General features: G+C 49.1%; 1 protein-coding gene across 4 annotated transcripts; it reads right to left on the reverse strand.

The window, feature by feature from the left end:
• Positions 1-2,835: 2,835 nt before the first annotated feature.
• GZF1 (GDNF inducible zinc finger protein 1) lies at positions 2,836-28,417 on the reverse strand. 4 transcript variants are annotated; one of them, XM_063918608.1, is made up of 6 exons: positions 28,237-28,417; positions 16,701-18,064; positions 14,901-14,995; positions 6,705-6,872; positions 6,188-6,345; positions 2,836-3,553 (listed from the first exon to the last, which is right to left on the reverse strand). In XM_063918608.1, exons 1-6 carry the CDS (start codon positions 28,402-28,404, stop codon positions 3,218-3,220), a joined length of 2,289 nt encoding a protein of 762 aa, XP_063774678.1. In that variant the 5' UTR covers positions 28,405-28,417; the 3' UTR covers positions 2,836-3,217. The 4 variants fall into 4 exon arrangements, with proteins under 4 accessions (XP_063774678.1, XP_063774681.1, XP_063774679.1 ...); XM_063918611.1 differs by having other exon boundaries at positions 28,272-28,416; XM_063918609.1 differs by having other exon boundaries at positions 16,701-18,068; positions 28,272-28,416.
• Between the last annotated feature and the right edge of the window lie 43,672 nt (positions 28,418-72,089).

Here is a 72,089-nt window from a genome sequence, read left to right on the forward strand (position 1 = left end):
GAGGTTTTCTTCTGAGAACTACGTGCAACTTGCCATGACGCTCCACTCCCGGCAGGTTGTGGCGGATGCAGGTCGGGAAAGATGAAGTCCCAATCAGGAATCTTTATGGGTGGGAGACCGAGACCGGAGCAGAAAGTGGGAAGGTCGGAAGGAGTATGCAGGGCGTGGATCTTTCCAGAAAAGGAGACCTGGAGGTTGAAAGGAAAACCCCATCGGTATTTCAGTTGTCGTTTGCGGAGTTCCTCCGTGAGGGTGCGGAGGGTCTTCCTTTGTTGAAGCGTATGCCAGGAAAGATCCTGGAAGATGGAAATTGGGTCGCCATTAAAGTCCAGGCCATCTAGGCGACGCACTTTATTCATAATTTCCTCCTTCTGAGAGTAGTAATGCAATCGACATATGACGTCCCGAGGTCGGTCGGCGGGGAGTCCTCTCGGTTTCAGGGCACGGTGAGCTCTGTCAAAGGTTATGATGTTGTCCGAGTCTTTACCCAGAACTGCGTTGAATATTTTCGTTAGAGCGTCTACTAAGCCCGTCTGGGGGACATCATCGGGGATTCCTCTCACCCGGACATCGTTTCTCCTACCTCTATTGTCCAAATCCAACACACGGGACCTCAGCGACCGGATTTCATCCGATTGAGCCTTGATAACATCTGTAAGGGACCCCAAAAAAGCATCCGCAGAATCACGATGGTCCTCCAGAACGGTCACCCTATCAGAAAGTTGCGATATATCATGTTTAATAGATGCCAACTCTCTACGCATGGTATCCTGGAGATCCTGCTTAGTTGGAAGCGTTTTCATGAACTTCAAGATGTCCTGGAGAGCGGCATCGCCATGAGCGCTTGGGGAAGTTGTTCCATCCCTAAAGGGGAGGCAGGAGAGGTGGGATGGCAGGAAGAGGGGCTTGAGGGGGAGAGATCTCCGGAAGGCGTAGCGGGAGTAGGTTGTAGGAATGATCTCATTCCCGGCTGGGTCACGGTCTCCCTCGGTTGCGTAGTATTACCTTTCTTCTTCCCGGATCTGACCATGCTGAGGGGAGGACAGATAATTGAGCGTGTTCATGTGATAGAGAGACTAAATGCAATGGTACTGCTCAGTACGCTGTGAAGTGCCTACAGCATGATGACTCCCAGTGGAATGGCACTAGCACGCCATTAATCAAACTTCAGCTAATAGGGCATCAAGCACACATTGGGTATCATATTCCGCATCCCCAAGAAGGAGTGGGCGGATGCAGGACATCCGTGCCACCGACTCACAAAAGACGTCCCGAGACAATTTGCAAAATCTGTCAGGCAGGTGTAAATGCAGCAGGTACAGAAATAAGCTTGTGTATCTGGAAGAGCCACTAGGGGGAGCTCCAACCCAGTACATATACTTCATAGAGCAAATCCTCTGTGCAATGGGAGAAGAATCAGCAAGAAATAGTAATTGCACGGAAACAGCACCCACCTCAATGATAGCAAATAGCCCTCCAATAGCCCCCCCACAAACGGTGGAGTAGAGAAATACAATGGATAATTGCAGCAGTAGGGGCAATGGAGGGGTCTCACCCGGTCAGCAGCTCGGCTCCAGGCTGCAGCAGCGTCCTCCAAGTTCAGGGGGAAGATGGCCGCCCAGAATATATTCCGGTGAGGGAGACTGCTGCAGGCAGTGTCCTCCGCACCTCTGCGTACCCCAGGAATAGGAGGGCCTTGTTCAGGGGCCAGGGAAGGTCTCAGAGCCGTCCGCCGGTCTCAGCCGCCGGGCGCCGCAGCAGCGACACGTGATGCACCCGGAGGTCGGAGCCGCGCCCGCCGAGCACGGGCGTGCGGGCAGAGGGAGACAATGCTGTATAGCAGCCGAGCCGCTGCAGAGGACTGTCTCCCCGTATTTAAAGTAGCGGTAAGCTGCGGAGGGGGGATCCGAGGTGGGAGGAGTGTCCGGTTCCACCGAGGCGGCTCCAGCAGGGTAGGAGGGAAAGTTGAGTCCCCGGCTTCCAGGCAGGGAACAGGCCGCAACCTGCAGAGGGGTAGGAGACCCCCCCCCGGCTTCGCGAACCCGGTTCCCGTGACAGGGGATGCTTCCAGGCACCAAGGAAAGGAGGGTGTTTATGGATGCAAGATGGGGGGATAGAGCCACTGGAAAGGGGTCTGTTAGGCTAAATTAGCAGGAGCTCTTTCAAAGCCTGTGTGCATTCAATGGCTGCCAAGCCACGCCCTCCTGCACCTAGATCTACTACAGCAACCACAACAATAATTACAGTAGCTTGTATCTGACTAAATGAGACATTATTTTATTCAAACCCAGCCTGTAACATGGTAGTTAGGACTGATTGGCTCCTACTTTATCTCCATCCAAGGCTTAGTAAATATACCCTCTAATACCTAATATGTGACCTGGTTGTTTGGAGGAGTTGGCAGATCGGGGTGTTCCTTGCTATAGAGCAAGTAAATCACGTTTATTACTACAGTGGAAAAACAAGAACACATTCTGTGGAACAGGACTATTTAAATGGCTTAGAGGTGGAGGGGATCTTTTATAGGCCACATACAAATAGGAGGCGGCGCTTATTTATGTTACAGGGGGTTTTCCAAATGCAAATGAGTGTGCACCTTGAAATGCGCTAGGAAAGTATAAGGAATTATTGCAGAACCTCAGTTTTTGCAGTTCTTAGATGAACCCCCCCCCTCATTGCTTGAGGTGGTTTAATGCAGCTTTGCACGTGGGGTTAGTAAAGTCAGGTGCTGCACTACTGGACATCATTGCTACAGAGCTCTCCTGTTAGGAAGTGTATTATTAATCAGCCTATCCTTTCTATCTCTATCTTTCTATATAATTACACATGATCATGTGAAGGTTGGAATGGAAATTTATTGTCAAAAGACGTCATTCAAGACAATGAAACCGCTACAACAGCCGCTTACAAAAATAATGCAGCATTTTCTCGGTACAGTATGCCAAAATGTTTATAGAAGTTTACGAACAGAGGTAAATTTAGAGGGGGGGAGATGTATCAAGCCTCATATAGAGTTGGGAAGTTGCCAATAACAACCAAGAAACTTGTAGTTAGCATTTGTCAAGTACATTCTGTAAAAAGACTGGTAGAAGACTGTTGGTTGAAATAGTCAACTTATCCACTCCGTAGAAGGCTTGATACAACACCCCCCAAGATTGCTGGACATGTATCCGTCCGTCTACACGGCTATTTCAGACTCAGCTCCATTCGCACTGAGTTACTCTAAGCTGACCATTGCTTGGATAGATTCAGTCTGCGTGTGGAGGACGGTCAGGTGGCTCAATGTGGTGGCTATGTACACGTCCTGAGGTATAATTGTGCAGTCCGCCTTGCAGCCCAAAATAGAGGTAGTGGTGTTTTCATGCAGTAAGTCTACAGTTCCTGGCACGACTGTCAGATTCTGATAGTGGCTGTTCTCCGAGTACGCCAGCTTTTCTTCAGGTTTCGGTGAATCCTCACCATCGTCTTCGGTAAGCTCCGACTTGTCCCCGTCTTCAGCTTTCGGATCCAGGACAACAAGGAATGACTTCCATGGCGTATTTTTGTCATGGATCTTTGAGAAAAAGAAGAATGAGTGACAGCTGTCAGAACAGACAATACAACTCTCATTGGTGTGCTTGTATGAATGCAAATATCTTTCACTTCCTGGTAGTACAATTTTACAGCAATAGAGGCATGTAAATGATGATTTAGGACAAGATGTAAGACAACAAACAGCAGAGTAACGTAGAAAACATAGATAAATCCGCTGAGGCTGTACATTTATGTGTATCAGGAACTTAGTAGTACTCGCATCAAAATTTAAGCCAACATAAGATACATATAAAAGATTTAAAAAACAACAACCCACAAATACCCTGGTCTGGTTTCAGCCAATCAGGCATTTCTCTTAGGTGGTCATTCCAAGTTGTTCGCTAGCTGCATTCGTTTCGCTGTGCAGCAATGATGCAAAAAAACGGCACTTCTGCGCATGCGTATGCAGCAAAATGCGCACGCGTGACGTACTATTACAAAGAACGATGTAGTTTCACACAGGGTCTAGCGAAGCTTTTCAGTCGCACTGGTGGCCGCAGAGTGGTTGACATGTAGTGGGCGTTTCTGGGTGGCAACTGACCGTTTTCAGGGAGTGTTCGAAAAAACGCAGGCGTGCCAGGAAAAATGCAGGCGTGGCTGGGCGAACGCAGGGCGCGTTTGTGACGTCAAAACAGGAACTGAACAGTCTGAAGTGATCGCAAGCGCTGAGTAGGTTTTGAGCTACTCTAAAACTGCACAAAAAAAACTTTGCGCTGCTCTGCGATCCTTTCGTTCGCACTTCTGCTAAGCTAATATACACTCCCAGTGGGCGGCGGCATAGCATTTGCACGGCTGCTAAAAACTGCTAGCGAGCGAACAACTCGGACTGACCACCTTAGGTTCATATGTTGTAGCATGTGACACTTATACGTATATACCATATTGCTCAGATTCTAATTAAAGAATAATTTTATTCATTAGCATTTACCTCTAGGCATGAAGATTTTATGAAAAGGCTTTCCCAAGTTTCTACCGTGTGGCTCAAGGCACCTGCAGTACTTTATAGATTCCACCAACTTCACATTGAGGTAATTGTTTCTCAAAGTTATCTCCTCTTTTTCAAGTACAGGAAACAAACAAACACACACACACACACACAATTAAACTTCCCATATTAAAAGCCGCCTGTAGCTTGATTTATCAATCGGAGCGCCACCAAATTCAGTAAGGAGACTTAAGGTGTGTACACACATTCAGACATGTACTTGCAGTTTTGACTATATAGTAAAAAATCGCAAGGAAAGTTAGTGCATATCGCAAGGTGAAAGCCACCTTGCGATCCCGATGCGCAGTCCTGCGGGGTCGGTATCGCAAGCCTAGACTGACTGTGCAGTCAAGTCAATTTTGACTATCTAGTATAAAAGTATAGTCAAAATCGCACACAGCCAGTATCGCAAGCACAGTCATCTATTCATGCAATACCGACCACAGTCCATATCGCATAGTGAGAATCGAAAAGTCAAAATCTCACCGTGTGTACACACCTTAATTAGGACATGGGGAGCATGATTCTGCAGGATTTTTTTTTAGTGCAAATAGTCGCCGATACTGGGAATATGGCGCAGTACAGTGTGATAGACGCATGAATAATAAGACTGAACTATAATGAATGATTACAATTATTGTGTTACACTAATGATAACACAGCAATAACACATTTGTCCATTTTCACGCTGCATAAATACTGTACAGGGACAGAATGTTCTGAGGCAGGGGGGCGCAGAAAAACATACATATTGGCGCTTCCCCACAATCCCCATCCCCAGTGCGGGGGAGAGCGGCGCTTACCTCAGATACCCGCCGCGACATGTCCTTTAAACAGTCTGCTGCCGCACAGGCGCAGGGTGCTATGCTGTGCGCTGTCCAAGCCGGCTCTTCACTGATGCGTTACTGGGAGGAGGCGTGGCCATGCTGAGCCTGCTGGAACATCCCCGCCTCCGCCAAGTAATGCATCAGTGAAGAGCCGGCTTGGACAGCGCACAGCATAGCACGCTGCGCCTGTGCAGCAGCAGACTGTTTAAAGGACAACTCACCGCGGGTATCGGAGGTAAGCACTCCCCCTCCCCACCTGTGCCTCTGTAATATTTGGGGGGGGGGGGGGGGCATGCTGCCCCCTTCGACGCCACTGTACAGCGCCAAATTCCCCGGATCGGTGACTCTTTGCAGTGGTTATTAGATCAAGCTACAGATGGCTCTGAATTAGAAGCTGTTCAAGAGAGGAGGGGACCCGTGTGCAGGCTCCGATCGGGCCCCCTCCTCTCTGCCGGTGCAGTAGACTCTGGCATTGTGCCAGAGTCTACTGCGCATGTGCTGGTCTCCGGAAAAATGGCGCCCGCATCTGGATCCTTGGGACATCTCTACTGCACATGCACGAATCTCATGGAAAATGGCTGATGATTTCTGCAGCCAGTGCTAGGCCGACGGATCGATAAGTATTATATGGGTGCAGGGTGTGTGGGCCCCTCTGGACCCAGGGGCCCATGTGCATAACACACCTTGCACCCATTATAGATACGCCAGTGCTCTGAACACACACACACACACACACACACACACACACACACACACACACACACACACAACACTTATGTATCCAGTTGAGCAGCTCTCTCACCGTGGTGTGTCTGCGGAGCGTGGACTTGTCAGTGAATGTCCGCTGACACGCAATGCACATGAAAGGTTTCTCTCCGGTATGGATGCGATTGTGCCGCTGCAGTGCGTTCAGCTGAGTGAATTGCTTTCCACACTGATTACAACAATAGGGCCGTTCTCCTGAAAGTAAAACACAATTGTACACGGCATTAGCCCAAATGCTTCCTCCTCCCACTCCCATTACAACTGGTGTCTGGTAATTACCATGAGCAACAGAACTACTCGTGTCCTCATGCTTGAGCTAAATCTTATAGGTTTGATAAGTTGCCAGACCTCCCTGCGAATACATCATCCACCGGTCATCAATGCAACAGAAAAAGGCTGTACTGTATTATAGTCTACACAAGTCACGGTTGGCAATGGCCAAAATGCTCTCTATATGAATTACATGATGTACCCTGCTCAGGCAACGACATCAAAGAAATAGGTCACTCATAAAAGTCATCCTTCTGATATTAATATACAGATATATAGATTACCAGTGTGAACTTTAATGTGTTGGTAAAGAGAATTCCTCTGGGCAAACGTCCTGAAGCAGATGTCACATTTAAACGGTTTGGCGCCTGTGTGTATGCGGTTGTGATGCTTTAGATATTCTTTGGAGGCAAAGCTTTTCCCGCAGGTTTCACACATGAACGGTCGCTCTCCTGTGCCGCAACACAAGAGAAAATAAACACATTAGTGTTAATAAATCCTTAGTGTTACAAATTGACATTAAATACAAAGCATGGTAAAACACTGTCTTTTTCAGTCAGCCACTAGGGGGACACTGGCTCAAGTTCAAGACTGTGGGGTTGAAATATAATTAATCTATGCTGTAATGTATGCCATTTACTAACGTGCTGAGAAATACCTTCACACAAGTCAGCAAATCTCCCTTTTTTATCCAGCACAAACAAAGAAATGGCTATAAATAGGGGCCTATATCACCATCTGCTGGCTGGATGTAGGTACTGCACTGCAGGGCGATTGCAGCAATCCCTTATCTTTCAAAGGCACAGTCACATCCAATACATAATGTATCTCACAGACCTCTGCACTTATTTTTTCAGCAGGTTTCTGCCGTGGCAGAGGCAAAGGATATCTTAGCATTCTGTTCAGGGCAGTGACATTCTGAGTTTGCCATAAAAAAAAAGCTCTTACAGATAATAAGATTTTACTTACCGATAAATCTATTTCTCGGAGTCCGTAGTGGATGCTGGGGTTCCTGAAAGGACCATGGGGAATAGCGGCTCCGCAGGAGACAGGGCACAAAAAGTAAAGCTTTTTCCGATCAGGTGGTGTGCACTGGCTCCTCCCCCTATGACCCTCCTCCAGACTCCAGTTAGGTACTGTGCCCGGACGAGCGTACACAATAAGGGAGGATTTTGAATCCCGGGTAAGACTCATACCAGCCACACCAATCACACCGTACAACTTGTGATCTAAACCCAGTTAACAGTATGATAACAGCGGAGCCTCTGAAAGATGGCTTCCTACAACAATAACCCGAATAAGTTAACAATAACTATGTACAATTTATGCAGATAATCCGCACTTGGGATGGGCGCCCAGCATCCACTACGGACTCCGAGAAATAGATTTATCGGTAAGTAAAATCTTATTTTCTCTATCGTTCTAGTGGATGCTGGGGTTCCTGAAAGGACCATGGGGATTATACCAAAGCTCCCAAACGGGCGGGAGAGTGCGGATGACTCTGCAGCACCGAATGAGAGAACTCCAGGTCCTCCTTAGCCAGAGTATCAAATTTGTAAAATTTTACAAACGTGTTCTCCCCTGACCACGTAGCTGCTCGGCAAAGTTGTAATGCCGAGACCCCTCGGGCAGCCGCCCAAGATGAGCCCACCTTCCTTGTGGAGTGGGCCTTTACAGATTTAGGCTGTGGCAGGCCTGCCACAGAATGTGCCAGTTGGATTGTGCTACAGATCCAACGAGCAATCGTCTGCTTAGACGCAGGAGCACCCATCTTGTTGGGTGCATACAATATAAACAACGAGTCAGATTTTCTGACTCCAGCTGTTCTTGCAATATATATTTTTAATGCTCTGACAACGTCCAGTAACTTGGAGTCCTCCAAGTCACTTGTAGCCGCAGGCACTACAATAGGCTGGTTCAGATGAAATGCTGACACCACCTTAGGGAGAAAATGCGGACGAGTCCGCAGTTCTGCCCTGTCCGAATGGAAAATCAGATATGGGCTTTTGTAAGATAAAGCTGCCAATTCTGACACTCTCCTGGCAGAAGCCAGGGCTAGAAGCATGGTCACTTTCCAAGTGAGATATTTCAAATCCACCTTATTTAGTGGTTCAAACCAATGAGATTTTAGAAAATCCAAAACTACATTGAGATCCCACGGTGCCACTGGAGGCACCACAGGAGGCTGTATATGCAGCACTCCCTTAACAAAGGTCTGGACTTCAGGGACTGAAGCCAATTCTTTTTGAAAGAAAATCGACAGGGCCGAAATTTGAACCTTAATAGATCCCAATTTGAGACCCATAGACAATCCTGATTGCAGGAAATGTAGGAATCGACCCAGTTGAAATTCCTCCGTCGGAGCACTCCGATCTTCGCACCACGCAACATATTTTCGCCAAATTCGGTGATAATGTTGCACGGTTACTTCTTTCCTTGCTTTAATCAAAGTAGGAATGACTTCTTCCGGCATGCGTCAAACGCAGCCGCGGTAAGTCTTGAAACAGACAGGGACCCTGCTGAAGCAAGTCCCTCCTTAGAGGTAGAGGCCACGGATCTTCCGTGATCATCTCTTGAAGTTCCGGGTACCAAGTCCTTCTTGGCCAATCCGGAACCACTAGTATCGTTCTTACGCCTCTTTGCCGTATAATTCTCAATACTTTTGGTATGAGAGGCAGAGGAGGAAACACATACACCGACTGGTACACCCAAGGCGTTACCAGCGCGTCCACAGCTATTGCCTGCGGATCTCTTGACCTGGCGCAATACCTGTCCAGTTTTTTGTTGAGGCGAGACGCCATCATGTCCACCATTGGTCTTTCCCAACGGGTTACCAGCATGTGGAAGACTTCTGGATGAAGTCCCCACTCTCCCGGGTGAAGATCGTGTCTGCTGAGGAAGTCTGCTTCCCAGTTGTCCACTCCCGGGATGAACACTGCTGATAGCGCTATCACATGATTCTCTGCCCAGCGAAGAATCCTTGCAGCTTCTGCCATTGCACTCCTGCTTCTTGTGCCGCCCTGTCTGTTCACATGGGCGACTGCCGTGATGTTGTCCGACTGGATCAACACCGGTTTTCCCTGAAGCAGAGGTTCTGCCTGGCTTAGAGCATTGTATATTGCTCTTAGTTCCAGAATGTTTATGTGAAGAGACGTTTCCAGGCTCGTCCATACTCCCTGGAAGTTTCTTCCTTGTGTGACTGCTCCCCAGCCTCTCAGGCTGGCGTCCGTGGTCACCAGGATCCAATCCTGTATGCCGAATCTGCGGCCCTCCAATAGATGAGGACTCTGCAACCACCACAGAAGAGACACCCTTGTCCTTGGAGACAGGGTTATCCGTAGGTGCATCTGAAGATGCGACCCTGACCATTTGTCCAACAGATCCCTTTGGAAAATTCTTGCGTGGAATCTGCCGAATGGAATTGCTTCGTAAGAAGCCACCATTTTTCCCAGGACTCTTGTGCATTGATGTACAGACACCTTTCCTGGTTTTAGGAGGTTCCTGACAAGCTCGGATAACTCCTTGGCTTTTTCCTCCGGGAGAAAAACCTTTTTCTGAACCGTGTCCAGAATCATCCCTAGGAACAGCAGACGAGTTGTCGGCATTAACTGGGATTTTGGAATATTCAGAATCCACCCGTGCTGTTTTAGCACTTCTTGAGACAGTGCTAATCCCATCTCTAGCTGTTCTCTGGACCTCGCCCTTATTAGGAGATCGTCCAAGTATGGGATAATTAATACGCCTTTTCTTCGAAGAAGAATCATCATCTCGGCCATTACCTTTGTAAAGATCCGAGGTGCCGTGGACAATCCGAACGGCAGCGTCTGAAACTGATAGTGACAGTTTTGTACAACGAACCTGAGGTACCCCTGGTGTGAGGGGTAAATTGGAACGTGGAGATACGCATCCTTGATGTCCAAGGATACCATAAAGTCCCCCTCTTCCAGGTTCGCTATCACTGCTCTGAGTGACTCCATTTTGAACTTGAACTTCTTTATGTACAGGTTCAAGGACTTCAGATTTAGAATAGGCCTTACCGAGCCATCCGGCTTCGGTACCACAAAAAGAGTGGAATAATACCCCTTCCCTTGTTGTAGAAGAGGTACCTTGACTATCACCTGCTGAGAGTACAGCTTGTGAATGGCTTCCAAAACCGTCTCCCTTTCGGAGGGGGACGTTGGTAAAGCAGACTTCAGGAAACGGCGAGGTGGATCCGTCTCTAATTCCAACCTGTACCCTTGAGATATTATCTGCAGGATCCAGGGATCTACCTGCGAGTGAGCCCACTGCGCGCTGTAATTTTTGAGACGACCGCCCACCATCCCCGAGTCCGCTTGAGGAGCCCCAGCGTCATGCTGAGGCTTTTGTAGAAGCCGGGGAGGGCTTCTGTTCCTGGGAAGGAGCTGCGTGTTGCTGTCTCTTCCCTCGACCTTTGCCTCGTGGCAGATATGAATAGCCCTTTGCTCTCTTATTTTTAAAGGAACGAAAGGGCTGCGGTTGAAAAGTCGGTGCCTTTTTCTGTGGGGGAGTGACTTGAGGTAGAAAGGTGGATTTCCCGGCTGTAGCCGTGGCCACCAAATCTGATAGACCGACTCCAAATAACTCCTCCCCTTTATACGGCAAAACTTCCATATGCCGTTTTGAATCCGCATCGCCTGTCCACTGTCGCGTCCATAAAGCTCTTCTGGCCGAAATGGACATAGCACTTACCCGTGATGCCAGTGTGCAGATATCCCTCTGTGCATCACGCATATAAAGAAATGCATCCTTTATTTGTTCTAACGACAGTAAAATATTGTCCCTGTCCAGGGTATCAATATTTTCAATCAGGGACTCTGACCAAACTACCCCAGCACTGCCCATCCAGGCAGTCGCTACAGCTGGTCGTAGTATAACACCTGCATGTGTGTATATACTTTTTTGGATATTTTCCATCCTCCTATCTGATGGATCTTTAAGTGCGGCCGTCTCAGGAGAGGGTAACGCCACTTGTTTAGATAAGCGTGTTAGCGCCTTGTCCACCCTAGGAGGTGTTTCCCAGCGCTCCCTAACCTCTGGCGGGAAAGGGTATAATGCCAATAATTTCTTTGAAATTATCAGTTTTTTATCAGGGGCAACCCACGCTTCATTACACACGTCATTTAATTCTTCTGATTCAGGAAAAACTATAGGTAGTTTTTTCATACCCCACATAATACCCTGTTTAGTGGTACCTGTAGTATCAGCTAAATGTAACGCCTCCTTCATTGCCAAAATCATATAACGTGTGGCCCTACTGGAAAATACGGTTGATTCGTCACCGTCACCACTGGAGTCATCGCCTGTGTCTGGGTCTGTGTCGACCGACTGAGGCAAAGGGCGTTTCACAGCCCCTGACGGTGTTTGAGTCGCCTGGACAGGCACTAATTGATTGTCCGGCCGCCTCATGTCGTCAAACGACTGCTTTAGCGTGTTGACACTATCCCGTAGTTCCATAAATAAAGGCATCCATTCCGGTGTCGACTCCCTAGGGGGTGACATCCTCATATTTGGCAATTGCTCCGCCTCCACACCAATATCGTCCTCATACATGTCGACACACACGTACCGACACACAGCAGACACACAGGGAATGCTCCTAATGAAGACAGGACCCACTAGCCCTTTGGGGAGACAGAGGGAGAGTTTGCCAGCACACACCAAAAGCGCTATATATATATATCAGGGATAGCCTTATAATAAGTGCTCCCTTATAGCTGCTTTGTTATATCAAATTATCGCCATAAATGTGCCCCCCCCTCTCTGTTTTACCCTGTTTCTGTAGTGCAGTGCAGGGGAGAGACTTGGGAGCCGTCCTGACCAGCGGAGCTGTGAGAGGAAATGGCGCCGTGTGCTGAGGAGATAGGCCCCGCCCCTTTTCTGGCGGGCTCGTCTCCCGCTATTTAGAGAAATCAGGCAGGGGTTAAATATCTCCATATAGCCTCTAGGGCTATATGTGAGGTATTTTTAGCCTTTATAGGTAATCATTTTGCCTCCCAGGGCGCCCCCCTCCCAGCGCCCTGCACCCTCAGTGACTGCCGTGTGAAGTGTGCTGAGAGGAAAATGGCGCACAGCTGCAGTGCTGTGCGCTACCTTTTGAAGACTGCAGGAGTCTTCAGCCGCCGATTCTGGACCTCTTCTGTCTTCAGCATCTGCAAGGGGGCCGGCGGCGTGGCTCCGGTGACCATCCAGGCTGTACCCGTGATCGTCCCTCTGGAGCTTGATGTCCAGTAGCCAAGAAGCCAATCCATCCTGCACGCAGGTGAGTTGACTCCTTCTCCCCTCAGTCCCTCGCTGCAGTGATCCTGTTGCCAGCAGGAATCACTGTAAAATAAAAAACCTAGCTAAACTTTTTCTAAGCAGCTCTTTAGGAGAGCCACCTAGATTGCACCCTTCTCGGCCGGGCACAAAAATCTAACTGGAGTCTGGAGGAGGGTCATAGGGGGAGGAGCCAGTGCACACCACCTGATCGGAAAAAGCTTTACTTTTTGTGCCCTGTCTCCTGCGGAGCCGCTATTCCCCATGGTCCTTTCAGGAACCCCAGCATCCACTAGGACGATAGAGAAAAGTAGTTGAATATCTGAGGAAGACCAGGCGGTATATTTAATAAACTGCAGGGTTTACCATTTATCTAGCATCATCTAGATTCAAGAAGATAATAACCAGAATCTGATTAGTTGCTACAGGCAACATCTCCACTCAGCACAGAGGGTTGAACACAGCATAACGGCCTTAATAAAGTACCACCAACGCACAGGGAATCTGGACTCTATATGGATTGAGAAAATGGTATTATATTGTGCCTTCCGAGACGCCCCTTTGTGTGTGATAGATATTATCCCCTCCATACAGTAGATTTAAGGAAGAGAAGCACTTTACTAAGGCGAGACAAATAGGCCCTACACACTGGCCGACATCACTCAAAGATATGAACGATCTCGTTCATTAATGAACGAGATACCGTTCATAGCTTTGAGTGTGGAGGCACCAGCGATGAACGATGCGCGGCCCCGAGCTCGTTCTTCGCTGGTGCCCCGTCGGCTGTACATGCAGGCCAATATGGACGATCTCGTCCATATTTGCTTGCACTTCTATGGAGCCGGGTGACTGTCACTGCCCCCCGCCGCCGGGTCGCCCATCGGCCGTATACGCCGTTGGGAACCTCGGCGGCGGATCGCCCAATGTGTAGGGCCCTTAACAAAACATACAAGTTTAAAATGTTATTTTGAAAGAATAAGTTTTATTTTGTTGTAATACTGAAGTGATGCTAATATACTGTATTTCTAAACTTCTGTAAGTAATATATGTATAACTTGTGAGCTATGGTGTTATTGGTTTATTGCGTTCATTAGTAAACCTGTGTGTTATAAGTAATACCATACATATTACGGACATTGGGCCTAATTTATATTTGTAAGGAACAGCACAAGTGCAAGGATGCGGCTGCGCAATTCTGTGTAATTACAATCAGAATACAGCAGGAGGCGTCTGTAGGAGATAGGCATGCATCTGCGAGATCAGAGTGCTACGTCTGAGGAAGCAGCCTTGGATCACCATCACAACCATCATTCAGGCACCGGCCAGCCTGCGTAAGCTGAAGGTTACCGAAGCGGGCAGTCGGATCCAGACATCTGGGTCTGGTAAGTCTGCGTCACTCCTACAAAACGGGGGCGACAAGCAGTATGTCAATCATGCAAACGATATCGCATGACCCGTTCTGCACATGCAGCATAAGTGGTCTTTTGCCTGCGCAGCCCCACAACCATCAGATTTGTATGTAAACCATCGGGTTTATGTAAAATGTTGAATTAGGCCCATTTTGTGCTCAGAGAACAACACAATAATGATCACACAAAGGAACAGACAGAAATTTAGAGCAGGCGTCTCCTATACCCCTCACTCTGCCTGTACTGTGCTCTAGGTCTCAACAGTCCCTGCCATAATATTCCACTTAATGGAAAAACTGCGTAACGGAAAGGTGGAGAGTCCGACAACAAATGGATTTAGTGTACACTGAGGTTCTATGCACTAAAAAAGAGGGATGCAGCTAAAAGGTAGACAATAACAAGGTTGACATTCATAATGACGTTGTTGTTACGTCAACAGGTGAAATGCTGACACTGTCAGAATGCCGACATTGGGGTGAGGCAGCGAACTGGAGGGATAGTGATTAGGGTTAGCGCTCAAATACTCACCGGAACGCCGGTGGTCTGACCCAGAAGTCACATGACGGCCAGGACCCAGGAAGACACAGCTGGAGCAGCAGCAGCCGCCAGGAGCAGGTAAGTCACCGCTGGGCCACCAGGACGAAATGTCAGCATTCTAACATGTCAACATTTCATCACTGTCTACATGACTAACGTCAACATGGTCTATGTTGACATTTATGACTGTTGACGTATCGTCCCCTACCCATAAAACAGATATGGAACCAACAATAGAGGATGTCTGCACTCTGTTACCTGTGTGACACCGCTTATGGTATATAAGCATGTGGTTCTGTGTAAACTTTGCTCCACACTCTTCACAGACAAATGGTTTCTCTCCAGTGTGAATTCTGGGGGAATAGAAACAATCCTGTTATATTATCCATAAAGGAAATCCCGAGCAGGCTATTGGATGTATGCAGAAGGGTAGATCAGATGGCTGACAGCACAAGCCACCAATACAATACAGCTAGCATATAATAATAACAGTCACGTGTAGTCAGAATGTCAGATATCGGTATGGGAGGGATACAGATGGTACTGTACAAGTCCATGTTCTGAGCATAGACCGGCAATATATGAATGTGAAGGCGTATATCTCTGTTGTGGGACCAGGAGAATTGGCCGATGCTGGGATCTATGTACTAAGCCCGGGAGAGATAAAGTGGGCAGAAATAAACTACCGGGTGTAGTATGGTATGCCGGCGGTTGGGCTCCCGGCGACCAGCATACCGGCGCCGGGAGCCCGACCGCCGGCATACCGACAGTGTGGCGAGCGCAAATGAGCCCCTTGCGGGCTCGCTGCGGGCACGGTGGCGCGCCACGCTATTTTATTCTCCCTCCAGGGGGGTCGTGGACCCCACGAGGGAGAATAAGTGTATGCCGACTGTTGGGATTCCAGCACCGGTATACTGTGCGCCGGGATCGCGACAGCCGGCATACTGAAGACCACCCAAACTACCAACCAATCAGCTCCTGATCACCACACAGATGGCTTCTGCCTGCACACAGAAATAATGTGATATGGTAGGGCAATAGAACTAGTCTAGGGGATATTACACAAAGGGGGAGATGTATCAAGTAGAGAAGAGAGGTGGACCAGTGGAGAAGTTGGTCATAGTAACCAATCAGATTTTACCTATCATTTATAAAACGTACTTGATAATTGCTACCTCAATGCTGATTGGATGCTATGGGCAACTTATCACTGGTTCACTTCTCCATTCTTATCACTGCATGATACATATACCCATACTTGCCTACCTGACCCTCTCCATGAGGGAGAAAATGCTCTGTTCCTGGACTTTCCTGGTAATGTATGATTGCCATCACCTGTGGTGAAACACCTTTCTTATCAATTACCTAGCTCACCACAGGTGATGGAAATCATACATTACCAGGAAAGTCCAGGAACAGAGCATTTTCTCCCTCATGTAGAGGGTCAGGTAGGCAAGTATGCGATATACCCAAAGTGCAGTGTGGGCATTGAGAGGCAGACAAAGAGTGGCTGGAATGTGTGTTATGTTGTCCAGAAAGTGAGAGTTTTCTGGGTCAATACAAATCAATGACAATATGGAAGCCTGGCACAAACACCATGAGAATTCAACTGATGCTTTCTCCTTGTTTCTGTATGTAACATAGGGGAGAAATTCATCAAAGAATCTAAAGAAGTCAAGTGATGGTGTTGCCATATTAACCAATCAGCATCTAGATATCATTTTATAGAAGGCACTAGATCAGAGGTTCTCAAACTCGGTCCTCGGGAGCCCACACAGTGCATGTTTTGCAGGTAACCCAGCAGGTGCACAGGTGTATTAATTACTCACTGACACATTTTAAAAGATCCACATGGGAGCTAATTATTTCACTTGCGATTCTGTGAGGAGACATGCAAAACATGCACTGTGTGGGCCCCCGAGGACCGAGTTTGAGAACCTCGTGACTAGATAAATGATAGCGAAAATCTGACTGGTTGCTATGGGCAACTTCTCCACTTGTAGTCTTTAGGTTTGATAAATCACCTCCTTAATATAGTGTTAGGGGACCAGTTCCTACCTCATATGCGTTTTAAGTGCAGAAGTCTGGGAAAACTTGGCCTCACACTGCGAACATCCAAAGGGCTTGTCCCCGGTGTGTGTTCTTTCGTGAATCCTCAATGCGGTTTTGGAGCTCAGCCCCTTCCCGCACTGCTGGCAGTAGTGCCTCTCCCCACCGCCCTCGTGCACTTGCAGAATGTGCCTCTTAATGTCTTTTTTCCTTTTAAACTTTTTGCCGCAGAGCTCACAAGGAAACTGCCGCTCGTTGCTGTGCACGTGGCGCTGGTGGCTTTTCAGGTTGCATCTATTAGCAAACGTCTGATTGCAGATCTCACACTGGTAGATTTCCTCTGAGCCCCCGTGGTTCTGCTTAGAGTGTCTCAGGTAACTTTTTTCATCTTCAAAGTTTTCCCCACAGACAGGGCACGAGACCACCTCACTGCATTTATTATCTTCAATAGGCTTTTTTTCACTTTCCTCCAGTTCCCCGGGACTGTCTTCATCATCTTCGGCCTTTATACTGTCCTCCGTCTGCTCATCCATCAGCTCGTCGTTACACAGGCTCTGTTCCTTTCCAATGCCATTCAGCAAGGAGTTGACCTCTTCAATATCCTGTTGCTCCCGCAGTCTCCTGGTGTACTTCTTCTTAGGGATCTCCACAACCGCTTTTCTCCCAGCGAGGCGGCCACTGGCTCTCCTGGACTTTGAGTTTGAAAGCTTCAAGGGATCTTTCTTTTTTTCGACATACTCTTCCAAAACTATAGCTGTCGAGGGTTCTTCGCATGACTCCACAACAGTTTTTCTGTCTGGTGAACTGGGAAGGTTGGTGGCATTACTTGCATTTGGAATTTCTTCTGCGGGTGACTGGATCTCCACTATAGAGTTTATCTGCAGTTCATGGATGTCTTCTTCAGCCTCCTGGGATTCTGTAATATTTTGCAGGTCCAACCACACGGATTCCTCCAGCATCTGCTTCTTATGTTGTATGCAGGTTTCGGCCAGATTGACACATTTGAGTTTGTCCGCTATGTCAATCATCCTTTGTACTCGGTCTTCTTCCACTTCTACTTTGGCTGTGTAGACAAACTCCAGGAATGAGGCAAAGTCCACAGCCGCCACTTCACTCAAAAATACAGAGGTGGTGGTGGCACCCAAGGGGTGGTCACTGATGAACACCTCTTTGAAGTACTTGCTGGAAGCAGCCAGGACAGACTTGTGGGCAGTAAACTCTTCTCTGTTCCCCTGATGCTCCACCCGAACAGTCACGTCACATAACTGGCCAAGTAGCCGTAGCTGGTACATTTCATTCAGGAGATGGACAGGCAGAGACTTGGACTCTAACAAGACTGCAGCACTTTCCATTGTAATGAGTCTCCCAGTAACCTGGCTGAAACAAAGAGACCAAGTCATCAAGTAACCTACTGAACGTACATGGAAGGTCAGGCTATGTACCTATTGGTGGGAACGTGCCTTTTTAACATAAGTCAAGAGCATGTAAATGAATGTGAAAATAAGATTCATTTTACCAAATAACACCATACATATCTGTGATACAGCGCATGTGTAGATCTGGTAATGTGACGTCCGTCGGAATGCCCGAAAGCCACAGCATGACTGCCATGCTGATGGCACTTGGGGGCGGTGACAGGGAGTGTTCCACAAAACAGCAACGTGGTTTTGCCGGACAGCCTGGGTAATCAGATGTCTGATGTCCACCCAATATTCACACAGAGGATCCGATCTTGCATCTTCGGAAGCAGCTGGGGTGTCACAGAAGCCGCCAATGGGCTGCCTTTGGCTTTTGCATATTTTAGCACAGCTGCTGCATACACAAACACAGCGGCTGTGCCTCTACCGTAAATATTTGATGTGCAAGGTATGGTAAAATAGGGTTTTTGTTACCTACCGGTAAATCCTTTTCTCGTAGTCCGTAGAGTATGCTGGGGTCCATATTAGTACCATGGGGTATAGACGGGTCCACCAGGAGCCATTGGCACTTTAAGAGTTTAATAGTGTGGGTGGCTCCTCCCTCTATGCCCCTCCTACCAGACTTAGTCTAGAAAATGTGCCCGAGGAGATTACATACTTCGAGAGAAGGACTTACACAGATAGTGGCGAGATTCAATACCAGCTCACACAACAGGCAAATCCAGCCAACATGCCGGAAAAACTCAGCAACAGCTGAAACAGTAAATAACGCAGAACTTACCTAGGAACCAGGCAGGACTGAACTATAAAACCAAAGCAGGAAAACGCAGCGCTGGGCGGGCGCCCAGCATCCTCTATGGACTACGAGAAAAGGATTTACCGGTAGGTAACCAAAATCCTATTTTCTCTTACGTCCTAGAGGATGCTGGGGTCCATATTAGTACCATGGGGATGTACCAAAGCTCCCAGGACGGGAGGGAGAGCACGGAGGCTCCTGCAACACTGCTTGACCAAACTTGAGGTCATCAGAGGCCAAAGTATCGAACTTGTAAATCTTGGCAAACGTGTTCGACCCAGACCAAGTAGCTGCTCGGCAGAGTTGTACAGCCGAGACACCCTGGGCAGCCGCCCAGGAAGAACCCACTTTACGAGTAGAGTGGGCCTTTACAGATTTCGGACACGGCAAACCTGCCGTGGAATAAGCATGCTGGATAGTGAACCTGATCCAGTGTGAAATCGACTGCTTAGAAGCAGGACATCCAATTTTCTTGGGATCATAGAGGACAAACAAAGAGTCACTTTTCCGATGACGAGCCATCCTCTTCACGTAAATCTTCAAATTCCTCACTACATCCAAGGCCTTTGAAGTAATTGAGGAGTCAGTAGCCACTGGCACCACAATAGGTTGGTTGATGTGGAAAGCTGACACGACCTTAGGCAGGAACTATGGACGAGTCCTAAGTTCCGCCCTGTCTTCATGGAAGATCAGATAGGGGCTTTTACAAGATAAAGCCCCCAATTCCGACACGCGTCGTGCAGAAGCCAAGGCCAACAAGGTGACCGCCTTCCACGTGAGAAACTTGAGATCAGCCTCCTGTAGAGGCTCAAACCAAGCAGACTGCAGGAACTGCAACACCACATCAAGATCCCATGGTGCCGTAGGCGCCACAAAGGGAGGCTGGATGTGCAGAACCCCTTTCAAAAAGGTCTGAACCTCAGGAAGAACAGCCAATTGTTTCTGGAAGAAAATGGACAAAGCAGAGATCTGGACCTTGATGGAGCCCAATCTCAGTACCATATCCCACAGCCCTGCTTGCAGGAAAAGGAGGAAACGTCCAAGTTGAAACTTCTTGGCCTCACACCAAGAAATATAGGGCCTAATTCTGAGTTGATCGCAGCAGCAAATTTGTTAGCAGTTGGGCAAAACCATGTGCACTGCATGGGGGGACAGATATAACGTCCAGAGAGAGTTAGATTTGGGTGGGATGTATTCAAACTGAAATCTAAATTGCAGTGTAAAAATAAAGCAGCCAGTATTTACCCTGCACAGAAACGAAATAACCCACCCAAATCTAACTCTCTCTGCAAATGTTATATCTGCCCCCCCATGCAGTGCACATGGGCCCTCATTCCGAGTCGTTCGCTCGGTATTTTTCATCGCATCGCAATGAAAATCCGCTTAGTACGCATGCGCAATATTCGCACTGCGACTGCGCCAAGTAATTTAACAATGAAGATAGTATTTTTACTCACGGCTTTTTCATCGCTCCGGCGATCGTAATGTGATTGACAGGAAATGGGTGTTACTGGGCGGAAACACTGCGTTTTATGGGCGTGTGGCTGAAAACGCTACCGTTTCCGGAAAAAACGCAGGAGTGGCCGGAGAAACGGGGGAGTGGTTGGGCGAACGCTGGGTGTGTTTGTGACGTCAATCCAGGAACGACAAGCACTGAACTGATCGCACAGGCAGAGTAAGTGTGGAGCTACTCTAAAACTGCTAAGTAGTTTGTGATCGCAATATTGCGAATACATCGGTCGCAATTTTAAGATGCTAAGATACACTCCCAGTAGGCGGCGGCTTAGCGTGTGTAACTCTGCTAAATTCGCCTTGCGACCGATCAACTCGGAATGAGGGCCATGGTTTGCCCAATTGCTAACAAACTTGCTGCTGCGATCAACTCAGAATTACCCCCATATTTCTTCCAAATGTGATGGTAATGTTTAGACATTACCCCTTTCCTAGCCTGTATCAGGGTAGGAATGACCTCATCGGGATACCTTTCCGAGTTAAGATCTGGCGTTCACTCGCCATGCCGTCAAACGTAGCCGCGGTAAGTCTTGATAAGCGAACGGCCCCTGCAGGAGCAGATCCTCCCGAAGAGGCAAAGGCCGTGGATCTTCCAGCAGAAGATCCAGAAGATCTGCGTACCAAGCCCTCCTTGGCCAGTCCGGAGCAATGAGGATTGCCAGAACCTTTGTTCTTCTTACGAGTTGAAGAACCTTTGGTATCAGAGGAAGTGGAGGGAACACATACACTGACGTGAACACCCACGGAGTTACCAGTTCGTCCACCGCCACCGCCTGTGGGTCCCTTGACCTGGAAGAGTACCTCCGTAGCTTCTTGTTGAGGCAGGAGGCCATCATGTCTATGTGAGGAACCCCCCACCAACCGGTTACCTCCTCGAACACCTCCGGATGGAGGCCCCACTCTCCTGGATGGAGATCGTGTCTGCTGAGGAAGTCTGCTTCCCAGTTGTCTACGCCCGGAATGAAGATTGCCGACATTGCCACCGCGTGCCTTTCTGCCCAGATGAGGATTTTTGACACCTCTGACATGGCAGCCCTGTTCTTCATTCCGCCTTGTTGGTTTATGTAGGCCACTGTGGTCACGTTGTCCGACTGCACCTGAACAGGCCGATCCTGTAGAAGGTGTGCTGCTTGTAGAAGGGCGTTGTACACGGCCCTGAGTTCCAGGATGTTTATTGGGAGAAGTGACTCTTGATCCGACCATCGTCCCTGAAAAGTTTCCCCCAGATTGACAGCTCCCCAATCTCTTAGACTTGCATCTGTGTTTAGAAGGATCCAGTCTTGAATTCCAAACCTTCGACCTTCCAGAAGGTGCGGAAGTTGTAGCCACCAGAGGAGTGAAATCCTGGCTTCGGAGACAGGCGTATCCTCTTGTGCATGTGTAGGTGAGAGCCCGACCACTGGTCCAAGAGGTCCAGCTGAAAAGGTTGAGCATGAAACCTGCCGTACTGCAGAGTCTCGTATGCGGCAACCATCTTCCCCAGAAGACGTATGCATTGATGAACAGATACCCGGGTGGGCCTTAGGACATCCCGGACCATAGTTTGAATCACCAATGCTTTCTCCACCGGGAGAAATACCCTCTGCACTTCTGTGTCGAGGATCATCCCCAGGAAAGACAGCCACCTTGTCGGCTCCAGATGAGACTTTGGAAGGTTCAGGATCCAACCGTGCTTCCTGAGCAGCTGCGTCGTGAGTGCGATGGACCGCAACAACCTTTCCCTGGACGACGCCTTGATCAGGAGATCGTCCAGATATGGAATTACGTTCACCCCCTGCTTGCGGAGGAGAACCATCATCTCCGCCATCACCTTGGTGAAGATCCTTGGTGCCGTGGAGAGGCCAAACGGCAGCACCTGGAACTGATAGTGATCGTCCAACCATGCAAACCTGAGATATGCCTGATGCGGCGACCAAATGGGAATGTGGAGGTATGCATCCTTGATGTTCAGAGACACCAGGAACTCCCCCTCCGCCAGTCCTGAGATGACAGCTCTCAAAGATTCCATCTTGAATTTGAACTCCCTGAGAAAAGGGTTCAAAGACTTTTAGTTCAGGATAGGCCGTACCGAACCATCCGGTTTTGGTACCACAAAAAGGTTTGAATAATAACCTTTGTTCCGCTGTTGAGGCGGAACTGGAACAAAGACCTCTGACACCACCACTCTCTGATGGCCTCCAGAAGAATTGTTCTGTCCGCCAGCAGAGCTGGCAAGCCTGACTTGAAGAAACGGTGAGGCGGGGGATCTTGAAACTCCAGTCTGTACCCCCTGGACACTATATCCATGACCCAGGGGTCCAGACCGGACGACACCCAGACGTGGCTGAACTGCCAGAGTCTTGCCCCTACCTGACCCTCTTCCAGGCCTAGCTGTCCACCGTCATGCGGAGGACTTAGGGGTATCAGAAGCGGGCTTCTGGGTTTGGGAACCTGCGGGAGCAGGTTTCTTTCCTGTGGCACGTCCACCTCTGAAGAAGGTGTCCGAAGGCTTGTTCTTTCTAGACCTCGCGGGCCGAAAGGACTGTGACGTGGCTGATGAAAAAGGATTCTTCGTAGCAGGAGCAGCTGAGGGGAGAAAAGGAGACTTACCCGCGGTAGCCTTGGCAATCCACGCATCCAGCGCCTCTCCAAAGACAGCCTGACCCTTATATGGTAGGCCCTCCACACACATCCTGGATTCCGCGTCCGCAGACCAGTGGCGCAGCCAGAGACCCCTGCGAGCCGAGACGGACATGGAGGAGATCCCTGCAGCCATGGAACCCAGGTCCTTTATGGAATCCACCAGGAACCCTGCAGAATCCTGAATATTACGTAAAAACAAATCAACGTCACCTTTATCCAGCGTAGTCGATTCCTCCTGTAGAGTGATAGACCACCTGGCAATAGCCTTTGCAATCCAAGCACAGGCGATAGTAGGCCGCAATATAGCCCCTGAAGCCGTGTAAATGGATTTTAGCGTAGCATTCACCTTGCGATCTGCCGGGTCCTTCAACGCGGTAGACCCCGGGACCGGTAATACCACCTGTTTGGACAGCCTGGAGACAGAGGCGTCAATTATCGGTGGGGACTCCCATCTCTTTCTATCTTCCTCAGGGAAGGGAAAAGCAACCAAGACTCTCTTGGGAATTTGAAATTTCTTTTCCAGAGTTTCCCAGGCCTTTTCAAAGATAGCATTTAATTCTTTGGACGCCGGGAAGGTGAGGGGGGGGGCTTCTTATTATCAGTAAAGAAGGCCTCCTCCACCTGCTCAGGAGCTGTGTCCGAAATATGTAAAACATCCCTAACAGCCTCAATCATCAACTGCACCCCCTTGGCAAGTGATGCTGACCCCCTCAACATATCCCCGTCACCGTCTGCAGCGTCAGAGTCGGTGTCCGTGTCATCCTGCATAATTGCAAGTGCACGTTTGCGAGAATGTACCGCAGGTGCCCCCGAGAAGGCAGAATCAGACCATACCACCATAGAGGACTGGAGGACCTGAGTGGCATGCTCAGTCCTAGCAACTCTATCAGAAATCTGAGAAATAGTCCCCCTCAGAGAGACTAACCATTCTGGCTCTCTAACTGGGATCTGTGCTAAAACAGTGCAATCCTGATTACATGGTATGGAGTCTTCCTGGGAAGATAAATCCTCTGCAGCATATGAAACAGTGTCCCTAGACATGTTGTACATACACACCAAACACCCCACAAACACACAGGATACTGGGTAGACAGAGTTCCCCCCCCCCACGAATGGCAGAGAGACACGTAGATTGGAGCCAACCCACACACAGCGCTATTAGAGTATAGGGAGACCCTAAACCCGCGCTGACTGTGTCCCTTAATAGGCCTCCTCAGCCTGCTCAGGAGGTGTGTCAGAAATATGTAACATCCCGCATGGCCTCAATCATCAACTGCACTCCCTTAGCAAGTGATGCCGACCCCCTCGACACATCCCCATCACCGTCTGCTGTGTCACAATCGGTATCCGTGTCATCCTGTATAATCTGGGCAAGAGCACGTTTGTGAGAATGTACCGCAGGGGGCCCCGAGGGAGCAGTATCCGACCATACTGCCATAGAGGACTGCAATACCCGAGTAGCATGCTCAGTCCTTGCAACTCTTTCAGAAATCTGAGAAATAGCCCCCCTAAGAGAGGTTAACCACTCCGGTTCTCTAGCTGGGATCTGCGCTACAACAGTGCAATCCTGATTACATGGGATGGGATCTTCCTGAGAAGATAAATCCCTTGCAGCATATGAGACAGAGTCTCTAGACATGTTTGCTTGTACACCCCACATACACACAGGGTACAGGGCAGACAGTTTCCCCCCCCCCAAGAATGGCAGAGACACGGAGATTGGAGCCAACCCACACACAGCGCTATATAGGTATAGGGAGACCCTTAACCAGCACTGACTGTGTCCCTTATTAGGTGACACAGTCTTTACACAGCCTCCCCTCCCTTCTACAACCCCCTGGTACCATACAGATAGTTGGAGTCGCTCTGGAGGGACCTGTGAATCCACTGGCAGTAAGCTGCAGGCATGAAAATGGCGCTGAACGCTGCTGGGTCCACTCTGAGGAGAAGCTCCGCCCCCTCAATGGCGCTGTCTTCCCGCTCTATGAAGATTATACTGGCCGGAGGATTTTGTGCTGGCTGGATCCACAAACCCCGACAGGCTTGTTTTGGTCAGTGTACGGTCCGGAGCTGGCCCAGGGCGCCCCTCACAGCGCCGCACCGCAGTACCGCTGAGCCTTCCAGGAGCGTGTTTAATACCGCGCTCCTACCCTCTAGCCGCCCTCTTCACACTGACCCCCCGCTTGCAAGGGGGGACAGTGACTCACTCTGCACACTTCAGCTCCCTGAGGGGGTGGCGGGTGGCTGCCGGGGCGAGCGTTCCCCTGTGGCGGGGCGCGATCTGACCCCTCTGGAGCTCAATGTCCAGTCAGCGGAGACAGTTGCTCAAGACCCCGCAGGGCGGACACTGCTCCCCCCCCTCAGTCCCTCGCTGCAGGGAGGCTGTCGCCAGCAGCCTCCCTGTAAAATAACAAACTCTAAAAAAAACTTTTTCTAAGAGAACTCTGTAGAGCTCCCCTAGCTGTGACCAGCTCCTCCGGGCACATTTTCTAAACTGAGTCTGGTAGGAAGGGCATAGAGGGAGGAGCCAGCCCACACTATTAAACTCTTAAAGTGCCAATGGCTCCTGGTGGACCCGTCTATACCCCATGGTACTAATATGGACACCAGCATCCTCTAGGATGTAAGAGAAATTATTATTACTGTTTATTATACAGCACCTTTATTTTTTAGAGAATGCTGTGCAGCAGAAAATGTTTGTCATTCACATCAGTCCCCTTATTGTGAAAACACTTCCGCATAGCCTTGTGTCTTCAATATGTCCATAGTTTCACATGGGACCATCTAAACATAGCCACTTGGCACCTTGGTTTGACCAATAGACTGGCCTCCAAACAAATATTTAAAACAATGATCTGTCACTAAAGGGATCTCTCCAATCAGTGTAAGGGTGATACATGGCCCAAAACCATGAGTCTCTGAGGCCTATATTCAATTACCCGCAATGCTTGGATGTGCACATTGTGGTAGAATACGGCACCACATCATTGTCAATTTGGATGTACACTGCTATGGAGTGCAAGGGAAAATCAGCAATGCCATTCGCACTGCACTATGGGGGTCATTCCGAGTTGTTCGCTCGGTAAATTTTTTCGCATCGCAGCGATTTTCCGCTTAGTGCGCATGCGCAATGTCCGCAGTGCGACTGCGCAAAGTAAATTTGCAATGCAGTTAGGTTTTTTACTCACGGTTTTTTCTTCGTTCTGGTGATCGTAATGTGATTGACAGGAAGTGGGTGTTTCTGGGCGGAAACTGGACGTTTTATGGGTGTGTGCGAAAAAAACGCTACCGTTTCTGGGAAAAACGCGGGAGTGGCTGGAGAAACGGAGGAGTGTCTGGGCGAACGCTGGGTGTGTTTATGACGTCAAACCAGGAACGACAAGCACTGAACTGATCGCAGAAGCCGAGTAAGTCTCGAGCTACTCAGAAACTGCACAGAGATGTCTTTTCGCTATATTGCGAATCTTTCGTTCGCAATTTTAAGAAGCTAAGATTCACTCCCAGTAGGCGGCGGCTTAGCGTGTGTAAAGCTGCTAAAAGCAACTTGCGAGCGAACAACTCGGAATGACCCCCTTTGTTGCTAATTCAACTGTCCCCTGTGAGTCCGCACATATGCATTTTTGTACTTATATGTTGACACCAGGGCCCTCAAATAGCGCTGGCATATGCCACTCATTGAGGGATTTTTAAGCCTGAAGCTAAATATATACAGGACAACAACCATGTGCAGAACTAGATATTGGGACACATCCCTGACTGCGGTACACCCTATCTCATACAGGATAATTATACGGGCAAAACTTAAAACATGGACTCGGCAATTATTGGGATTTGGTTAACCTGAGTGAGCTGTGGGCCCAACCTCGAAAGCCCCATCGATCTCCTGCCTGGGAGCTGTTTAAGGACACTGGCATGCAGGGTGTGCATAGAGAAGGCCAGGTGCGTAGGGAAGAACTGTAGAGCAGTGGAGAACATTGCAGAAGCTCTTCCCTCATTACGCGGTGCTTGTGTCAAGCGCACTAGTGTCCATACTCTAGAATTACCAAATGACAGGTGTGCAGAGTGTGGCACCCTTATAATTAGTCCTCCTCTACTAGACGTTTGTTTCTATCATGCCTTTAGCCTAGTCAAGAACCCCTTAGAGCAGAGGTTCTCAAACGCGGTCCTCAAGGCACCCCAACGGTTCAGGGTTTCAGTATATTCATGGCTCAGAACAGATGGTTAAATCAAATTGACTGAGGTACTAATTAAGGGGTCTGTTAATGAAGCAGTGAAAAGTGTGGAGAAGTGAGCCTGTGGAGAAGTTGCTTATGGCAACCAAACAGCTGCTACGTATAATTTAATAGAATGCACTTTATAAATGTTACATCAACACTGATTGGTTGCCATTGGCAACCTCTCAAATGGCTCATTTCTCTACTCTTTTCACTCTTTCATAAATAGACTCCATAGGGGAAAAATGTACTATGCAGTAAAAAGAGTGGAGAAGTGAGCCAGTGGAGAAGTTGTCCATGGCAACCAATCAGCTGCTCTGTATAATTTTACAGTATGCAAATTATGTTACTTCAATGCTGATTGGTTGCCATGGGCAACTTCTCCACTCTTTTCATTGCATGGATAAACTTAAAACCTTGACCATTGGGGTGCCTTGAGGACCGCATTTGAGAACATCTGCCTTAGAGTAACCTAAGGAAGGCCATCGACCATCAGTGGTTTTAACATCGATAGCGGAGGTCCAATTACGTTTTTATTCAGTGCACGTTACTTAGTACAGCCCGCTGAATCAAATTAGCATGCCGTTGTCACATGTCCCCACCAGTGATAACCATAGATGGTTTCTGTCATCATTGGAAAGTGCTGATAACACCGTTCATGGAGACCATCGATGGTGAACCATTCAATGGCAATCCCTATAGCAAGCACTTGCTCAATCATGCATGTTTGCCAATAGGCACCCAGGAAACAAGCTCCTCCCACTCATCACTACTTGTATACAGGCTGTAATGCAGTGATCAGTAAGGATGAGGAGCACCTCTTACAAGCAGCTGCTATCACTTACATGTCTCTGATCTGTAATTTACAATTTAGTTTCAACACATTTTAGGGGTATCAACTTGCAAAAAGCATTGCCCCCCTCCCTTCCTGATTTGTACCCCTATTTCATACACCCCACAGGAGCTGACGACCCTCCACTCACATCTGTGCGCACTGACACCTCTGTTAGCCACATACCTCGCGGCTGTACCGTGCAAGCTGGTACAGCGCCGCACAGTGTCGCGCCGTCACAGGTGATTACGGTGTGTACCGGAAGTGATGAGGATATACGGTAAACCAGCCGAACGCTACCCGGCATGACCCCGCCCATTTCCTCGTTCTCAACCAATCGGCAATATCTCTGCAAATATCCAATGGCAGAGCGCATGTACCTGGCGTCACACGCAGCAGCGACTTATAGCTGAGCTGTGACTGGCTCCTTGTCTGTGTTGGCGCTTTCTTATTTCTCGCTGTTGTTTGACTTCGGAAACATGGTGGAGAGTATGCTCGAGGACACCGCCATTTTGCGTGTGGCGAAGACGTTATCTGGAGAATGCCAAGGGCAGCAGAGCTCGAGTCAGTTGAACTACAGCTGGGGATGAGGACGAAAATCTTAAGCTACATGTTCTAAAAAAGGAAAGTGCAGTGGAGATGTTGCCCATAGCAACCAATAAGATTCTAGCTTTCATTTATCTAGTACAATCAGGAGGAGGAAATTTTGATTGCTTGATAAATGTCCCCTGTCCCCCTTTCCCACATTGTAGCTGCTTGCTGGGAAACCATGAGGCGTTTGTAATGGAACAGTAGAACTATAGCGGCAGAGTATAAATAATATACCCAAAAGAGACTTTTATTGTGCGCTAATGCACAAGTAAACAGCTCCGGGAGAGAGCAGCCAGTCGCCTCAGCAGGGCAGGCGGGCAGTGTGGTGACGTGCTGAGGGGGGCGGACCAGAGGCGGAACGGGGCGTGGCTGCTGGGCGCGTCATGTAAGCTACGCCCCCTGCTGTGTAATGCCGCTATTACCGGCATTATACAGCAGGGGGCGTGGCTATGATGACGCGATTCAACAAGAATCGCGTCATCGCCTGCCCGGACCGCCCACTTTACTCGCTAAGTGGGCGACCGGGCAGTGGGTGACCCCTGAAATCGGGAGACTTGCCTGCTCTTCCGGGGGGCTGGGAGGGTCACCCGAATTTCGGGAGCCTCCTGCCCATTCCGGGAGGGTAGGCAGGTATGAGCTACAATGCACGTCAGGAATGTGTGTACAGGCCTTACTACCTTTGGCACATGCTAGACGCATCCTGGAAGCAGGAAAAAAAACGTGCATATGCTTTGTAAAAATATACTGGCAGGTTCAGTGGCTTCCAATAGAAATTAACCCTAGCATGAATGTGTGTACGTGCACATGTGGTAGGGAATATAGACTGTAAGCTTCACTGGGGCAGGGACTGATTGTGAATGGGGAAATGTTCTTTGTAAAGTGCTGCGGAATATCACATCCTACAACATAAAATCAGTACAAATTGGGAAAATGGGTATGGCCATGAGTAAACGGAGGCATGGCCATGCAACGCTGCCATAAGGTCAAGGGAGACGCTGAATTCGGTACAGGGACTCTTTGGCCGGTACAGACCATAATAAATGGTACTGTACCTACCAAAAAGGTACAGTTGGAATCAAGGGCGTCAGAACGTTTTTAGGTTGGGGGGGGGCATGATATAATCTCATTTCTCTGACGTCCTAGTGGATGCTGGGGACTCCGTCAGGACCATGGGGATTAGCGGCTCCACAGGAGACAGGGCACAAAAATAAAGCTTTAGGATCAGGTGGTGTGCACTGGCTCCTCCCCCTATGACCCTCCTCCAAGCCTCAGTTAGGTTTTTGTGCCCGTCCGAGCAGGGTGCAATCTAGGTGGCTCTCCTAAAGAGCTGCTTAGAAAAAGTTTTTAGGTTTTTTATTTTACAGTGAGTCCTGCTGGCAACAGGCTCACTGCAACGAGGGACTTAGGGGAGAAGAAGTGAACTCACCTGCGTGCAGGATGGATTGGCTTCTTAGGCTACTGGACACCATTAGCTCCAGAGGGATCGAACACAGGCCCAGCCATGGAGTCCGGTCCCGGAGCCGCGCCGCCGACCCCCTTGCAGATGCCGAAAAGTGAAGAGGTCCAGAAACCGGCGGCAGAAGACTTTTCAGTCTTCATGAGGTAGCGCACAGCACTGCAGCTGTGCGCCATTGTTGTCACACACTTCACACCAGCGGTCACGGAGGGTGCAGGGCGCTGCGGGGGGCGCCCTGGGCAGCAATGAGAATACCTTGTTCTGGCTAAAAAATACATCACATATAGCCCCTGGGGCTATATGGATGTATTTAACCCCTGCCAGGTCTCAGAAAAACGGGAGAAGAAGCCCGCCGAAAAGGGGGCGGGGCCTATTCTCCTCAGCACACAGCGCCATTTTCCCTCACAGAAATGCTGGTGGGAAGGCTCCCAGGCTCTCCCCTGCACTGCACTACAGAAACAGGGTTAAAACAGAGAGGGGGGGCACTTATTTGGCGATATGATTATATATATTAAGATGCTATAAGGGAAAAACACTTATATAAAGGTTGTCCCTGTATAATTATAGCGTTTTGGTGTGTGCTGGCAAACTCTCCCTCTGTCTCTCCAAAGGGCTAGTGGGGTCCTGTCCTCTATCAGAGCATTCCCTGTGTGTGTGCTGTGTGTCGGTACGTGTGTGTCGACATGTATGAGGACGATGTTGGTGAGGAGGCGGAGCAATTGCCTGTAATGGTGATGTCACTCTCTAGGGCAGGCCTGGCCAACCTGTGGCTCTCCAGCTGTTGTAAAACTACAAGTCCCATCATGCCTTGCCACAGTTTTGCTATTAGGGAATGCTAAAACTGTTGCAGGGCATGCTGGGATGTGTAGTTTCACTACATCTGGTGAGCCACAGGTTGGCCAGGCCTGCTCTAGGGAGTCGACACCGGAATGGATGGCTTATTTAAGGAATTACGTGATAATGTCAACACGCTGCAAGGTCGGTTGACGACATGAGACGGCCGGCAAACCAATTAGTACCTGTCCAGGCGTCTCAAACACCGTCAGGGGCGTTAAAACGTCCTTTTACCTCAGTCGGTCGACACAGACACAGACACGGACACTGACTCCAGTGTCGACGGTGAAGAAACAAACGTATTTTCTCTATCGTCCTAAGTGGATGCTGGGGTTCCTGAAAGGACCATGGGGAATAGCGGCTCCGCAGGAGACAGGGCACAAAAAAGTAAAGCTTTACTAGGTCAGGTGGTGTGCACTGGCTCCTCCCCCTATGACCCTCCTCCAGACTCCAGTTAGATTTTGTGCCCGAACGAGAAGGGTGCAATCTAGGTGGCTCTCCTAAAGAGCTGCTTAGAGAAAGTTTAGTTTAGGTTTTTTTCTTTACAGTGAGTCCTGCTGGCAACAGGATCACTGCAACGTGGGACTTAGGGGGAAAGTAGTAAACTCACCTGCATGCAGAGTGGATTTGCTGCTTGGCTACTGGACACCATTAGCTCCAGAGGGATCGAACACAGGCCCAGCCGTGGAGTCCGGTCCCGGAGCCGCGCCGCCGACCCCCTTGCAGATGCTGAAGCGTGAAGAGGTCCGGAAACCGGCGGCTGAAGACTCCTCAGTCTTCATAAGGTAGCGCACAGCACTGCAGCTGTGCGCCATTTTCCTCTCAGCACACTTCACTGGGCAGTCACTGAGGGTGCAGAGCGCTGGGGGGGGGCGCTCTGAGAGGCAAATATAAACCTTATACAAGGCTAAAAATACCTCACATATAGCCCATAGGGGCTATATGGAGATATTTAACCCCTGCCTGACTGGAAAAATAGCGGGAGAAGAACCCGCCGAAAAAGGGGCGGGGCCTATCTCCTCAGCACACGGCGCCATTTTCTGTCACAGCTCCGCTGGTCAGAACGGCTCCCAGGTCTCTCCCCTGCACTGCACTACAGAAACAGGGTAAAACAGAGAGGGGGGGCACATTAATGGCTATATATATATATATTAAAGCAGCTATAAGGGAGCACTTAATATAAGGATATCCCTTGTATATATAGCGCTTTGTGGTGTGTGCTGGCAGACTCTCCCTCTGTCTCCCCAAAAGGGCTAGTGGGTCCTGTCTTCATTAGAGCATTCCCTGTGAGTTTGCGGTGTGTGTCGGTACGTGGTGTCGACATGTATGAGGACGATATTGGTGTGGAGGCGGAGCAATTGCCAAATATGCAGATGTCACCCCCCAGGGGGTCGACACCAGAATGGATGCCTTTATTTGTGGAATTACGTGATGGTTTATCTTCCCTTAAACAGTCAGTTGAGGACATGAGGCGGCCGGACAATCAATTAATGCCTGTCCAGGCGCCTCAAACACCGTCAGGGGCTGTAAAACGCCCTTTGCCTCAGTCGGTCGACACAGACCCAGACACGGGCACTGATTCCAGTGACGACGGTAGAAATTCAAACGTATTTTCCAGTAGGGCCACACGTTATATGATTTTGGCAATGAAGGAGACGTTACATTTAGCTGATACTACAGATACCGTAAAACAGGGTATTATGTATGGTGTGAAAAAACTACAAACAGTTTTTCCTGAATCAGAAGAATTAAATGACGTGTGTGATGAAGCGTGGGTTGCTCCTGATAAAAAGTTGATAATTTCAAAAAAGTTATTGGCATTATACCCTTTCCCGCCAGAGGTTAGGGCGCGCTGGGAAACACCCCCTAAGGTGGACAAGGCGCTCACACGCTTATCCAAACAAGTGGCGTTACCCTCTCCTGAGACGGCCGCACTTAAGGATCCATCAGATAGAAAGATGGAAGTTATTCAAAAGAATATATACACACATGCAGGTGTTATACTACGACCAGCTATAGCAACTGCCTGGATGTGCAGTGCTGGAGTAGTTTGGTCAGAATCCCTGATTGAAAATATTGATACCCTAGATAGGGACAATGTTTTACTGTCGTTAGAACAAATAAAGGATGCATTTATCTATATGCGTGATGCACAGAGGGATATTTGCACACTGGCATCTCGGGTGAGTGCTATGTCCATTTCAGCCAGAAGAGCCTTATGGACACGACAGTGGACAGGCGATGCGGATTCAAAACGTCACATGGAGGTTTTGCCGTATAAAGGGGAGGAGTTATTTGGAGTTGGTCTATCAGACTTGGTGGCCACGGCTACTGCCGGGAAATCCACTTTTTTACCTCAAGTCACTCCCCAACAGAGAAAGGCACCGACCTTTCAACCGCAGCCTTTTCGCTCCTACAAAAATAAGAGAGCAAAGGGCTTGTCGTACCTGCCACGAGGCAGAGGAAGAGGGAAGAGACACCAACAGGCAGCTCCTTCCCAGGAACAGAAGCCCTCCCCGGCTCCTGCAAAAACCTCAGCATGACGCTGGGGCCTCTCAAGCGGACTCGGGGACAGTGGGGGGCCGTCTCAAAAATTACAGCGCGCAGTGGGCTCACTCGCAGGTAGACCCCTGGATCCTGCAGATAATATCTCAGGGGTACAGGTTGGAATTAGAGACGGATCCTCCTCATCGTTTCCTGAAGTCTGCCTTACCAACCGTCTCTTCCGAAAGGGAGAGGGTGTTGGAAGCCATTCACAAGCTGTACGCTCAGCAGGTGATAGTCAAAGTACCCCTATTACAACAAGGAAAGGGGTATTATTCCACTCTATTTGTGGTACCGAAGCCGGATGGCTCGGTAAGGCCTATTCTAAATCTGAAGTCCTTGAACCTCTACATAAAAAAGTTCAAGTTCAAGATGGAGTCACTCAGAGCAGTGATAGCGAACCTGGAAGAAGGGGACTTTATGGTATCCTTGGACATCAAGGATGCGTATCTACACGTTCCGATTTACCCCGCACACCAGGGGTACCTCAGGTTCATTGTTCAAAACTGTCACTATCAGTTTCAGACGCTGCCGTTCGGATTGTCCACGGCGCCTCGGGTCTTTACCAAGGTAATGGCCGAGATGATGATTCTTCTTCGAAGAAAAGGCGTATTAGTTATCCCATACTTGGACGATCTCCTAATAAGGGCAAGGTCCAGAGAACAGCTGGAGACAGCTTTAGCACTATCTCAAGAGGTGCTAAGACAACACGGGTGGATTCTGAATATTCCAAAATCCCATTTAATCCCGACAACTCGTCTGCTGTTCCTAGGAATGATTCTGGACACGGTTCAGAAAAAGGTTTTCCTTCCAGAGGAAAAAGCCAAGGAGTTATCCGATCTGGTCAGGAACCTCCTAAAACCAGGAAAAGTGTCAGTACATCAATGCACAAGAGTCCTGGGAAAAATGGTGGCTTCTTACGAAGCAATTCCATTCGGCAGATTCCATGCAAGAATATTCCAAAGGGATCTGTTGGACAAATGGTCAGGGTCGCATCTGCAGATGCACCTGCGAATAACCCTGTCACCAAAGACAAGGGTGTCACTTCTGTGGTGGTTGCAGAAGGCTCACCTATTAGAAGGCCGCAGATTCGGCATTCAGGATTGGATCCTGGTGACCACGGACGCCAGCCTGAGAGGCTGGGGAGCAGTCACACAAGGAAGAAACTTCCAGGGAGTATGGACGAGTCTGGAAAAGTCTCTTCACATAAACATTCTGGAACTAAGAGCAATCTACAATGCTCTAAGCCAGGCGGAACTTCTCCTGCAAGGAAAGCCGGTGTTGATTCAGTCGGACAACATCACGGCGGTCGCCCATGTAAACAGGCAGGGCGGCACAAGAAGCAGGAGTGCAATGGCAGAAGCTGCCAAGATTCTTCGCTGGGCGGAGAATCACGTGATAGCACTGTCAGCAGTGTTCATCCCGGGCGTGGACAACTGGGAAGCAGACTTCCTCAGCAGACACGATCTTCATCCGGGAGAGTGGGGTCTACATCCAGAAGTCTTCAACATGTTAATAGACCGTTGGGAAAGACCAATTGTAGACATGATGGCGTCTCGCCTCAACAAGAAACTGGACAAATATTGCGCCAGGTCAAGAGATCCACAGGCAATAGCTGTGGACGCACTGGTAACTCCTTGGGTGTACCAGTCAGTGTATGTGTTTCCTCCTCTGCCGCTCATACCAAAGGTATTGAAGATCATACGGCAAAGAAGAGTAAGAACAATACTAGTGGTTCCGGATTGGCCGAGAAGGACTTGGTATCCGGAACTTCAAGAGATGCTCACGGACGAACCGTGGCCTCTACCTCTGAGAAGGGACCTGCTACAGCAGGGTCCCTGTCTTTTTCAAGACTTACCGCGGCTGCGTTTGACGGCATGGCGGTTGAACGCCAGATCCTAAAAGGGAAAGGCATTCCAGAAGAAGTCATTCCTACCTTGATTAAGGCACGGAAGGAAGTCACCGTGAAACATTATCACCGCATTTGGCGAAAATATGTAGCGTGGTGCGAGGATCGGAGGGTTCCGACGGAGGAATTCCAACTGGGTCGTTTCCTACATTTCCTGCAATCAGGATTATCTATGGGTCTCAAATTGGGATCCATTAAGGTTCAAATTTCGGCCCTGTCAATATTCTTCCAAAAAGAATTGGCCTCTGTCCCTGAGGTCCAGACTTTTGTCAAGGGAGTACTGCATATACAGCCTCCTGTGGTGCCTCCGGTGGCACCGTGGGATCTAAATGTAGTTTTAGATTTCCTCAAATCCCATTGGTTTGAACCATTGAAAAAGGTGGATTTGAAATATCTCACATTGAAAGTGACTATGTTACTAGCCCTGGCCTCTGCCAGGAGAGTATCTGAATTGGCGGCTTTATCTTATAAAAGTCCTTATCTAATCTTCCATTCGGATAGGGCAGAACTGCGGACTCGTCCGCATTTTCTCCCTAAAGTGGTATCAGCATTTCATCTGAACCAACCTATTGTGGTGCCTGCGGCCACTAGCGACTTGGAGGACTCCAAGTTGTTGGACGTTGTCAGAGCCTTAAAAATATACATTTCAAGGACGGCTGGAGTCAGAAAATCTGACTCGCTGTTTATATTGTATGCACCCAACAAGTTGGGCGCACCTGCTTCTAAGCAGTCGATTGCTCGTTGGATTTGTAACACAATTCAACTTGCACATTCTGTGGCAGGCCTGCCACAGCCTAAAACTGTAAAAGCCCACTCCACAAGGAAGGTGGGCTCATCTTGGGCGGCTGCCCGAGGGGTCTCGGCATTACAACTCTGCCGAGCAGCTACGTGGTCGGGGGAGAACACGTTTGTAAAATTTTACAAATTTGATACCCTGGCAAAGGAGGACCTGGAGTTCTCTCATTCGGTGCTGCAGAGTCATCCGCACTCTCCCGCCCGTTTGGGAGCTTTGGTATAATCCCCATGGTCCTTTCAGGAACCCCAGCATCCACTTAGGACGATAGAGAAAATAAGAATTTACTTACCGATAATTCTATTTCTCGGAGTCCGTAGTGGATGCTGGGCGCCCATCCCAAGTGCGGATTATCTGCAATACTTGTACATAGTTATTGTTAACTAATTCGGGTTATTGTTAAGGAGCCATCTTTAAGAGGCCCTTTCTGTTGTCATACTGTTGACTGGGTTTAGATCACAAGTTGTACGGTGTGATTGGTGTGGCTGGTATGAGTCTTACCCGGGATTCAAAATGCCTCCCTTATTGTGTATGCTCGTCCGGGCACAGTACCTAACTGGAGTCTGGAGGAGGGTCATAGGGGGAGGAGCCAGTGCACACCACCTGACCTAGTAAAGCTTTACTTTTTTGTGCCCTGTCTCCTGCGGAGCCGCTATTCCCCATGGTCCTTTCAGGAACCCCAGCATCCACTACGGACTCCGAGAAATAGAATTATCGGTAAGTAAATTCTTATTTTCCTTTAGGGCCACACGTTACTTGTTAAGGGCAATGAAGGAGGTGTTACATATTTCTGATACTACAAGTACCACAAAAAAGGGTATTATGTGGAGTGTGAAAAAACTACCTGTAGTTTTAACTTAATCAGATAAATTAAATGAAGTGTGTGATGATGCGTGGGTTTCCCCCGATAGAAAATTATTGGCGGTATACCCTTTCCCGCCAGAAGTTAGGGCGCGTTGGGAAACACCCCTTAGGGTGGATAAGGCGCTCACACGCTTATCAAAACAAGTGGCGGTACCGTCTCCAGATAGGGCCGCCCTCAAGGAGCCAGCTGATAGGAGGCTGGAAAATATCCTAAAAAGTATATACACACATACTGGTGTTATACTGCGACCAGCGATCGCCTCAGCCTGGATGTGCAGCGCTGGGGTGGCTTGGTCGGATTCCCTGACTGAAAATATTGATACCCTTGACAGGGACAGTATTTTATTGACTATAGAGCATTTAAAGGATGCATTTCTATATATGCGAGATGCACAGAGGGATATTTGCACTCTGGCATCAAGAGTAAGTGCGATGTCCATATCTGCCAGAAGTTGTTTATGGACACGACAGTGGTCAGGTGATGCAGATTCCAAACGGCACATGGAAGTATTGCCGTATAAAGGAGAAAAAGACAACGTCTTTTCAGCCTCAGTCCTTTCGTCCCCATAAGGGCAAGCGGGCAAAAGGCCAGTCATATCTGCCATGGGATAGAGGAAAGGGAAGAAGACTGCAGCAGGCAGCCCATTCCCAGGAACAGAAGCCCTCCACCGCTTCTGCCAAGTCCTCAGCATGACGCTGGGGCCGTACAAGCGGACTCAGGTGCGGTGGGGGGTCATCTCAAGAGTTTCAGCACGCAGTGGGCTCACTCGCAAGTGGACCCCTGGATCCTACAAGTAGTATCCCAGGGGTACAGATTGGAAATTCGAGACGTCTCCCCCTCGCAGGTTCCTGAAGTCTGCTTTACCAACGTCTCCCTCCGACAGGGAGGCAGTAGTGGAAACAATTCACAAGCTGTATTCCCAGCAGGTGATAATCAAAGTACCCCTCATACAACAAGGAAAGGGGTATTATTCCACACTATATTGTGGTACTGAAGCCAGACGGCTCGGTGAGACCTATTCTAAATCTGAAATATTTGAACACTTACATACAAAGGTTCAAATCAAGATGGAGTCACTCAGAGCAGTGATAGCGAACCAGGAAGAAGGGGACTATATGGTGTCCCGGGACATCAGGGATGCTTACCTCCATGTCCCAATTTGCCCTTCTCACCAAGGGTACCTCAGGTTCGTGGTACAGAACTGTCACTATCAGTTTCAGACGCTGCCGGTGGGATTGTCCACGGCACCCCGGGTCCTTACCAAGGTAATGGCCGAAATGATGATTCTTCTTCAAAGAAAATGGACGATCTCCTGATAAGGGCAAGGTCCAGAGAACAGTTGGAGGTCGGAGTAGCACTATCTCAAGTAGTTCTACGACAGCACGGGTGGATTCTAAATATTCCAAAACCGCAGCTGTTTCCGACGACACGTCTGCTGTTCCTAGGGATGATTCTGGACACAGTCCAGAAAAAGGTGTTTCTCCCGGAGAAGAAAGCCAGGGAGTTATCCGAGCTAGTCAGGAACCTCCTAAAACCAGGAAAAGTGTCAGTGCATCATTGGAAAAATGGTGGCTTCTTACGAAGCGATTCCATTCGGCAGATTTCACGCAAGAACTTTTCAGTGGGATCTGCTGGAAAAATGGTCCGGATCGCATCTTCAGATGCATCAGCGGATAACCCTGTCTCCAAGGACAAGGGTGTTTCTTCTGCGGTGGCTGCAGAGTGCTCATCTACTAAAGGGCCGCAGATTCGGCATTCAGGACTGGGTCCTGGTGACCACGGATGCCAGCCTGAGAGGCTGGGGAGCAGTCACACAGGGAAAAAATTTCCAGGGAGTGTGATTAAGTCTGGAGACTTCTCTCCACATAAATATACTGGAGCTAAGGGCAATTTACAATGTTCTAAGCTTAGCAAGACCTCTGCTTCAAGGTCAGCCGGTATTGATCCAGTGGGACAACATCACGGCAGTCGCCCACGTAAACAGACAGGGCGGCACAAGAAGCAGGAGGGCAATGGCAGAAACTGCAAGGATTCTTCGCTGGGCGAAAAATCATGTGATAGCACTGTCAGCAGTGTTCATTCCGGGAGTGGACAACTGGGAAGCAGACTTCCTCAGCAGGCACGACCTCCACCCGGGAGAGTGGGGACTTCATCGGGAAGTATTCCACATGATTGTGAACCGTTGGGAAAGACCAAAGGTGGACATGATGGCGTCCCGCCTGAACAAAAAACTGGACAGGTATTGCGCCAGGTCAAGAGACCCTCAAGCAATAGCTGTGGACGTTCTGGTAACACCGTGGGTGTACCAGTCGATGTATGTGTTCCCTCCTCTGCTTCTCATACCCAAGGTACTGAGAATTATAAGACGTAGAGGAGTAAGAACTATACTCGTGGCTCCGGATTGGCCAAGAAGGACGTGGCACCCGGAACTTCAAGAAATGCTCACAGAGGACTCATGGCCTCTGCCGCTAAGAAGGGACTTGCTTCAGCAAGTACCAGGTCTGTTCCAAGACTTACCGCGGCTGCGTTTGACGGCATGGCGGTGGAACGCCGGATCCTAAGGGAAAAAGGCATTCCGGAAGAGGTCATTCCTACCCTGGTCAAAGCCAGGAAGGAGGTGACCGCACAACATTATCACCACATGTGGCGAAAATATGTTGCGTGGTGTGAGGCCAGGAAGGCCCCACGAAGAAATTTCAACTCGGTCGATTCCTGCATTTCCTGCAAACAGGAGTGTCTATGGGCCTCAAATTGGGGTCCATTAAGGTTCAAATTTCGGCCCTGTCAATTTTCTTCCAGAAAGAATTGGCTTCAGTTCCTGAAGTCCAGAAGTTTGTCAAGGGAGTATTGCATATACAACCCCCTTTTTGTGCCTCCAGTGGCACTGTGGGATCTCAACGTAGTTCTGGGATTCCTCAAATCACATTTTAAACCGCTCAAATCTGTGGATTTGAAATATCTCACATGAAAAGTGACCATGCTGTTGGCCCTGGCCTCGGCCAGGCGAGTGTCAGAATTGGCGGCTTTGTCTCACAAAAGCCATATCTGATTGTCCATTCAGACAGGGCAGAGCTGCGGACTCGTCCCCAGTTTCTCCCTAAGGTGGTGTCAGCGTTTCACCTGAACCAGCTTATTGTGGTACCTGCGGCTACTAGGGACTTGGAGGACTCCAAGTTGCTAGATGTTGTCAGGGCCCTGAAAATATAGGTTTCCAGGACGGCTGGAGTCAGGAAAACTGACTTGCTGTTATCCTGTATGCACCCAACAAACTGGGTGCTCTTGCTTCTAAGCAGACGATTGCTCGTTGGATTTGTAGCATATTTCAACTTGCACATTCTGTGGCAGGCCTGCCACAGCCTAAATCTGTCAAGGCCCATTCCACAAGGAAGGTGGGCTCATCCTGGGCGGCTGCCCGAGGGGTCTCGGCATTACAACTCTGCCGAGCAGCTACGTGGTCGGGGGAGAACACGTTTGTAAAATTCTACAAATTTGATACCCTGGCTAAAGAGGACCTGGAGTTCTCTCATTCGGTGCTGCAGAGTCATCCGCACTCTCCCGCCCGTTTGGGAGCTTTGGTATAATCCCCATGGTCCTGACGGAGTCCCCAGCATCCACTAGGACGTCAGAGAAAATAAGATTTTACTTACCGATAAATCTATTTCTCGTAGTCCGTAGTGGATGCTGGGCGCCCATCCCAAGTGCGGATTGTCTGCAATACTTGTACATAGTTATTGTTACAAAAAAATCGGGTTGTTATTGTTGTGAGCCGTCTGTTCAGAGGCTCCTACGTTTGTCATACTGTTAACTGGGTTCAGATCACAAGTTGTACGGTGTGATTGGTGTGACTGGTATGAGTCTTACCCGGGATTCAAAATCCTTCCTTATTGTGTACGCTCGTCCGGGCACAGTATCCTAACTGAGGCTTGGAGGAGGGTCATAGGGGGAGGAGCCAGTGCACACCACCTGATCCTAAAGCTTTATTTTTGTGCCCTGTCTCCTGCGGAGCCGCTAATCCCCATGGTCCTGACGGAGTCCCCAGCATCCACTACGGACTACGAGAAATAGATTTATCGGTAAGTAAAATCTTATTTTTGGCGCCCCTAAATTGCTGAATCGCTAAATATCACCCCCTCAAACCAGCAGCAGCTCCCTTAGTAGCCACACTGCTGCTGGGAGAGCTGCTGGTAGTGGAGACTGGAGATAAGCACAATTGTCCCCAAAGAGCAGCACCAACAGGGCCAGTTCTATTCTTTTCTTTAGGTGGAGCTGGCAATTGACATCACCCACTGTTTGAGGTTTGTGTTGCAGGTTCAGAGAGAGAGAAGGAAATCAAAGGGGAACAACAACAAAGGGGAGAGAAAGAGATTGTGAACAGGTGCAAGGAACAAGATGGGAGCTGGTGGTAGACATTTATGAAGAGAGAGCAAGAGAGGCAGAGAGAGAGAGGAGAGAGAGAGAGCGTCAGAAATATGCTGAGAGAGGAGTGGGTCAGAGAGAGATGAGAGAGGCATAGAAAGGAGAGAGATAGAGGGACAGAGAGGAGAGAGAGATGCAGTAATGGAGAGAAAGATGCACAGAGAGGAAATTACACAGTATGAGCCGAAATTCACATTTCGTCACACAGAATGAGCCAAATTCACATTACACCACAGTGTGAGCAGAAATTCACATTACGCCACACAGTACGAGCCAAATTCACATTACATCACACAGTATGAGCCGAAATTCACATTACGTCACACAGTATGAGCCGAAATTCACATTACACCACAGTATGAGCTGAAATTCACATTACGCCACACAGTATGAGCCGAAATTCACATTACGCCACACAGTATGAGCCAAATTCACATTACACCACACAGTATGAGCCAAATTCACATTACACCACAGTATGAGCCAAAATTCACATTACGCCACACAGTATGAGCCGAAATTCACATTACGCCACACAGTATGAGCCAAATTCACATTACACCACAGTATGAGCCGAAATTTACATTACGTCACACAGTATGAGCCGAAATTCACATTACACCACAGTATGAGCCAAATTCACATTACCCCACACAGTTTGAGCCGAAATTCACATTACGCCACACAGTATGAGCCGAAATTCACATTACGTCACACAGTATGAGCCGAAATTCACATTACCCCACACAGTATGAGCCAAAATTCACACTACCCCACACAGTATGAGCCAAAATTCACACTACCCCACACAGTATGAGCCAAAATTCACACTACCCCACACAGTATGAGCCAAATACACATTACCCCACACAGTATGAGCCAAATACACATTACCCCACACAGTATGAGCCAAATACACATTACCCCACACAGTATGAGCCAAATACACATTACCCCACACAGTATGAGCCAAATACACATTACGCCACACAGTATGAGCCAAATACACATTACCCCACACAGTATGAGCCAAATACACATTACCCCACACAGTATGAGCCAAATACACAGTACCCCACACAGTATGAGCCAAATACACATTACGCCACACAGTATGAGCCAAATTTGTTTGGTAATTTCATATATATATATATATATATATATATACTGTATACACCCAGACAGTATATTATTGCTGGGCCACTCTCTTTCCCCTGCAGGAGCAGGGCAGACTCCTCAGCTGCAGCACTGCAGTTTACTTAGTCATTGACTGAGTGTTGGGTTACTTACTGTCTCAATCTCTGCTGAACTGTCTCTGTCTGCAGAATTCATCCTATCAAGTCCTCCTGAGAGGGGCGCTGTGGCGTGGCGGCACACAAGGAGAGAGAGAGCGCGGGCAGGAGAGTACGGGCGGGAAAGAGAGAGCATGGGCGGCCGGGAGGGAGGACACATAGCGTGACACCATCACGTCACATCGCTAGACGGAGCCGGGAGGATGTACTAACGTCAGTGCACCCAGTGCGGCCACTGGCCAGTAAAGTAAATAGTATACTCACACATATGCAGGGCCGGATTAAGCCTTCGGGGGGAAGGGGGGCGCTCAGGGCACTTAAGACATAAGCAAAACCAAAGAAGGGACTAATGGTGGCCACAGTCCCTTGTGTACTATATGGAGATGCTGGGGGCGGCCGCTGAGGGGCACAGCTAGCTCCCTAAATTAACTGTTCCAGGACTTGCGTTGCGGAGCCCGCTGCCCTTTATCTAATTGCCAGTTTCCTTACTCCACAGAAGGGGTTGGCTGCCCGGCCGGGCTATCTGGGAAATGATCTGGTAGCTGGTGGGTGACATAGGTGCCTGCTGCCAGAGCAGGGAGCTGTCTGCGGCTGGCTAGCTGTGGGGGATACCAACAGGGAGGTGGGATCATTGTGGCAGCAGTTCCCTGCGGTATGCAGGGGAATGCTGGAGCAGGAGGATACTGGATGGGGGTTTAGCCTTTGCATTTACATGCAGCCTGCGTAAAGCTGGGGCTTGGAGGCGCGAGCTGGCTGTGCAGGACGGACTCTGCCTGCCCCCCTCCCTCCCTCCCTCCCTCTGGCTCTGCACATATGGCATATCAGTCTGTGCTGACTGGGTGGCGGGCACAGCTGGGAGGGCCACAGGAATGGGTCGGGCGCTTGGTGATCGCTGTGCTGCAGATGTGAGGAGTCCTCAAACAGACCTGGGGGCGGAGCCACCGAGGAAGCGGAGGCGGTACTAAGATAGCAGAAGCCAGTACAATGGAGAAGTGTCCGGGACGGGAGTTCCAGGGATGGAGGCGCTGCAGTGGTGGGAGGAGAAGCCTGGGACCGACGCACAGGAGCAGTGCATCGTGTAGAGGTGAGGCTGGCAGCCGGGACCAGCGGGTAGTAGGAGGGGCGCAACATGCATGATGCTGCTTCTGTTGCGGCTTCATTAACTGACTGCACGGAGCGGAGGCTGTAATGTGCGGTCTTTCACCTGACCGCACATCGCACCTCTGCTCCTCCTGTACATGTTCGGCGCCTCTCTATGTTTGGGGGGGGGCGAGCTGCCCCCTTGCCCCCGAGTTCGACGCCCCTGGTTGGAATGTATGGAATATGGGTTGGGTACGGGATCCCAGCGGTCAGAATGCTGGCAGGCGGGTGAGCTTAACGAAGACCCTTGTGGGCTCGCTTTACTTGCCACGCTGCAGGCTCAGTGGCTCGCTGCGCACGCCACAGGTTCTACTCCCACTCTACTCCCACTGGAAATAGCTGTGGTGGCACTGCCGGCATTCTGGCGGTCAGGATCCCGGTGTCGGTATTTTGACTGCCGGGATCCTGACTACATCCTTAAATATGTGTGCACTATATAAATAACTGGTAATAAATAAATGATGTGTTTTCTGGAGGGATTACTGGTCCCTTTTCTGTGTCTGCGAATATTGCTGGTTCACATCAGTACATTTCTTGTTTCAGCACAGGTTCTCAGACTCTGTCCTCAGAACCCCACACAGGTCATGTTTTCTAGGTCATCTGTGTATTTTTAAAATGTAACAGTTGGTGATACACAGCGCACCTGCTGGGTGACCTGGAAAACGTGACCTGTTTGGAGTCCTGAGGAACAAGTTTGAGAACCACTGAGCTAACACATTTGAGCACATAACCTGTTACTTCTAAGGGGCCCATTTATCAAGCAATATTTGTGGCTATTTCCCCAAAACACCCTTTTTTTGGGGGTTAGCTGCAAATATTAGGCAGCTGTTTTGATACCTGCTGTGATCCCTCCATTCCCACTGCAGCTGCATTCCCCCATAGGTTTCTATAGGATATGTGATGCTGCCAGATTTACCAATATTGGCCCCCCACAGCTACCGCCGTCTCCAGATAGTGGTAGCCCTTTGTAGCCGATGGGCTACACATCGTGGGTGTGGTTCCGGCAGGGTTCTCCAGGAACCCTCCACCAGAAATGGCCGCTGTGCATGGTAGTCAGTAGGGTCTTCACTTGTGCAGCAGCCTTGACACATCGCAGGGACGGACTCCTTTTGGGTCCTCTCTCCCTGCCTGTGCCGGGTGATACATTGATCCGAAGTGGGCGCTAATAACACGCCCAGATCACATTGCAAATGCAATCATGGTTTAAACACTGACTGCTGATATATCCATCCAGTGATTAAATCAGTGACGGCGGACCCGCAGCCCTGCGCCTCCAAGCCTCCGCAGTGGCTGTGGTAGTTACGCCACTGGAAACAGGCCTCCTTTGCTGAAGGAAGTTGAGTCCCTATTAATGAAATACATGCTCTTTGATAGATATGATGCTCTTTCTGAGTCTAGAAATGGTACTCAGAATTTTTTTCGCAAATGGGGACCATTCTTAAGTTCTAAACCAGAGGATGTGCAACTCCAGATTACAAATAGACGCAACCATTCCACCAAAAAAGGAGCCCTGACTACATAGAGTGGTTTTTTTTACCCCTACTGCCTTCTTTTCTCTAGGTGGTACTATAAGAGGACTAATTTAAGCAGCTCTCGCTGTAAATTAGTCACAGCCCCCCCGAGTCTTCACAACATATGATAGTTTGATCGTATGAAACATGAAATTGTATAGAAGAAGATAGTGGCATCCATTCCCAGTTACCCGCCCCCTCCCCCATCCTCTTCACCCCTCCTCTTTTTATCCACACTTTTGTATAACCCCCAGGTTAACATTATATTGTATGTTATATGGATATGTATCTCAAGTCGAAAGATGCAGTTATGCTGAAAATGAATGAATGCTTACATTTGACTTAGATCTACGCACCCAAGGGGATATGAGCCACAAATTGAATCACAAACTCTTCCTCATCCTCAGCTTCTATAACGGATTGTTATTACTATCTAGGAACTCCAACGTTAACACCGTCTTAACCACATAAGAGTTGCAATAAATAATTCTTCAATAGATGCTACCATTATATCAATTTTCTCTCCCCATAATCCATCAAATTATTTTGGTCCTGTTATAACTACCTACTGGATGTACTTTGCATTTGAATGTAATTCTTGATGATCCTTCTGTTTCCTATTTTTTGTACCCACCGGTAATTCCTTTTCTCGTAGTCCGTAGTGGATACTGGGGATCTGTACTTTAGTACTGTGGGTATATATCGGGTCCACTGGAGCCTGGCCCTTTAAAACCTTTAGTGTGTGTGTGTGTGTGCGCGCGCTGGCTCGTCACCTCTATGCTCCTCCTACCAGACTCAGTCTATGAAACTGTGCCCGAGGAGACGGACATACCACAAGAGAAGAAGACGGGTACAATAGCGGTGAGGCACTAAGCCAGCACACAACCAAAACCGAAAGGAGGGTGCTAACCAGAACAGAGGATAGCAACACCAACCTAACAAGGATAGCACAGCTATCCCAACAACAAAATGGGACCGCAACGGCGGGCCAACCAAACACTCAGGTAAGCAGGAATCGAAGCACTGAGGCAGGCGCCCAGTATCCACTACGGACTACGAGAAAAGGAATTACCGGTAGGTATTAAATTCCTATTTCTCTTACGTCCTAGAGGATGCTGGGGACTCCGTAAGGACCATGGGGAATAGACAGGCTCCACAGGAGACATGGGCACTAAAAAGAAATTTAGGTATGGGTGTGCCCCTCCTCCAGACCTCAGCTAGTTTAATACTGTGCCCAGAGGAGACTGGGTGCACTACAGGGAGCTCTCCTGAGCTTCCTGAAAAGAAAGTTTTTTGTTAGGTTTTTTATTTTCAGGGAGACCTGCTGGCAACAGGCTCCCTGCATCGTGGGACTGAGGAGAGAGAAGCAGACCTACTTAAATGCTAGGCTCTGCTTCTTAGGCTACTGGACACCATTAGCTCCAGAGGGAGTCAGAACGCAGGTCTTCCCTAGCGGTTCGTCCCGGAGCCGCGCCGCCGTCCTCCTCACAGAGCCGGAAGATAGAAGCCGGGTGAGTATAGGAAGGCAGAAGACTTCACAGGCGGCAGAAGACTTCAGAGCTTCGGAGAGGTAACGCTGCGCGCCATTACTCCCACAACACACACACACACAGCGCACACTGTGGGGTGCAGGGCGCGGGGGGGGGGGGGTGCCCTGGGCTGCAATGTAGACCTCAGCACTGGCTTTTAGGAATATAATTACTCAGTTTGATATTATTTCAGAGCCCCCGCCAGTTTAAAGAAAGAGCGGGACCGAAGCCCGCCACGGAGGGGACGGGGCTTCTCCCTCAGCACTCACCAGCGCCATTTTCTCCTCAAGCACACGCTGAAAAGCTGGCTCCCCGGACTCTGCCCTGCTGATCACCGGTGACAGAGGGTTTAAAAAAAAAAGGGGGGGGGGGGCACTTAATTGGGCGCAGTGAATAGCGCTGTATCTGGGTGATATTTTTATTTTTCCCAAGATTATTGGCACTGGGTGTGTGCTGGCATACTCTCTCTCTGTCTCTCCAAAGGGCCTTGTGGGGGAACTGTCTCTAGATAGAGCTTTCCCTGAGTGTGTGGTGTGTCAGTACGTGCGTGTCGGCATGTCTGAGGCGGAAGGCTCTCCTAGGGAGGAGGTGGAGCGCATGAGTGTGGTGTCGCTGTCGGCAACGCCGACACATGACTGGATGGATATGTGGAATATTTTAAATGCAAATGTGAATTTATTGCACAAACGTTTGGACAAAGCAGAGTCCAGGGACAACACAGAGGGTTATACCCTGCCTTTCCCTATGTCACAGGGACCTTCTGGGTCAGTTAGTTGACACAGATACCGACACAGAGTCTGACTCTAGTGTCGATTATGATGATGCGAGGTTGCAGCCAAAATTGGCAAAGAGTATTCATTATATGATTATTGCTATAAGGGATGTGCTGCATATTATAGATAACCCCACGGTGCCTAATCCTAAGATCCACATGGTTAAAGAAAAGAAGCCTGAGGTTACTTTTCCACCTTCTTTTGAATTAAATGAGTTATTTGAAAGTGCTTGGGAAACTCCAGATAAGAAGCTGCAGATTCCCAAAAGGATTCTTATGGCGTATCCTTTCCCTATCAAGGACAGGATACGGTGGGAATCCTCCCCAAGGGTGGACAAGGCGTTGACGCGCCTTTCCAAAAAGGTGGCGCTGCCGTCTCAGGATACAGCGGCCCTCAGGGATCCTGCTGACCGCAAGCAGGAAACTACCTTGAAGTCAATTTACACACATACCGGTACATTACTCAGACCGGCGATAGCGTCGGCTTGGGTTTGTAGCGCTGTACTAGCGTAGACCGATACCTTATCTGCTGATATGGATATAATGGATAAGGAAACTATTTTATTGACCCTGGGACATATTAAGGATGCGGTCCTGTATATGAGAGAGGCTCAAAGGGATATCGGCATACTGGGGTCCAGAGCAAACGCTATGGCGATTTCTGCCAGGCGGGCACTGTGGACTCGACAGTGGTCGGGTGATGCCGACTCAAAACGGCATATGGAGGTTTTGCCGTACAAGGGTGAGTAGTTGTTTGGGGAAGGTCTTGCGGACCTAGTTTCCACAGCTACTGCTGGTAAATCAACTTTTTTACCTTATGTTTCCTCACAGCCGAAGAAAGCGCCACATTATCAGATGCAGTCCTTTCGGCCGCATAAATCCAAGAGAGCTCGGGAATCTTCGTTTCTTGCCAGAGGTAAGAGCAAGGGGAAAAAGCTGCCAGCTACAGCCAGTTCCCAGGAGCAGAAGTCCTCCCCGGCTTCTACTAAATCCACCGCATGACGCTGGGGTTCCGCTGGGGGAGTCCGCTCCAGTGGGGGCACGTCTTCGTCTTTTCAGCCAAGTCTGGGTTCACTCTCAGGTGGATCCCTGGGCAATGGACATTGTTTCCCAGGGGTACAAGCTGGAATTCGAAGAGGTGCCTCCTCGCCGGTTTTTCAAATCGGCACTGCCGACTTCTTCCCCAGAGAGGGAAGTAGTTTTAGCAGCAATTAAAAAATTGTGTCTCCAACAAGTGGTGGTCAAGGTTCCCCTGCTCCAGCAGGGGATGGGCTATTACTCAACCCTGTTTGTGGTCCCGAAACCGGACGGTTCGGTCAGACCCATTCTAAATTTAAAATCCTTAAACCTATACTTAAAGAGGTTCAAGTTCAAGATGGAGTCGCTCAGGGCGGTCATTGCAAATCTGGAAGGGGGAGATTATATGGTGTCTCTAGACATAAAGGATGCATACCTTCATGTCCCCATTTATCAACCTCATCAGGCGTTCCTGAGATTTGTGGTGGAGGATTGTCACTACCAATTTCAGACGTTGCCGTTTGGGCTGTCCATGGCCCTGAGAATTTTTACCAAATTAATGGCGGAGATGATGGTGCTCCTGCGCAAGCAGGGGGTCACAATTATCCCATACTTGGACGATCTCCTGATAAAAGCAAGATCGAGAGAACAGTTGGTGGTCAAAGTATCACTCTCCCTGAGGGTGTCACAACAACACTGTTGGATTCTAAACCTGCCAAAGTCACAGTTAGTTCCAACAACCAGATTGCCTTTCTTAGGCATGATTCTGGACACGGAACAAAAGAGGGTCTTTCTTCCGACGGAAAAGGCCCAGGAACTGCGGCACTTGGTCAGGGACCTGTTGAAGCCAGACAGGGTGTCGGTACATCACTGCACGCGAGTGCTGGGGAAAATGGTGTCGTCTTACGAGGCCATTCCATTCGGCAGGTTCCGTGCCAGAACCTTTCAGTGGGACCTTCTGGACAAGTGGTCCGGGTCACATCTACAGATTCATCAGATGATCCGCCTGTCCCCCAGGGCCAGGGTATCTCTGCTGTGGTGGCTGCAGTGTGCTCACCTTCTAGAGGGTCGCAGGTTCGGAATCCAGGACTGGGTTCTGGTGACCACGGACGCGAGTCTCCGAGGATGGGGAGCAGTCACACGGGGAAGAAACTTCCAGGGTCTGTGGTCAAGCCAGGAGGCTTGTCTACACATCAACATTCTGGAATTAAGGGCCATATACAATGGCCTTCGTCAGGCGCAGACCTTACTTCAAGGTCTAGCGGTTCTGATTCAGTCAGACAACATCACAGCAGTGGCTCATGTAAACCGCCAAGGCGGCACAAGGAGCAGAGTGGCAATGACAGAAGTCTCAAAGATTCTTCGATGGGCGGAGAGTCATGTAAGAGCTCTGAAAGCAGTCTTCATTCCAGGAGTAGACAACTGGGAAGCAGACTTCCTCAGCAGACACGATCTGCATCCAGGAGAGTGGGGACTTCATCAGGAAGTCTTCGCAGAGATTGCAAGTCAGTGGGGTCTGCCTCAAATAGACATGATGGCTTCACGCTTCAACAAGAAACTTCCGAGATATTGCGCCAGGTCAAGGGACCCTCAGGCGATGGCAGTGGATGCACTGGTGACACCGTGGGTGTTTCAGTCGGTCTATGTGTTCCCTCCTCTTCCTCTCATCTCAAAGATACTGAGAATCATAAGATGAAGAGGGGTTCAGGCGATTCTCATCGTTCCAGATTGGCCTCGAAGGGCCTGGTATCCGGATCTACAGGAAATGCTCTCGGAAGATCCGTGGCCTCTTCCTCTCAGGGAAGACCTGTTACAGCAAGGGCCCTGTCTGTTCCAGGACTTACCGCGACTGCGTTTGACGGCATGGCGGTTGAACGCAGGATCCTAGCGGAGAAGGGCATTCCGGAGGAGGTCATTCCTACTCTGATAAAGGCTAGGAAGGTGGTGACATCTAAACATTATCACCGTATCTGGAGGAAGTATGTGTCTTGGTGCGAAGCCAAGACTGCTCCTCCGGAAGAGTTCCATCTGGGCCGTTTTCTCCACTTCCTGCAAACAGGAGTGGATTTGGGCCTAAAGTTAGGCTCCATTAAGGTTCAGATTTCGGCCTTATCCATTTTCTTTCAAAAGGAATTGGCTTCTCTTCCAGAAGTCCAGACTTTCGTGAAAGGGGTGCTGCATATCCAGCCTCCTTTTGTGCCTCCGGTGGCACCATGGGACCTCAACGTGGTGTTACAGTTCCTTAAGTCTCACTGGTTTGAACCGCTTCAAATAGTTGAATTGAAGTATCTTACTTGGAAAGTGGTCATGTTATTGGCCTTGGCTTCGGCACGGCGAGTGTCAGAGTTGGCGGCTTTGTCTCACAAAAGCCCTTATCTGATTTTCCATATGGATAGAGCTGAGTTGCGGACTCGTCCCCAATTTTTTGCCTAAGGTGGTTTCTTCTTTTCATATGAACCAACCTATTGTGGTGCCTGTGGCTACAAGGGACGTGGAGGATTCCGAGTCCCTAGATGTGGTCAGGGCATTGAAAATTTATGTGGCCAGAACGGCTCGGGTTAGGAAAACAGAGGCTCTGTTTATCCTGTATGCAGCCAACAAGGTTGGTGCTCCTGCGTCTAAACAGACTATTGCTCGCTGGATCTGTAACACGATTCAGCAGGCTCATTCTACGGCTGGATTGCCGTTACCGAATTCGGTTAAGGCCCATTCCACTAGGAAGGTGGGCTCTTCTTGGGCAGCTGCCCGGGGCGTCTCGGCATTACAACTTTGCCGAGCCGTGACTTGGTCGGGTTCAAACACTTTTGCAAAATTCTACAAGTTTGATACCCTGGCCGATGAGGACCTAATGTTTGCTCATTCGGTGCTGCAGAGTCGTCCGCACTCTCCCGCCCGTTTTGGAGCTTTGGTATAATCCCCATGGTCCTTACGGAGTCCCCAGCATCCTCTAGGACGTAAGAGAAAATAAGATTTTAAACCTACCGGTAAATCTTTTTCTCGTAGTCCGTAGAGGATGCTGGGCGCCCGTCCCTGTGCGGACAACATTCTGCAGGACTTGTATATAGTTGTTGCTTACATAAGGGTTATGTTTCAGTTGGATCAGTTTTGGACTGATACTGGTTTTGTTTCATACTGTTGACTGGTTCGTATATCCCATGTTATACGGTGTGAATGGTGTGGCTGGTATGAATCTTGCCCTTGGATTTACAAAATCCTTTCCTCGTACTGTCCGTCTCCTCTGGGCACAGTTTCTCTAACTGAGGTCTGAAGGAGGGGCATAGAGGGAGGAGCCAGTGCACACCCATACCTAAAGTTCTTTTTAGTGCCCATGTCTCCTGTGGAGCCCGTCTATTCCCCATGGTCCTTACAGAGTCCCCAGCATCCTCTACGGACTACGAGAAAAAGATTTACCGGTAGGTTTAAAATCTTATTTTTCATTTACGTCCTAGTGGATACTGGGGATCTGTACTTTAGTACCATGGGGAAGTCCCAAAGCTCCCAAACGGGTGGGAGAGTGCTGAGTCCCCTGTAAACTACCTGACCAAACTGAAGGTCATCCTTGGCTAAGGTGTCGAACCGATAGAATTTCACAAAAGTGTTAGAACCAGAACAAGTAGCAGCTCGGCACAACTGTAAGGCCCCGGGCAGCCGCCCAGGAAGAGCCCACAGACCTCGTTGAGTGGGCCTGAATAGACGTCGGCAAAGGCAGAGCCGCTGAAGTATAGGCTTGTTGAATGGTCAACCTGAGCCAATGAGCAATTGATAGCTTAGAAGCTGGCCGACCAATTTTGGTGGCATCATAAAGGACAAACAGCGAATCAGATTTCCGATGACGAGCCGTCCTCTTGACATAAATCTTCAGAGCCCTCACCACATCCAAGGACTCTGGCCCAATGGAAGCGTCAGACAACACCTGAACCACAATAGGTTGATTCCTATGAAAAGCTGAAACCATTTTTGGCAAAAACTGAGGTTGGGTCCTGAGTTCTGACCTGTCTTCATGAAAAATCAAATAAGGGCTCTTACAGGATAAGGGCCCCAATTCAGAGACATGCCAGTGCTAATAACATCACAGTCTTCCAGGTGAGAAATTTCAACTCCACCCTATGTAAGGGTTCAAACCTGTCCGATTGAAGAAAGGACAAAACCACATTGAGATCCCACGGAGCCGTGGGAGGTACGAAGGGCGGTTGCATATAAAGAACTCCTTTTAGGGAAGTTTGTACTTCCGGCAACATAGCAAGTTGTTTCTGGAAGAAAATAGCACCGAAATCTGGACTTTGATGGAGCCCAAACGTAGGCCCATATCTACTCCTGCTTGCAGGAAAAGTAAAAAACAACCAATTCTAAATTCCATGGGAGATACCTTTCTACTTTCACACCAGGAAACATACTTTTTCCAGATATGATGATAATGTTAAGAAGTGTTCATCTTCCTGGCCTGGACCATGGTGGAAATAACCCGGGAGGGAAGACCCTTTCTTCCTACAATCTCCCTCTCAACTTCCAAGCCGTCAAACGTAGCCGCTGTAAGTCTGGATAGACGAACAGACCCTGTTGAAGAAGATCGTCTTGGAGTGGTTGAGGCCAGGGATCCTCCAAAGTCATGGTTAGGAGGTCCGAGTACCACGTCCATCGAGGCCAATCCGGGGCAATTAGAATTGCTTGAACGCTTTCCCTTCTTAGTCTTTTTAGAACCCTTGGGATCAGTGGTAGAGGGGGGAACAGGTACACAAACTGGTATGTCCAAGGTGTCATCAGCGCGTCCACTGCTACAGCCTGCGGATCCCTCATTCTGGAACAGTAACGGCATAGCTTCTTGTTGAGACGAGAAGCCATCAGATCTATCTGCGGACAGCCCCACCGGTGAATTAACTGTTGAAACACTTGGGGATGTAGGCCCCATTTTACTGGATGGAGGTCATGCCTGCTGAGGAAGTCTGCTTTACAGTTGTCCACTCCTGAAATGAATATGGCTGAGATGGCCCTTGCATTGGCCTCTGCCCAGAGGTGTATTTTTGACACTTCTCTCATCGCTGCTCTACTTCTTGTTCCCCCTTGTCGGTTTATGTACGCCACTGCCGTGGCGTTGTCCGATTGAACCTGGATCGCTCGATCCCTCAGGAGATGGAAAGCTTGCAGAAGGGCATTGTAAATTTCCCTGAGTTCCAGGACATTTATCTGTTCTGTTTTCTTTTGTATGGGGCTGAGTATACCTCCTTGAAGAGTAGCAGGTATTTTGGTAACTAATAGGCGCCTGGTCATCCACTTGTTTCAGCTTGCAGAAGAGCATTGTAAATTGCCATGAGTTCCAGGATGTTTATCGGCAGAGCAGATTCCTGAATTGACCATATCCCCTGGAACTGGGCCCCTTGGGTCACAGCCCCCCAACCTCGGAGGCTGGCATCCGTTGTCAGTAGAATCCATGAGTGGATATTGAAATTCCAGCCTTCTACCAGGTGAGAAACTTGAAGCCACATATAGAAATCCAGGCTTTCGTAGATAATGTACATGTGAAGGTGAGACCGTGACCATTTGTCCAACAGATCCAGCTGAAATGGCCGGGCATGAAATCTACCGCAATGGATTGCCCCGTACGCAGCCACCATCTTGCCCAGCAAATGGAAGCAAATATGTATGTATGCCTTGTGAGGACGGAGCACTGAACGGACCATAGCCTTGATAGCCAAGGCCTTGTCCATCGGAAAAAAACACCTTTTGAGACACCGTATCCAGTGTCATTCCCAGGAACTGAAGACGTTGGGTCGGTTCTAGATGAGATTTCAGAAAATGTAGGATCCACCCATGATCCGTAAGTAGGCGAGTCATCAGATCGATGCTGTGCAGCAGACGCTTCCTGGACATAGCCGTTATCAGGACATCGTCCAAGTAGGGGACTATGTCTACTCCCATCATGCGCAGTTGCAGCATCATCTCCGCCATGACCTTGGTGAAGACCCTCGGAGCTGTGGAGAGGCCAAAGGGCATGGCCTGAAACTGGAAGGGGTCATCCAATATGGCGAACCTGAGGTAAACCTGATGAGGGGGCCATATGGGAATGTGTAGGTAGGCATCCTTGACATCTAGCGATACATGGAACTCCCCCTCCTCCAGACCAGACACCACTGCTCGCAGGGATTCCATCTTGAATTTGAACACCCGTAGATACGGGTTTAGAGATTTCCGGTTTAAGATGGGTTGCACCGAACCGTCTGGTTTTGGAACAACAAAAAGACTGGAGAAAATACCCCTGTTGTGTAACGGAGGAGCTATTGGAACCACCACCCCCTGTCCGCAAAAGTTTTTGAATAGCCTCTGGCAAGCCTGATTTGAAAAATCTGTGAGGAGGAGTAGCTTGGAAATCCAGCCGGTATCACTGGGAAATGAGGTCCCTCACCCAAGGATCCCGGCAGGACATCGCCAACACGTGGGCGAAGTGATGAAGGCATGCACCCACCAGCAGTCTTGCTGCTGGGACCAACAGTCACGTGGAAGGCTTAGCGGCAGGGGATCCGGTGGTCTGGTCCAGGGAGGCAGCAGTTGCAGGTTTACGGGACTTAACATGAGATCCTCTGGGAGTGGTGGAGACTCCTTGACCCCTGCATCTGAACCTTGCCACACGAAAGGGCTGTAAAAAGGGTCCTGTGTAAGAACGTTTAGCAGGTGGCGTAGCCGAGGGCAGATAGGTAGATTTACCCGCCGTTGCCGGGGAGATCCATTTATTGAATTCCTCTCCAAACAAGGCATCACCTGTAAAGGGAAGATTTTCTACACCCTTTTTGGAATCAGCGTCCGCTGACCATTGACGTAACCACAAAGCTCTGCGTGCCGAAACAACCATAGCAGTAGTGCGCCATTTATCTTACACAATTCCTTTATAGCCACGCTCATAAAATTTGCAGCATCCTGTATATGCTGCAGCAGAGTAATGACCTCCTCCCGGGCAGAGAGTCTAAACCATCAATAGCAGTATCAGACCACTTGACTACTGCCCTGGAAATCCACCCACAGTTGTGGGGCGCTGTGTTACACCTGCTGCCATATATATTGCCTTGAGAGTGGTCTCAATTTTACAGTCAGCCGTCTCTTTTAGGGATATTGGGGGTAATTCTGAGTAGATCGCAGCAGAAAGTTTGTTAGCAATTGGGCAAAACCATGTGCACTGCAGGGGGGGCAGGTATAACATTTGCAGAGAGAGTTAGATTTGGGTGGGTTATTTTGTTTCTGTGCAGGGTAAATACTGGCTGCTTTATTTTTACACTGCAATTTAGATTTCAGTTTGAACACAACCCACCCAAATCTAACTCTCTCTGCACATGTTATATCTGCCCCCCTGCAGTGTACATGGTTTTGCCCAATTGCTAACAAACTTTCTGCTGCGATCAACTCAGAATTACCACCATTGACCCTCAGTCCGAGTTGATTGCTCGCTAGCTGCTTTTAGCAGCCGTGCAAACGCGTAGTCGCCACCCACGGGGAAGTGTATTTTCGCTTTGCAAGAGTGTGAACGTATGTGCAGACGTGCGGCAGAAAACACATTTTGTGCAGAACAAGACCAACCCTATAGCTACTTATTCTGTGCGATGATTGCTGCGACGAAGGTCCCGGTATTGACGTCAGTCAGATACCCGCCCGGCCACGCCTGCATTTTTCCAAACACTCCCAAAAAACGGTCTTGACACCCAGAAACTCCCACTTCCTGTCAATCTCCTTGCGTCCGCCAGTGCGACTGGAAGCGTCGCTAGAACCTGTGCAAAACCACAAAGCTCTTTGTACTTGTACGACGCGCCTGCGCATTGCGGTGCATACGCATGTGCAGATTAACCCCGTTCTGCCATAATCGCTGCGCTGAGAAAATCCGTAGCGTGCGGTCAACTCGGAATGACCCCCATAGCCCCTGGTACTGGCAGTACCAATTTCTTAAACAGTCTGGACATAGACGTATTGACTGACAGGGGTTTTCCCATACTTTTCTGTATTCAGCTGGAATAGGAAAAGTAGATAAAAACCTCTGAGGAATTTTAAAATTTCTTGCAGGGTTTACCCATGTCTCCCTGGTCAGGAAGTTTAATTCTTTAGACACAGGACAAGTGGCTGAGGTCTTGGGTCTAACATTAAAGTACAACTCCTCATCTAGATCTGCTTCCTAATCGGGTATGTGAAGAACCTCTCTTAGAGCATAAATGAGGGCCTCCACCGCAGGGGACAGAGAGCTGTCCTCATCCATATCATCATCATCATCCACATCAGGCTGATCAGAATCAGACTGGGGCGCCTGTGGCAGTGAGCGTTTATGTGAAACCAACCGAGGGGGCTGAGAAGCCTTTCTGGTATCTGCTGCCTTTGCCATACAATCAATAGACCACCTGTCTCTCCTTTTTAGCTGCAGCTAATTCTGAATTTACATTCTGAATCATGCTTTTAAAAGTGTCTAGACAGTCAGGTGCCTGTGTACTGTGTCCCTATGGATATAAGGAACACTGTTCACACATTAGGGACCCCGCTGAAGACGGGATAGAGTTGCAAGCAGCACACATAACCATGTCAACAGACATCATTTCACAACTGTAATACAGCGCAGCTCACTGACAAACACCTCCACACAGACCATAGAATGCCCCTGGAGTGACACTGAGGAGCGGAGACCAGCACACAGGACACAGCAGCGCAGTGTGAGATTTATGTGTATAACCTGATAGAAGTGCAGCGGCGCTACCACTGGCATGCTCCCCCCCTTCTATGACCCCCTGGTACCAGTACAGAGTCTGTAACAGCGTGGGTCCGTGGAGGAGCAGCGTGCATGCAGCCTTGATGATCCGCAGCAGCAGCAGGAAATGGCGCCTTCCCGCCTCTGGTCCTGCTCCGGGAAGCCCCGCCCCTTGCAGTGGTGCGCGGTCCCTTTAGTTTTATACTGCCCATGCTTTATAGATATATATATATATATATATATATATATATTTTTTTTTTTTTCTATTACGTCCTTGAGGATGTTGGGGACACCAAAAGAACCATGGGATATAAACGGATCCGCAGGAGACATGGCACTTTAAGACTTTCAATTGGGCGTGACCTGGCTCCTCCCTCTATATCCCTCCCCAGACTCAGTTTAGAAAATGTGCCCTGCGAGATGGAGGCACTCGGGGGAGCTCTTAGAGTTTCTCTGAAAAGACTTAATGTTAGGTTTTTTATTTTGGGGAGATCTGCTGGCTACAGACTCCCTGCTTCGTGGGAAAGAGGGGAGAGCAGTCTAGACCCACTTCTAATGAGTTTCAGGGCTCTGCTGCTGCTGACAGGAAGCCTTCAGCTCCTGAGGGGAGATGAACGCCGGGCTCTCCTGGATGCTTGCCGACCCCACTCTTCAAGCCAGAAGTCAGAAGACAGGTGAGTATGTGAGGAAAAGACTCTTCTCTTCCAGAAAGACGGCATATAAGAGGTACCGCGGAGCGTGCTGTGCTCAGTGCGCGCCAGGCTCCCGGTCTGTACACACCACGGTGCAGGGCGCTGGGGGGGGCGCCCTGGGGAGCTTAAATTACCTAATTTTCACAGGCTGGCATATGATACAGTGCCCGCAAACCCCCGCCATGATAAAAAATATGAAAAATAGCGGGAAGAAGCGCGCCATGTTGGGGGCGGGGCTTCTTCCTCCAGACTCACTCGGCGCCATTTCCTCCTCCAAGCAGCAGCGCTGGTCCTTCCTCACAGCAGACAAGTACCAGGGGCTATGAAAACGAGGGGGGACAGATTATTTCTATACAGATATATAGCGCTGCAGCTCTGTGACACTTGAGGGTGTTTTCAGACCTGCACTTTGGCGCTGGGGTGTGAGCTGGCTCCTTTCCTTTTGTTCCCTCACAGGCTTTTCTTTGGGTGCTGTTAGGGAGACAACATGTCTGAGGCAGAATTTTCCTCTCAGGGGGATAATTTATTGGGGACACCAAATGTTTTGGGGCTGATTGGTTAACTGCTTTAAATGCTTTAAATGCTAATGTTACACTGTTAAATCAAAAGTTTACTGAATCTGACTCTCAACTGCAGATTTGGAAGAAATCAGTAGATGTCGCTTTATTACAAGGGTCACTGAAACGTGGTGTTGACCAATTAGATGACACAGATACCGACACGGACTCTGATACCGGTGCCGATTATGCTGATTCTAGATTAGATCCTAAATTGGCTAAGAGTATTCAATATATGATTGTGGCTGTCAAAAACATATTACGTATTGATGAGGACCCCTTTACACCAGAAACGAGGGTCCTTATTTACAAGGAAAAGAGACGCTCGGTTTCTTTTCCTCCTTGTTTTGAACTAAATTACCTTTTTGATGGCATTTGGAATACACCTGAAGAAATTTCTCATCCCTAATAGGATCAAGGTGGCATACCCCTTTCCCGCAGCTGATAGGGATAAGTGGGAAACACCACCCACAGTAGACAAAGCCCTAGCACGCTTGTCAAAACAGGTAGCGCTCCTTGCAGCTCAGTCGACGACTCTTAAGGAGCCGGCTGATCGTAAGCAGGAGGCTACTTTAAAAGCTATATTTACTACCACGGGGACGCAGCTTAGACCGCTTATTGCGTCAGTAGCGCCATTGAAAAATGGGCTGAAAGCTTATCTGCTGATTTAGATACTCTGGATAGGGATAGCATCCTAGTGACGCTTGGTTATATCAGGGACGCGGCTGCATACTTGAAAGAGGCGGCAAGAGATGCTGGCCTCCTGGGGGCTAAGGCTAATGCTATGTCTATTGCGGCTAGGCGTGCGCTATGGACTCATCAATGGAATGCTGACGCGGATTCCAAGAAAAACATGGAGTCCCTTCCCTTTAAGGGTGAGGAACTGTTTGGTGACGGCCATACTGATTTAGTATCAGCGGCCACTGCGGGTAAGTCTACTTATCTACCTAATGCTCCTGCGCAACAGAAGAAACCGCATTATCAAATGCAGTCCTTTCGGCCCAAGGTAACTTCTTCCTCGCTACCAGAGGTAGAGGGAGGGGCAAGAAAACTCCCACTTCCTCGAGTTCACAAGAGCAGAAGTCCTCCCCGGCTTCCGCCAAATCCACCGCATGACGCCGGGTCTCCCCTACAGGAGACCGCACCGGTGGGGGCACGTCTAAGGCTTTTCAGTCAGGTTTGGGTTCGCTCAGACCTGGACCCTTGGGTGTTACAAATTGTGACCCAAGGGTACAAACTGGAATTTCAAGACGTTCCCCCTCGCCGTTTTTTCAAATCACCCTTACCAGTTTCGCTTCCAGACAGAGCTCTAGTCTGTGGAGCAATACAAAAATTATGTTAAAATCAGGTTGTGATCCCGGTCCCCCGGGCGCAACAAGGGGAAGGGTTTTATTCAAGCCTATTTGTAGTGCCGAAGCCGGATGGCTTGGTATGACCAATCCTCAACCTAAAATCTCTAAATTTTTTCCTGAAGAAATTCAAATTCAAGATGGAGTCTCTCCGAGCGGTGATCTCCAGCCTGGAGGAGGGGGAATTCATGGTGTCTTTGGACATAAAGGATGCCTACCTTCATGTTCCCATTTATCCCCCTCATCAGAGTTATCTCCGGTTTGCAATCCAGGATACTCATTACCAATTTCAGACGTTGCCGTTTGGCCTGGCCACGGCTCCGAGGATTTTCACAAAAGTCATGGTAGAAATGATGGTTCTCCTCAGAAAAAGAGGAGTTATAATTATCCCGTACTTGCACGATCTCCTGATAAAGGCGAGGTCCAAGGAAAAACTGGTACAGGACATTGCACTGTCTCTGTCGCTTCTACAACAGCACGGCTGGCTCTTGAACCTGCCGAAATCACGCTTAATTCCAACAACCCGGTTGGCATTTTTGGGTATGATTCTGGACAAGGTCCAGCTGAGAGTGTTCCTCCCTCCGGAGAAAGCACTGGAAATTCAGAGTTTGGTAAAACTCATTCTGAAACCACCAACTGTCTCCATTCATCAATGCATTCGATTGCTGGGGAAGATGGTGGCGGCATACGAGGCCCTCCAATTCGGGAGGTTCCATGCCAGAGTGTTTCAGTGGGACCTGTTGGACAAATGGTCCGGATCCCACCTTCATATGCACCGGAGGATAGTTCTATCCCCCAACACCAGAATCTCACTCCTGTGGTGGCTACACAGCTCTCACAGCTCTAGAAGGACGCAGATTTGTGATCCAAGACTGGATCCTAGTGACCACGGATGCAAGTCTCCGGGGTTGGGGAGCAGTCACACAAGGGGTGACCTTCCAAGGAAGATGGTCAAGTCAGGAAACTCTTCTTCACATAAACGTGCTGGAGTTGAGGGCCATTTACAACGGCCTTCTACAAGCGGAGCATCTTCTTCGAAACCGGCCTGTCCTGATCCAATCGGACAATGTGTCAGCAGTAGCATACATAAACCGCCAAGGCGGCACAAAGAGCAGAACAGCAATGGCAGAAGCCACAAGGATTCTTCGCTGGGCAGAGACTCGGGTAAGCGCTCTGTCGGCAATTTTCCTTCCGGGAGTGGACAACTGGGAAGCAGACTTCCTCAGCAGACACGATCTACATCCAGGAGAGTGGAGCCTCCATCAGGAGGTCTCCCTACTAACAAATCTATGGGGGGTTCCCCACATAGACATGGTGGCGTCCCGCCACAACAAAAAACTACTAAAGTATTGTTCCCGGTCCAGGGACCCTCAGGCGGCGGCAGTGGATGCACTGACGTCACCTTGGGTGTATCCGTTGGTTTACGTTTTCCCTCCGCTTCCTCTCATTCCAAAGGTTCTGAGAATCCTAAGAAAATCACAGATTCCAGCGCTCCTTGTAGTGCCAGACTGGCCAAGGAGAATTTGGTACCCGGATCTTCAGGAGTTGTTAGTCGAAGATCCATGGCCTCTTCCGCTTCGCGAGGATCTGCTGCGGCAGGGGCCGTTCGTCTATCAAGACTTACAGCGGCTACGTTTGACGGCATGGCGGTTGAACGCCAGATTTTAGCCCGTAAGGGTATTCCCGATTAAGTCATTCCCACTCTTATCCTTGCTAGGAAGGGTGTGACGTCGAAACACTATCACGGTATTTGGAGGAAATATATTTCCTGGTGCGAGTCCAAGAAAGCTCCAGTGGAGAAGTTTGACCTTGGACGTTTTCTCCATTTTCTACAAAATGGAGTGGATGCGGGCCTTAAATTAGGCTCCATAAAAGTGCAGATTTCTGCTTTGTCAATTTTCTTTCAGAAACAATTGGCCTCACTTCCTGAGGTGCAGACCTTTGTAAAAGGGGTCCTGCACATCCAACCTCCTTTTGTGCCACCTGTGGCACCTTGGGATCTTAATGTGGTTTTGACATTCCTAAAATCACATTGGTTTGAACCTTTAAGTAAAGTGGAGTTGAAATTCCTCACTTGGAAGGTTGTCATTTTGTTAGCATTGGCATCCGCAAGGCGGGTGTCTGAATTGGCGGCCTTGTCTCACAAGAGCCCTTATTTGATCTTCCATGAAGACAGGGCAGAATTGAGAACTCAGCAACAATTTCTGCCAAAGGTGGTTTCCTCTTTTCATATTAACCAACATATTGAGGTGCCAGTGGCTACTGGCACTTTGGCTAAGGAAAAGTCTCTGGATGTCGTCAGAGCTTTGAAAATTTACGTTGCCAGAACGGCTCCAGTTAGAAAAACAGGGTCTCTGTTTGTGCTATATGCTCCCAATAAACTTGGGTATCCTGCTTCCAAGCAGACCATTGCCCGCTGGATATGTCACACGATTCAGCAGGCTCATTCCACGGCAAGTTTGCCGTTACCTAAGTCGGTAAAAGCCCATTCCACTAGGAAGGTGGGCTCGTCCTGGGCGGCTGCCCGGGGTGTCTCGGCATTACAACTTTGCCGAGCTGCTACTTGGTCGGGGTCAAACACGTTTGCTAAGTTTTACAAGTTTGATACCTTGGCCGATGAAGACCTAAAGTTTGGTCATTCGGTGCTGCAGAGTCATCCGCACTCTCCCGCCCGTTATAGAGCTTTGGTATAATCCCATGGTTCTTTTGGTGTCCCCAACATCCTCAAGGACGTAATAGAAAACAGGATTTTAATACCTACCGGTAAATCCTTTTCTATAAGTCCGTCCCAGTGCGTACTGTATCTGCAGTTTAGTTCTGGTTACACACAGGTTGTGTTATGGTTTCTTCAGCTTGTTGCTGAATTTTGTTCATGTCCGTTGGCATGTGTTCAGTTGAATGCCATGTTATTCGGCATGTTTATGGTGTGAGCTGGTATGATGCTCACCTTGTTTGTTAAGTCCTTTCCTCAAAATGTCCATCTCTCCGGGCACAGTTCCAAACGGAGTCTGGGGAAGGATATAGAGGGAGGAGCCAGGTCACGCCCCATTGAAAGTCTTAAAGTGCCCATGTCTCCTGCGGATCCGTCTATATACCATGGTTCTTTTGGTGTCCCCAACATCCTCTACGGACTTATAGAAAAGGATTTACCGGTAGGTATTAAAATCCTGTTATATATATATAAAATTCCTCATTTTCTATTTGAGTGGCGGCTCATAAAACAAAGTGAATGCTTGATGAGCACATGAAATCAAAATGGTGAGAAATGGTGAATATAAGCGCCCAAAAGTGTGGATATATAATTGAGTATATTAGGAGATGTGATATGGATCCAATGCACTTATCTGGTTAATGGAACTTCAATCAGATGACCGTCGTATTGAACATAGAATATGCAAAAAAAGAAGAAACAGCAAACATAGTGTGTACCAATATTGTAAAACTATTGTACAAATGTCACTGTGAAGGTAGCGTGAGGCGGAATTAGGGAACAGGCTATTCCCAAAAAACACTTAGCAGCCTCAATATTAAAAGATTAAAACACACAGTTTAATGAACAATGACATACAATAGCTGCAAAACACACGTACAAGATTAAAAGCAAAAGAAGGCTTATCTGTCCATTATATGGAGGTATCAGCAGGCAGTCCCTATATATATATATATATATATATATATATATATATATATATATATATATATATATATTCTCTAACGTCCTAGTGGATGCTGGGGACTCCGTCAGGACCATGGGGAATAGCGGGCTCCGCAGGAGACAGGGCACATCTAAAAAAGCTTTTAGGTCACATGGTGCGTACTGGCTCCTCCCCCTATGACCCTCCTCCAAGCCTCAGTTAGGTTTTTGTGCCCGTCCGAGAGGGTGCAATCTAGGTGGCTCTCTTAAAGAGCTGTTTAGAAAAGTTTTTTTTTAGGTTTCAATCTCAGTGATTCCTGCTGGCAACAGGATCACTGCATCGAGGGACTTAGGGGAGAGATTTCCAACTCACCTGCGTGCAGGATGGATTGGAGTCTTAGGCTACTGGACACTTAGCTCCAGAGGGAGTCGGAACACAGGTCAGCCTGGGGTTCGTCCCGGAGCCGCGCCGCCGATCCCCCTTACAGACGCTGAAGAGACGGCAGAACGGAGGTCCGGAAAACAGGCGGCAGAAGACTCCACAGTCTTCATGAAGGTAGCGCACAGCACTGCAGCTGTGCGCCATTGTTGTCACACGGCTCACTGACTCAGTCACGGAGGGTGCAGGGCGCTGCTGGGGGCGCCCTGGGCAGCAATATAATTACCTTTAGTGGCAAAAGAAATACATCACATATACCCATTAAGGCTATATGTATGTATTTTGACCCAGGCCAGTTTCTTAAAAACCGGGAGAAAAATCCCGCCGAAAAAGGGGCGGAGCTTATTCTCCTCAGCACTCAGCGCCATTTTCCTGCTCAGCTCCGCTGGTGAGGAAGGCTCCCAGGACTCTCCCCTGCACTGCACTACAGAAACAGGGTAACAAAGAGAAGGGGGGCATAAATTGGCGATATTTATATATTGAGAGCGCATATATAGTAAACAACACCTTCTAGGGTTGTTTATATACATTTATAGCGCTTTTGGTGTGTGCTGGCAAACTCTCCCTCTGTCTCCCCAAAGGGCTAAGGGGTCCTGTCTTCGATTAGAGCATTCCCTGTGTGGCTGCTGTGTGTCGGTACGGGTGTGTCGACATGTATGAGGACGATGTTGGTGTGGAGGCAGAGCAATTGCCGATGATGGTAATGTCACCCCCTAGGGAGTCGACACCGGAATGGATGGCTTTAGTTATGGAATTACGTGATAATGTCAGCACACTACAAAAGTCAGTTGACGAAATGAGACGCCCGGCAAACCAGTTAGTACCGGTTCAGGCGTCTTAGACACCGTCAGGAGCTGTAAAACGTCCTTTACCTCAGTCAGTCGACACGGGTACCGACACAGATGAATCTAGTGTCGACGGTGAAGAAACAAACGTATTTTCCAATAGGGCCACACGTTATATGATCACGGCAATGAAGGAGGCGTTACAGATCTCTGATACTGCTGGTACCTCAAAAAGGGGTATTATGTGGGGGGTGAAAAAACTACCTGTATTTTTCCCAGAATCAGAGGAATTGAATGATGTGTGTGATGAAGCGTGGGTTACCCCCGATAGAAAATTGCTAATTTCAAAGAAGTTGTTGGCATTATACCCTTTCCCACCAGAGGTTAGGGCGCGCTGGGAAACACCCCCTAAGGTGGATAAGGCGCTCACACGTTTATCAAAGCAAGTGGCGTTGCCGTCTCCTGATACGGCCGCCCTCAAGGATCCAGCAGATAGGAGGCTGGAAACTACACTGAAGAGTATATACACACATACTGGTGTTATACTGCGACCGGCAATAGCCTCAGCCTGGATGTACAGTGCTGGGGTAGTGTGGTTGGATTCTCTGACTGAAAATATTGAGACCCTGGATAGGGACAGTATTTTATTGACTCTAGAGCAATTAAAGGATGCTTTTCTTTATATGCGAGATGCTCAGAGGGATGTTTGTACTCTAGCATCAAGAGTAAGCGCGATGTCCATATCTGCCAGAAGAAGTTTATGGACGCGACAGTGGTCAGGTGATGCGGATTCCAAGAGGCATATGGAAGTATTGCCATATAAAGGAGAGGAATTGTTTGGGGTCGGTCTTTCGGACCTGGTGACCACGGCAACTGCCGGCAAGTCCACCTTTTTACCTCAGACCCCTTCACAACAGAAAAGGACACCGTCTTTTCAGCCGCAGTCCTTTCGCTCATATAAAAAGCGACCAAAAGGACAGTCTTATCTGCCGAGAGGCAGAGGAAAGGGTAAGAAAGGGCAGCACGCAGCCCCTGCCCAGGAACAGAAGCCCGCCCCGGCTTCTACAAAGCCAGCAGCATGACGCTGGGGCTTTACAAGCGGACCCAGGAACGGTGGGGGGTCGACTCAAGATTTTCAGCAATCAATGGGCTCACTCACAAGTGGACCCGTGGGTCCTGCAGATAATATCTCAGGGTTACATGCTGGAGTTCGAAAGGTTTCCCCCTCGCCGGTTCCTAAAGTCTGCTTTACCAACGTCTCCCTCAGAAAGGACGTCGGTTTTGGAAGCCATTCACAAGCTGTATTCTCAGCAGGTGATAGTCAAGGTACCCCTCCTACAACAGGGAAAGGGGTATTATTCCACACTATTTGTGGTACCGAAGCCGGACGGTTCGGTAAGACCTATTCTAAACCTGAAATCCTTGAACCTGTACATACAGAAATTCAAGTTCAAGATGGAGTCACTCAGAGCAGTGATAGCGAATCTGGAAGAAGGGGACTTCATGGTGTCCCTGGACATAAAAGATGCTTATCTGCATGTCCCAATTTACCCCTCACACCAAGGGTATCTCAGGTTCGTGATACAAGACTGTCATTATCAGTTTCAAACGCTGCCGTTTGGTTTGTCCACGGCCCCTCGGGTCTTTACCAAGGTAATGACCGAAATGATGGTTCTTCTACGAAGAAAAGGCGTATTAATTATCCCTTACTTGGACGATCTTCTGATAAGGGCAAAGTCCAGAGAACAGCTGGAAGTCGGTGTAGCACTAACCCAGGTAGTGCTTCAACAACACGGGTGGATTCTGAATCTTCCAAAATCTCAATTGTCCCCGACAACTCGTCTGCTGTTCCTAGGAATGATTCTGGACACGGTTCAGAAAAAGGTGTTTCTCCCGGAGGAGAAAGCAAGGGAGTTATCCGAACTTGTCAGGAACCTCCTAAAACCAGGAACTGTGTCAGTACATCAATGCACAAGAGTCCTGGGAAAGATGGTGGCTTCGTACGAAGCGATTCCATTCGGCAGATTCCATGCACGGACATTTCAGTGGGATCTGCTGGACAAATGGTCCGGATCGCATCTGCACATGCATCAGCGGATAACACTGTCACCGAGAACAAGGTTGTCTCTCCTGTGGTGGTTGCAGACTGCCCATCTGTTAGTGGGCCGCAGATTCGGCATACAGGACTGGGTCCTGGTGACTACGGATGCCAGCCTACGAGGTTGGGGAGCAGTCACAAAGGGAAGAAACTTCCAGGGCGTGTGGTCAAACCTGGAGACGTCTCTTCACATAAATATACTGGAGCTAAGAGCGATCTACAATGCTCTAAGTCTGGCAAAACCGCTGCTTCAGGGTCAGCCGGTGTTGATCCAATCCGACAACATCACGGCAGTAGCCCACGTAAACCGACAAGGCGGCACGAGAAGCAGGAGTGCAATGGCAGAAGCTGCAAGGATTCTGCGCTGGGCGGAGAATCATGTCATAGCACTGTCAGCAGTGTTCATCCCGGGAGTGGACAACTGGGAAGCAGATTTCCTCAGCAGACACGACCTTCACCCGGGAGAGTGGGGACTTCATCCAGAAGTTTTCCACATGATTGTGAACCGTTGGGAAAAACCAAAGGTGGACATGATGGCGTCTCGCCTCAACAAAAAATTGGACAGGTATTGCGCCAGGTCAAGAGACCCTCAGGCAATAGCTGTGGACGCTCTGGTAACACCGTGGGTGTACCAGTCAGTGTATGTGTTCCCTCCTCTGCCTCTCATACCAAAGGTACTGAGAATTATACGGAAAAGAGGAGTAAGAACGATACTGGTGGCTCCGGACTGGCCAAGAAGAACTTGGTATCCGGAACTTCAAGAGATGCTCACGGAGGATCCGTGGCCTCTACCTCTAAGACGGGATCTGCTTCAGCAGGGACCTTGTATGTTCCAAGACTTACCGCGTCTGCGTTTGACGGCATGGCGGTTGAACGCCGGATTCTAAAAGAAAAGGGCATTCCAGAGGAAGTTATTCCTACCTTGATTAAGGCTAGAAAGGAAGTGACTGTACAACATTATCACCGCATTTGGCGAAAATATGTTGCGTGGTGTGAGGCCAAGAAGGCTCCAACGGAAGAATTTCAATTGGGTCGATTCTTACATTTCCTGCAAGCAGGATTGTCTATGGGCCTAAAATTGGGGTCCATTAAAGTTCAAATTTCGGCCTTATCAATTTTCTTCCAGAAGGAATTGGCGTCAGTGCCTGAAGTACAAACTTTTGTAAAAGGTGTACTACATATACAACCCCCAATAGTGCCTCCAGTGGCACCGTGGGATTTGAACGTGGTTCTAAATTTTCTCAAATCTCATTGGTTTGAGCCGTTAAAATCGGTAGAATTAAAATACCTTACATGGAAGGTAACCATGCTGTTGGCCCTGGCTTCTGCCAGGAGAGTTTCAGAGTTGGCAGCTTTGTCATACAAGAGCCCATATCTGATATTCCATTCGGACAGGGCAGAATTGAGGACACGTCCTCAATTTCTCCCTAAGGTGGTTTCGGCATTTCACTTAAACCAGCCTATTGTGGTGCCTGCGGCTACTAGCGACTTGGAGGACTCCAAGTTACTGGACGTTGTCAGAGCATTAAAAATATATATTCAAGGACAGCTGGAGTCAGAAAAACTGACTCGTTGTTTACATTGTATGCACCCAACAAGATGGGTGCTCCTGCGTCTAAACAGACGATTGCACGTTGGATCTGTAGCACAATCCAACTTGCACATTCTGTGGCAGGCGTGCCACAGCCTAAATCGGTAAAGGCCCACTCCACAAGGAAGGTGGGCTCATCTTGGGCGGCTGCCCGAGGGGTCTCGGCATTACAACTTTGCCGAGCAGCTACGTGGTCAGGGGAGAACACGTTTGTAAAATTTTACAAATTTGATACTCTGGCTACAGAGGACCTGGAGTTTTCTCATTCGGTGCTGCAGAGTCATCCGCACTCTCCCGCCCGTTTGGGAGCTTTGGTATAATCCCCATGGTCCTGACGGAGTCCCCAGCATCCACTAGGACGTTAGAGAAAATAAGAATTTACTTACCGATAATTCTATTTCTCATAGTCCGTAGTGGATGCTGGGCGCCCATCCCAAGTGCGGATTGTCTGCAATGCTTGTACATAGTTATTGTTACAAAATCGGGTTTTTACTGTTGTTGTGAGCCATCTTTTCAGAGGCTACTTCGTTTTGTTATCATACTGTTAACTGGGTTCAGATCACAAGTTGTACGGTGTGATTGGTGTGGCTGGTATGAGTCTTACCCGGGATTCAAGATCCTTCCTTATTGTGTACGCTCGTCCGGGCACAGTACCTAACTGAGGCTTGGAGGAGGGTCATAGGGGGAGGAGCCAGTACGCACCATGTGACCTAAAAGCTTTTTTAGATGTGCCCTGTCTCCTGCGGAGCCCGCTATTCCCCATGGTCCTGACGGAGTCCCCAGCATCCACTACGGACTATGAGAAATAGAATTATCGGTAAGTAAATTCTTATTATATATATAGTACACACAAGCCCTAATGGACAGTGAGCACTGCTGGGCATGAGCCCTGAGCCAGTTAAGTCCACGGCGGGCACCGCAGCTCGTGGCCCGTGACCGCCGCGTGACATGCCACCAAAACCGCACCGGGGACCCGCTAACTGGGACCCCGGTTTTAACACTCTCCGCACCTATCGTTATCTTCGGCATCTGTTAGAAGGTGGCGGCTAGTTGCTGGCGTAGGCGCACACAGTATTGGTGTGTGAAACAGCACCTCAGGAGCTTAGGGTCCTGTTAGCTGGGATTACGAACCATTAACCCTCAGGAGGTTGGTTCGGTTCCCCCTCTAAGTCCCACGAAGCAGGTAGACCGGTTGCCAATCAGTACTACCGGAAATAATAAACTAAAATAAAAAAATAAAGGAAACTGTCTGGAACTCCAGAGAAATGCACCCGGCTCCTTGGGCACATTTTCTAAACTAAGTCTGGTAGGAGGGGCATAGAGGGGAGGAGCCAGCACACAAATACACACACTAAAGGTTTTAAAGTGCCAGGCTCCAGTGGACCCAATCTATACCCATGGTACTAAAGTACAGATCCCCAGTATCCGATAGGACGTAAGAGAAATAAAAAAAATAGAGGAAACAGTGATTTGAAGAAAAAAAAAAAGGGGGGGGGGGGCATGGGGGATGTAGGCAAAACCTATAGGGAACCTATAAATAAGGGTCCAGTGTTTTGACTTCGTAAAAAGCCTACATTTCTGCTATGGCTAAAAAGGTTTCTGTTCCTTTAGTATGTCAATTCCCTTTTATATTTTTAATCCCTACTATATTTTTAATATGATTAATAGAACACTGATGTTTGAGCGAAAAATGGTGAGAAAGGGAGTGGTTAATGAATCCTTTTTTAATATTCCTCAAATGTCCAGACCATTGTTCTCTCAGTTTACGTGAGGTTTTCCCTATATACTGCAGTCCACAAGTATATTCTATAACAGTGTTTTTCAACCGCTATGCCGCGGCACACCAGTGTACCGCCAGCGGTTCTCAGATGTGCCGCCACAGATGCCCGATGCCTAGCCGCTGACATCACCAATTGCAATCCCCGTACTGTTTTTGACTGCGCTGGACTGCGGCCCGTAACCTATGACACGCAGCGTGACTCACGCATGCCATGTCACCTTCCCGCCCGGCCATCCGCTTACCTGCCCGCTGTCTCACCCTGTGCTGCTCCTCCGGCTGCATGCACTCAAGACGTTGAGGCAGGGAGAGGGAAACATGAGCTGTCCGCTCACCTGCCGGCTCTCTCACCACGTGCTGCTCCTTGCTCCTCCGGCTGCATAAACTCCAGTGGCTGAGGCAGGGAGAGGGAAATGAGCTTCATATCCACTGACTCCCAGGTAGGGGCCAGTGAATTTGTATTTATTTAATTGCTGTGGGAGTCACTGTGTGGAAATACTGTGAGGGTGCAATGTGTGGAAATACTGAGGGGGGCAATGTGTGGAATTACTGCAGAGGTGAACGCATTTGTTTAATTACTGGGGGGGGGGGCACTGTGTGTGTTTTCCCCCCATAGAGGGCCAATGTGTGTGTGGAATTTTTTTTTTTTGGGGGGGGATACCGATGGTGTGCCTTCGCAATTTAAAAAATTTGGTGGGTGTGCCGTGACTTGAAAAAGATTGAAAATCACTGTTCTATAATATATGTACAATTTAGACTATTACAAGTTATAAAGTCTTGAATACCTTTTTGGTAGTATTTGAAAAGAATTCTACAGTTCTGGTGGCTTGTTTTGTATGGAAGGTGCACACAATGCATGAACCACATCTGATCTCTGTTGTGCAAAATTGCACAGCGGGCGATTATTGAATGACTGCACATGTGTATGCACCGCAATGCACAGACGGGTGGTCTTCTGTTTGCCGGCGGTCGGGCTCCCGGCGCTCAGTATACCGGCGCCGGGAGCCCGACAGCCGGAATACCGACAATTATTTTCCCTCGTGGGGGTCCACGACCCCCATAGAGGGAGAATAAAATAGTGTGGCGCGCGTAGCGCGCCACCGTGCCCGTAGCGTGGCGAGCGCAGCGAGCCCGCAAGGGGCTCATTTGCGCTCGCCAAGCTGTCGGTAAGCCGGCGGTCGGGCTCCCGGCGCCGGGATGCTGGTCGCCGGGAGCCCGACCGCCGGCCAGCCGTAGTGAACCCGCACAGACGTGTCGCCAAACAGTGACAGGATGGTGCGAAAATTTTGATCGCAAGAGCGTTCGTAAGCTGATTGACAGGAAGAGGACATTTGTGGGTGGTAACTGGCTGTTTTCTGGGAGTGTCAGAAAAATACAGGGGTTCCCAAGCGTTTTCAGAGCAGGTGTGCGACGTCAGCTCCGGCCCCGATCAGCCTGTTTGTATCGCACTGTAGGAGTAAGTCCTGGGCTACGCACAGACTGCACAGTATGGAAAAATCATTAGATGGTGAGTGAGTTGCGAACGGATTTGCAGATGTCTGGCGGAATTTTCGTACGGTGTACACATGAATTCGCACACTTGCACGGGGCGGGTTTTCCCTCTCCCTGGGTGGCGACCTCTGCAAATTTGCAGCACAGCAATCAGGTCTGAATTAGGCCCAATGGCAAAATGCCAGAGCCTACTGAATCGCAGGGCGGAGGTGGTC

The sequence above is a fragment of the Pseudophryne corroboree genome, chromosome 4 (genome assembly GCF_028390025.1).
Source record: "Pseudophryne corroboree isolate aPseCor3 chromosome 4, aPseCor3.hap2, whole genome shotgun sequence".
Taxonomy (NCBI): domain Eukaryota; kingdom Metazoa; phylum Chordata; class Amphibia; order Anura; family Myobatrachidae; genus Pseudophryne; species Pseudophryne corroboree.

Coding starts and splice junctions, on each gene's coding strand:
- GZF1 (XM_063918608.1), bottom strand. CDS start 28,404: ATGGGCGGGGTCATGCCGGGTAGCGTTCGGCTGGTTTACCGTATATCC. Junction 18,065..28,236: donor AGGTGTCAGTGCGCACAGAT/GTGAGTGGAGGG, acceptor TGTTTCAGCCAG/GTTACTGGGAGACTCATTAC. Junction 6,346..6,704: donor ACACATTAAAGTTCACACTG/GTAATCTATATA, acceptor TTTTACTTTCAG/GAGAACGGCCCTATTGTTGT.